The sequence below is a fragment of the Phyllostomus hastatus genome, unplaced genomic scaffold (assembly GCF_019186645.2).
Source record: "Phyllostomus hastatus isolate PE091 unplaced genomic scaffold, TTU_PhHast_1.1 phas_contig_40, whole genome shotgun sequence".
Taxonomy (NCBI): domain Eukaryota; kingdom Metazoa; phylum Chordata; class Mammalia; order Chiroptera; family Phyllostomidae; genus Phyllostomus; species Phyllostomus hastatus.
The window spans coordinates 46857833-46929921 of record NW_025333872.1 but is presented as its reverse complement, the minus strand read 5'-3'; the positions used below and the strand labels follow the sequence as shown (position 1 = coordinate 46929921).

General features: G+C 36.0%; 1 protein-coding gene across 2 annotated transcripts; it reads right to left on the bottom strand.

The window, feature by feature from the left end:
* Nucleotides 1-22106: 22106 nt before the first annotated feature.
* Nucleotides 22107-68913, bottom strand: MANEA (mannosidase endo-alpha). 2 transcript variants are annotated; one of them, XM_045843480.1, is made up of 5 exons: nucleotides 68775-68913; nucleotides 59694-60275; nucleotides 40546-40655; nucleotides 28064-28140; nucleotides 22107-27349 (listed from the first exon to the last, which is right to left on the bottom strand). In XM_045843480.1, exons 2-5 carry the CDS (start codon nucleotides 60235-60237, stop codon nucleotides 26692-26694), a joined length of 1389 nt encoding a protein of 462 aa, XP_045699436.1. In that variant the 5' UTR covers nucleotides 60238-60275; nucleotides 68775-68913; the 3' UTR covers nucleotides 22107-26691. The 2 variants fall into 2 exon arrangements, with proteins under 2 accessions (XP_045699436.1, XP_045699437.1); XM_045843481.1 differs by lacking the exon at nucleotides 68775-68913 and adding an exon at nucleotides 68209-68489.
* Nucleotides 68914-72089: the final 3176 nt, after the last annotated feature.

Here is a 72089-nt window from a genome sequence, read left to right as displayed (position 1 = left end):
TTCTTAAATACTTGTTTAAGTTTTAGAACAGTTTTAGATCCACAGAAAGATTGTGAAGATAGTACAGAGAATTCCCACATAGCTCACACCCAGTTTCCCTTATTATTAACCTCCCATTTGCCATAATTAAGTTATTCAGAGTTTCTACCTATTACCTTTTTTTTTTCTTCTGCGGTATTGCATCCAGGATTCCACGTTGCATTTATACATCACGTCTCCTTAGTTGTGACAGTATCTCAGAGTTTTCTTAGCTTTGATGACCTTGACAGTCTTTAAGAATATTGGTCGGGTGTTTTGTAGAATATCCCTCACTTAGCATTTGTCTGATATTTTCTTTGAGATTAGATTGGAATTTAGGGTTTTTGAGAGGAAGTGCCATTCTCATCACATCAAGAGTACATACTGTTCACAGGACTTACCACTCTTATTGTCACCCTTCATCACCTACCAAAGACAGTGATTGTCAGGTCCCTCCACTGTGAAGTCACTCTCTCTTCTCTCCCTTCCCACGCTGTGCTCTGTGGAAGAAAACTACTGCATGCAGCCCACGCTTAAGGCTGGAATACCTACATAAATTACCTGGAATTCTTCTGCACGGCAGATTTGCTTATTTTCTTCTTCCCTTTTTTAAAATTTAAGAATGGTAAAACCAAAATCTTCTTGCTAAGTGTGATCATTGCTACTAGGATGCCATTTATTCTAAGCCACAGGTCCCGCCAGCCCTCTACCTTGTTTTATCCAGCCCGGCACCTTGTTTCTACCCAGTGGCAGCACTGAGCTCTTGCTTAACTGTTGAGGAGTAGTTGCATTTATACAGTCCTGAAATTACATTCGGCCCTTTGACAGGAGCCACAAGGCTGATGTGGCCCCCGGTGAAAATGAGTTTGACACCCCTGTTCCAAGCCTTCTCAGCTGACAGAGGAAGAATATATATGCCCATGTATGTGCATATATATAAATATTTCTTTATGTCATCACCTCTATGTTAAGCTGAATATGAATTTATACCAGCATCACAAACTCTAATCCATTATTTCCTATGGATTATTCTAACTTCTCCCCTTACTTATCTGTAACCTCCCACTCCAACAAGGAGAAATCTGGCTTCCACTGTATGCCATCCACTAACTTAATTGTTTAATTCTGGTATATAGTCATTTCTCAGTACTCAGGGGGTATTACTTCCAGCCCCCGACACTTGTGATACAGAAATCCTCAAATGCTCAAGTCCTTCCTATGAAATGGTGTAGTGTTTGCATTTAACCTGCATTTGCATATAGGCTACAGCAGGGTATGCCTACACTTCATTGCAGAGATTCAGCATAGTAATTCAAGTTTTGCTTGTGAAATTTCTGGGATTTTTTCCAGTAGTATTCATCTGTGGTGAATGAAATTCCTGGACGCAAAACCTGTGGACACAAAGGGCCCACTGTACATGTAAGATATTATCAGAATTGTTAACCAGTTCTGTGGTGTGAAACAACCTTATCAAACAGGGCAGATTGTGTTTATATGCAGTTCCTTTCATTTTTAGTTATAGAGATTCTGAGTATTTCCCAAATTACTTCCGTCAGCAACTTTCTGTCCATCCCCTTCAGTGAAGCTATTTCATACATTTAAGTCATTGTGCCATACTCTGCATTCTGTCTTGTGATATCCTTTAAAATCTTTTAAATGATTCCTTAAAATCTGCATACAAAAAGCTTCAGTCTCTGCTATATTGTAGGGGTTCTGAGAGAGACATAGTTTCATGCATCCATCATTACAGTATCCCACTGAACAGCTTCATCTCCCCCCCAAATTTCCACCCCCTGTGTTTCAATGATTTAGTCCTCCTTCCCACCACCAAAGCCCTGGAATCCACTTATCTGCTTATTATTTCTACAGTTTTGCCATTTTCAGACTGTCATATAATTAGAAATATATATACACAGCCTTTTCAGATTGGTTTCTTTCCTTTAGTAATATGTATTTAAGAGTCATCCATGTGTTTCTGTGACTTGATAACTTTATGCTTTTTTATTGCTGAATAGTATTTCATTGCATAGCTGTAAAACTGTTTGTTTATTCATTTGCACATCTTGATTGTTTCCAGCTTTTGATAATTATAAATGAATGAAGCTGCTATACAATAATAACCAGAGGGGAGTGAGGAGGAGGGTAACAGGGGAAAAAAGGGGAAGGGTCATCAAGGAACATATATAAAGGACCCGTGGACAAAACCAAAGGGTAGGAGGTGGGGTTGGGTGGGGTGGGAAAAAGTGGTGGCAGGAAAATGAAGACAACTGTACTTGAACAACAATTAAAAAATGGAAAAAAAAATATGTGCACAGTTTTTGTGCAGTCATATGTTTTTAAATGATCTAAGTAAATATATAATAGATTGACAGGTAAATCACATGTTAAGATTACAAGATTACATTCAGCTTTGTAAGAAACTGACAAACCATCTTCCAAAGTGGCTGTACCATTTTGCATTCCCTTCAGTAATGAATGGGAGTTTCTGTTGCTTTATAGCCTCAGTAGCATTTGGAAATATCAGTTGTTTGAATTTTTAGCCATTATAATATGTATAAAATGGTATCTCATTATAGCTTTAATTTTCACTCCCCTGGTGTCACATAATGTTGAGCATCTTTCCATATGCTTATTTGCTGTTTGTATATCTTCTTTGATGAGGTATTTGTTCAGCTTTTGTGCCTATTATTTAGTCATTTAACTTACTTTGTGTTTTAAGGGTTCTTTGTCATTTTTTATGTCTTTTATCATATGTGTTTTGCCAATAATTTCTCCCAGGCTGTTGCTTTTCTTTCACTTTCTTAATAGCGTCTTTGCAGAAAAGTTTTTACTTTTACTGAAGACCAACATTGATGTTTTTTTCTTTTATAGATTGTGTTTAGTGTTGCATCAAAAATAATCACCAAACTCAAAGTCACATGGGTTTTTTTAATGCTTGAAACAAAAGACAAAGCAACTTGATTATATAAACTAAAGTTACATTGTTCTCGTGCAAATCTCATGCCAGCAACTGACACCAGGAGGCCAGATTTATAGAGAGCTCCTTGGAAACCATAGCACAGTTACCATGCAGGTGAATGGGCAAGTTTGACATTTTAAAAACTAGATAAGTTACACAGCTAATTCTAAGGTTGACATACTCTCCCCTGGGTTGAAATCCAGTTTTTGTTCATTAAAACCCCATTTATCTAAATTCCCACAAATCTAAATGTGAACACCTGCGAGTGGTATTGACATTCTAAAGCCCAGACTGCATGGGAATTGGCCAGGTTTTGCCTGTCTGCTTGTTGGAAATGACCTTGATTCAGATCTCTCTACGAGGAAAATAATAATGTAATAGGAAAAAGAAGCCCAACCCATTGTCCTCTGAGAACACGGATACTTGTTAGAGGCAAGGGGATGTCACTGTGTTAGTAAATCCTTGTCTTGAATTATCTTGCAGTGGATACTCGCAAGGAGAATATTATGATAAATGAAAGCTCTGATGCCAGGCATGGGCCTGTCTCCCTCCCCGCAAATGGCTGGATAGTTGATCTTTCACAAGTTATTTAATCTCAGTTTCCTGACATATATGTAATTGTACGTTGCCTGCAGTCAGAGGGGAATATCTTACTGGTTTAATTTAGGGCTGCTTTGGTCAGGGGAGAAGCTCTTCCATCAGCCCCATTTTTATCAGGATGTCCAAATTTCCTGCCATCTCTTCAAGGGGGAGCTTACAAACATTCAAACTATGAAAGATCAGGTTGCTCCCCACTGACAGGATGATGGGATGGGAGATTTCATGACACACTTCGGCTTCATGTCTGAGGTTTCTCCAAAAATTCCATGTACCCCTTTTTTGTTTCATTTCCTCACTCCTGTCTTATCTAAGGAAGAGTTTCTCTTCCTTATTTTTTTTCTCTGAAAAAAAATTCCCCTCCTTAATTTGGCAGGATTTTTTTTCAATCATTCTTTTCCCTTAAGTGTAAGATAGATGGAGGGAAACGGCCCCTTGGGTTACAAATGTGAGGGAAGAGAGGTAGGGAATTAGAGAAAATAATTAGATTAGTAGTTCAGAATACAATTGCACCACACATATAATATGCAAAGCCCAGTGCCTGGCACTAGTAAGAGACTAGTAACTAACTTATGTTACTCTCTAATCATACTCTCCACTAGTCTGATGATTTAGTTCAGATGGCCCTAACATAAGAGCATGTATTGGGTAGCTGGTAACAGAAATCCATTCCCAGAGTTCTGGAGACTGGAAGTTTGAGATCACAAGGCCAGCAGGGTCAGGTGAGGGCCCTCTTCCAGGTCACAGACCTATTGTGTCTTTAATTGTCCTGCTCAAGAACTCACACATATTGTGGCAAGGGCCAACAGAAAGGGTTTTAACAGGCACATCTCCCTCATGTCAGTCTCGCCTGTGGGTGTTGATGCCAGTGCTCCTGATGGCGCCCGCTGAGGGTGTAGTGCAGGAACCAGGCTGGGAACCTGTGTTTCTTTTCCTTCACCCCCACCCCGGGGGGGGGAATGATTCACAAGTCACATGAGGCCAAGCAAATTTAATAAATAGGTGGGAAATGCTCTCACACTATTAGCCAATGTTTGTCAACCAGAAAAATAGTGTAGTTAAAAGATTGATAAGGATTTAATCAATCTGAGCAGCTATTTTCTGTTTCTGAAGTCATGCCCAAGTCAGTTTTGCGTGCTGTGTTCAGAAACTAGAGTAATTCCTTACACTAACACAAGTCATCAAGCCCAATCCTTTTCCTCCCACGTCATGAACCTCCAGGATGTTCTCTGAGGCTATGGTGGTGAATTAATCATCATTTTTATTAAACATGCAGATTTTTAGCACTGGACCTCAGCTTGATTTTTCACATAATAATAATCTATTTGCATATACTTTACATGTTAATTATTATGCTGATTTACTCTTTGCTATAGTTAAAGTCAGCACTTTATTATAAAACCCTGTCTTCTAAGCTTTTAGGAAGATAGTAAATATTCCCTGAATCTAACATCAACCTATCCAATTATTTGTAGTTCCTTTTTATAAATCAAGATATGTGTGTGAGTATGTGTGTGTGATCTCCCCAAGGGTGGGATGGTAAAAGTTCAGAAAATTTTGTATTTTTGTTTTGTCTTTATTTCTTTGCCTTGAGTTAGAGTACTTAATATTATAATGATTGAACATTTTCATCAACAGTTATTTTATCATTGCTACAAGTAGTTCAGGTTACATATTATATATCTGAATCAACATTTTGTATATGAAAACCTTTTGTGTTAAATCACCTCTACCGTCTTATGATTTGTGTGGGTTCTGAATAATACAACTATTTCTGAGTGGTCTTCTTGCAACGGAACTAAACCTAACCAGAACTTTGCTAAGGGCTAACACTAGTATTGACTCAGCCAGTCTTACTACGTGTAGAGACTCAAGGAGAACTCCAAAACACAGATATCATTTACTTTTCATTCACTTTCCAAAACACAGACCATGTCTACCCTCTCTTCTAAATATATCTTTGCTGCCTTGACTGGTGTGGCACAGTTGGTTGGATGTCATCCCTCAGAACAAAAGGTTGCCTGTTTAATACCTGGTCAGGGCACATGCCTGGGTTGCATGATCGGTCCCTGGTCTGGGCATGTAAAAGGGACAACCAATTGATGTTTCTCTCTCACATTGATGTTTCTCTCCCAACAGTGTAGAAGACAGAGAAACAACTACTCTATTTATACAGTGGAGCCTTTCAAAGTCTCCTGAATTCACTTTAATAGAGGCCACCAGAAACTGTTAGGAAGTAGGGCTACAAAAGCTGTTTGAAAGCTCTTTCAGGCTTTGTTAGACCTTCACCTGTCCTCCCCACTCTTGCCACTGAGCAATGGCTCTCCTTCCACTCAGAGTGTGATTGAAGTTTCTGGATTGGGTCAAGCTGAGGGTTTGGACTGGGGGACAGAAGATCAAGTCAAAAGTTGGGGTCCATGAAGAAAAGAGGAAGTAAATAGATGTACACATACAGATTGCAGAGTCCCCCCACACATCCTTTTTCATCCACCCCCAGAAGGCTAGCAGCCAGGCAGGAGATTGAAACAGTCTTGCCCCAGCAGCCTGGAGCAGTCACGAGGAAAGACCTAGTGGTGGTGGCAGGACGTTTCTCACCGATTGGTTCAGATGAACATCCCATATTAAAAATGCACTTAAGCCCTCGCTGCTGTGGCTCAGTGGACTGAGCATGGACCTGCGAACCAGAAAGTCGCCGATTGGATTTCCAGTCAGGACACATGCCGGGGTTGTGGGCCAGGTCCCCAACTGGGGGCACGTGAGGGGCAACCACACATTGATTTTTCTCTCCCTCTCTTTCTCCTTCCATTCCCTTCTTTCTAAAAAACAAAAATAAAATCTTTAAAAAAAATTAAAATGCACTTAAGTTCTACCCATGGGTTTCCATTAGCCTTTTTATTGTCCACTCTGAAACATCAGTGGACATCCCAGGGTAACCCGGGGAATGCACTGAATGTAAAAGACAAGGCCAAAAGTGAGCACGAAAACAGAACAAAATGATAACCTGGCAGAAACAGGGCCTCAACGATGACAACAAAAATTCAAAATGACTACTTTTGAATTTTCATGCTGAAATTTTATAAACATTAAAAAAATAAAACCAAATAAAAAAATCAAGGCGACAAAGAATTACCAACAGATTTGGAAAGATGAAGGGGAGTGTGGGGATGGCAGGATGTACACAGGGAGCGAGGAGGAGGCAGAGCCACGGTCTGGGTGGCCGATGCAGTACACTGAGCCGGATTCCAATCAACTCATGCCCGGAAAGAAAACTTTGTAAGTTATTGACAAGTTCATTTCTTTTTAATATGAAAAAATCAAGAAACAAAATAACCATGCAGGTACATTTCAGACTTTAGGAATATTCAGAAGAAACTCCTAAAATAAAAATTTATAACAAACTTTTATTTTTAAAAGCCTCTTTTGGAGGCTTTTTAAAAATCCATGGTTATTTGGATTTGTGGTCTCCAGTCTCTCCTCAGTTTTGCTAGCAGAGTGACACAGACATGCCAAATTCTTTCTTGTTTGCCTGTTGTGGAAGTTATCCCGAGGAAAGCCCCAAACCACCCTTTTGTATCTTTAAAGGTCCTTTTGGGGGCCTGAGGGGGCAAAGCCATGGGTGACCAGAGCCATGTACATTGTGGGGAAACCACTGATGTACTCCTTGTTCCTGGAACATTGTCGAGAGGATGCAGTTGCAAGTGTGAAGTAGCAAGGGCCATGGTGGATTTGCCCATGACAACAGTCAAGTCACCAGATGGAGAAGAGAGACATGCTCCATGGTGTGGCCGCAGTGGGGAGCATCTGGCTGTGCTCCTGAAAGGAAGTCCACATGTACACGGGTCCAGGTGTTTGATCTTTCCCATGGCATCGAGGAATACAAGAGCCCAGGCCCAATCCATCACTGACCATCTTTCCTGCTACCCAGGGGCCATTCCGGGTCTGCAACCCACAGGCCTGATTTCCCATTTTTCTTCCTACTTTGTCAATACCCCATAAAATTCCATGTGGAATTTCATCCAGGGCTTGTCCAGGCTCAGGAGCCCCCAGCGGGGGGAGGAGGCTTCTCTGTGTGAAGTAGCCCCTCTGCTTTGCAAAGTAGGTTCCAGAGCAGTGGAAGAGGCAAGACACAGCTATTCTAGTGCATTTTATGGAAAAGAAAATCGATATGCTTCCTGTGTTTGTTTCTCTGCCACTGCTTTTTGATTAGTATGCAGGAGGGGAATCATTCTTAAAACACTTATTTTTAATGGATGGGTCTTTACCTCATGTTTTTAGGTGTAGAAACACTATCTAAATGTACAGTTTGTCCGTGATTACCTCTGCTTGTTCTGATACTCCCTGCTTACTTCACAGAGGTGGAAGAGACTGTGATACCCCAATAAAGGATCCTCCCCAACTGCAAGTGCTGGTTTGAGAAAGCTGACATTTGAGAAGCCGTGCTGTGTTTCCATGGAAACTACTTGCAGTTTTAAGAAAAAACTCTTAGAGCCAGATTTTAATCTCAAATGCAAGAAGCACAAAACTATACACTCTAAATGGAGAAGAGGGGTGAAGTAATGGGAGAAATGCTAATTTGAAGGCACAGAGTGGTTGTTTTCTGCAAATATAAAACCCCATCCTAAAGTTATTCCTGTTCTATGCACATAGTTTACCAACAGTATGGCTGAGTTTGACTTTGTCAGAGGTCCAAGCGCATTGAAAATGAAGCGTTTTTAGCAGGAGACTTCATTTTTTTTAGCAAGAATTTGAGAAAGCCATTTAAAAGGAAAAGCACTCAAAGGAGCCGATGTTATGACTCTGCACAAAGGGCCATGCGAGTTTGGCAGGGACTTGTCTCTGCAGAAGAAGCCCAGCATCCCTGTTCGGCACTGAGTGAGGAGCCTGCTGTGTGTTAACAACTTAGGGGATGAGCAGGTGTGTGAGAGGTTATATCAGACAAATAAAGTCTCAAAATAAGTTAGCAGGATTCTTTTGTATTTTTATTTATAATGAAAAAAAGGGAGAAAAGCTTTACGGTAGTCTCGAAGACATGCATGGGTACATTGGCGTATTTAAAGAGGAAGGTGAAATTAAGTAACAGGTATTGCTAGGTAGGACAAAGAAAAGGTCTTTAAAATGTTTCGAAAGATCTTTTTAATGTTTTCACCATCGGAAAAGATCAGAGCTAACTAGAGGATTACTGATTAGGTAATGAATCTTACAAAATGTCCTAACCCATGATTTTTCCTCAGTGAAAGTATTGGTGGAAAAAAGGATTTATTGGTGAAAATTTCTTAAAAGCCCACATAAATACCACTATGGTAGTGTACTGAGTTAAAACTCAGGTTATTCTTTGTGAATCATGGTGGTCAGGGTCAAGGATAAGGGACACAAGATCTCCCGTTTCCCAGAAGAAAAAATTAGCCTATCATAAATCCGATAAAATCATCAAAAGTATACAAACAGCTACAAATAAATTCTTGTATAGAGGTGATGGATTTATTGCATAACAGCAAATTCTTCATCAAAATAAAAAAATGTAATAAAATTTTGTCTTTTCTATAACTCAACAAATGGTGATACTTTGGTATTTGCAGTTTCATGATTGGGTGCTCGGCCCCTGCTTCACTGCCCCCTTGAACTTGTCTGCATTCTGACAGAGATGTGAGTGCACAAGGTACCCACCAGGACAAGGAGCTTGCATTCCAGAAGGGTGCAAAAGCAGATACAATATATCTTCTGGTAAAAGAGCCTTGAAGAAAAAAGTAGTGGTGCAAAAAGAGAGAGAGAGAGAGAGTGATAGGGCTACGGTTTAAGCAGTATACTGGCAAAGAAGTTAAGACTTTTGGCCAGAGATGTAAATGAAATGAGAGTAGCAGTGGGTTTTGCAGATAGCTTAGGCAAGGTCATGCTGGGAAGAGGAAACTGCAAAGGAAAAGGAAGGAGAAACCTGAGGAAGGCATCTGCGTGGGGTTCTGTGGAGACAGCAGGGAGGCCTGGGTGGCTGGGGTGGAGTGCGTGAGGGAGCAGTGAAGGGGACATAGGGCAGGAGCCAGCGCTAGACCCTGCAGGCTTACATGCCTACCGTGAGTGCTTTGCATTGTTTTCTTCGTGTCCAGGGGAGTCACTGGATGGTTTTAGAAAATGAAACATCATGATGTAACTTGACATAGTTAAAAAAGAATCACTCAGCTACTAACCAGGGGATTGATTGTAAGTTTCCAAAAATAAAAACAAGGTGAGAAGCTACATCCAGGGAAGAAAAGATGGTGGTTAGAACCAAAGTGGTCCTAGTGAAGGGGCATGAGAAAAGTTGATGCTGAGAACACATTCTGAAGGTAAAACTGGCAGTTTCTCAACAATTTAATGGATGTGGGATCTGAAATAAAGATTGATTCCAAGGATTTGGGCATGAGGAACAGAGGGTATGGCGATGCCACTTTCTCAGAAAGCAAACGTTTGTGGAATGCAAAAAATTGTGTTTGAGTTTAAAAAAGTTAAGCTTTTATTAGAAATCCAAGTGCCAATTAGATATGAGCCTAGAGCTCAGATGAAAAGTCAAGGCTATAGATATAGTTTGGAAGTTACGTGCTACAATGTTGTTTTAGAAGTCATGTCATGTCTACAGATTCAAAGCCATGTCTACAGGATTGCCGAGGAAGGGCATGTGGGTAGGGAAGAGAGGAGGTACGAGACAGAGCCCGGAGCAGTGTGACGTTCAGTGGTTGCGACAGGCAGGAGACTGCAGCCGGGGAGACTGGAAAGGAGCAGTCAGTGTTCGAAGGAAGGAAATGAGGTGGGCGATGTCCCCAAAACTAAGGGAAGAGGGTGCTTCTAAGAGGAGGAAGTGATTGACTGTGTCACTGCTGAGAGTTTGGATAAGATGGAGACTGAGAATTACCATTTAAAATTGTCAATTTGGAGGTCATTAGGGACCCTAACAGAAGTGGTGGGTTAGCCAAAAGTTTGTTTTTTTTTTTTCCGTAAAATGGCTCTAGTAGAGCTTAGTTGTCTTTAACTTCATTTGAAACAATTTTGTTAGATTCTGTTGTGACAGCTGTCATATTAGCATGCATTTAAAAAAAACATAAAAATCGGTGCATTTTTGTGTAGCCATTTTAATATTGAAGATGGAAGAAAATAAGTGACATTTTTGGCATATTATGCTTTATTATTTCAAGAAAGGTAAAATGCAACTGAAACACACGCAAAAAAGATTTCTGCAGCATATGGAGAAGGTGCTGTGACTGATCAAATGCGTCAGAAGTGGTTTGTGAAGTTTCCTGCTGGAGATTTCTTGCTGGATGGTGCTCCATGGTCGGCTAGGCCCATTGAAGTTGAAAGTGATCAAATCAAGATATTGAGAACAATCAACATTCTACCATTTGGGAAAGAGCCAGCATACTAAAAACATCCAAATCAGTAATGTTATTGGTGAAAATGAAAAGTGTGTCTTATTTTACAGAAAAAACTATACACACTTTTTGTCCAACCCAATACATTTAGTGCAGTATCAGCAGAAAAAAACTAACTGCAAATGAAAGAGACTTGCAAGAGAAGTAGATAGGACAGCAAAAACAACTCTTCTGAGACACTCGTTACATAAGGGGACCGGAGGGCTGTGACTGGTGGGAGTTGAAGTCAAGGAAAAGTTTTGGTGCTGTTTTATGGTGGGGATATTATATATGCTTCCGTGCACATGAGAACTACCCAATACATAGGAAAAATGTGATGATGGTGAGAAAAAAAATAATTCTAGGAGTAAAGTCTCTGAGATGGAGAGAGGAAATTGGATACAAATGTGCCACATTTCTCTGCTGGTTTTAGGAGCATGGAAAGTTCAGACAGTACAACAGGAGTTGAATAACTGGGAAAAAACATGTAGGCAGACTGGAATACTTGCTGGTGAATGTAGAAATTGTCTTCCAATAGCCTCTCTTTCCTCAGTGGATCCCAGAGAGCAGAGACAAAGAGTTCTGGGAGTTTAGGGGTGTATTAGTTGCATATTGCTGTGTAACAATAGTGTCATAAATTTAGCAGCTTAGAACAATGCAGATTTAACTTCTCCTAACATTTTGGGTCAGAACTCTAAGCATGGTTTATCCAGTTCTCTGAAAGGCTGCAATAGGGTGTCAGCCAGAACTATATTCTCAAGACTTAACTAGGGAAGGATTCACTTTGAAACACATGGTTGTTGGCAGGATCCAGGTACTCGCAGAATGAAGGACTGGGGGCTTTAGTTTCTTGCTGGCTGTTGTCTGGTCACCCTCGGTTCTCTGCCATGTAGATCTTTTAAATAAGGTGCGTGTATCATCAAAACCAGCAAGAGAGTTTTCCGGCCAAATAGATATTATAATCTTACATATTATACTCAGAGATGTGACATTTAGTCACTTTTGCAGTCCTGCAAAGGTTAGAAGCAATTCACTGGCCCTGCCCATGTCCAAGGGGAAGAGATTATACAAAACTTGAGTACCAGGATGCTGGGATAACTGAGGTTATCTTAGAGTTTGTCAGCTGCAAGAAAGAATGGAAGCTCAAGTCAAACTAAGAAATATTCAGTGCCATGTGGAACTAACTTGAGAAAGAACAAGAGATTTGGACTTCTTGTCAGGGGGACTAAGATAAAGAGGAATATAGGACATAGTGTTATTCGTACTGATGGTATCTTATGGAGAGATAGATGATCACATATTATTGTAGATCCTTCTTGGCATTTGTTCAAGGTAAGGTTGGGATGATTGGCAGATAAGAAATCATGGTCATAGTGAAAGTCAGCCAGGCTTTGTCACCTTCCCCCACAGTTCAGTGGAAAACAGGGCAGGAGCTAGGAGAAGGGGTTCTTTCCAGTAGCTGTTAGCTGCCAGTCAGCATGTCATTGTAGCACAGTTAGGCACACATAGAGTCAAATGGGTTTAAAACCTGCTCCTATCACTAGCTCGCTCTGCTGCCCCATGCAGTATGTATCATTCACAGCTAGTGGCAGGTAACTCCAGGAGGTCAGTGCTACTATTATTTGCATTTTACACAGGGGAAAACTAAAAATGAAGCTGAAGATAGCTTCTTTGCCCTATAGGGATGTTTCAAAGATTAATAAGATAACAAAGCTAAATAAAGCACAGTCAGAAGATATTCACAAAATATTAGCCACAGATGTCATCCTCGTCTATGATGAATCAATGTGATCTAATCAAAACATATGTAAGGAATCATGCAACTTCAAGTTCATCTTAGAATTTGTAATTTATAAAAATATGTGCTAGATCATCTCAACTAAAATTTAGTTTCAAAGACCACAAAATTCAAGGTAGGTTATAACATATAAAATTACTTTGGTAATTTTTTAGATTATAGGATTAAAGAGAGAATTTAATAAAATATGACATCCTACTTTGTGTCACAGTAATTGGACTACAAAAAATTATGATCTGGAGAAACATCCTTTGAACCATTAAGCTTTTTATTAGAAAGAAAGGAAGGAAAAAAAGGAAGGAAGGAAGGAAGGAAAGAAGGAAGGAAGGAAGGGAGGGAAGGAGGGAGAGAGGGAGGGAGGGAGGGAAAAGAGGGAAATGAGGTGGAAAAGACAGAAAGCAAGGGAGGAATGAAGAGAAAGAAAACAAAAAACAAAACAAAAAAAGAAAAAGAGGCCCTAGAGAAATTCTTAAAAATTTGAAAATGAAGCACATTTAAGCTTATTTTCAAGGTGCTTATTAATATTTTAGTGAAAGTGGCATTAATAAATTGTTAGCTCACTTGAAGCTAGTTAGGTAAAATAGATTTGTCAAATTTATGCTAGGTAAAATAGGTTTGTCAAATAACAGAATATTTTATTTCTCAGAGTATAGTAATTACCATTAAGAAGGCATGATGACTCTAAACGGTGAATAAAAACATCTTTTTCTAGAGTTTTTGGAAATTGCACAATAAGGAAGAAATATTTCAGCTTATGAATTCTTGGATTAATGTCTACAAAAGATAAAAATTCAAGAAGACTGACATTTTTTTCACAGCATCATTAAAGAAAATCTGTATGTTTTAAGCTATCTTAATATGATGCCATAATATTGACCAACAAAAAGAACTTGTCAACTAGTGTAAGCCACTAAATTAAAGAAGAGTTTTGGGTGTTTCATATGTGATAAAGAGGGGATTGAGATCAATCTACATGATGTTATAATCACATCTGCAAAAACAATCAGATATTATTTGGATGAAATGAATGGCTGATTTTATAAGAGAAACATTTATGAGAAAAAGTTTGAGAAGGTGCAGCATACAGGAAAAATCGATATTAATTGGTGTTAGATGTTACTGAATTTTATAAGCATATAAATCTGAAGTTCTCTCAAAACTGTCAGCTTATAGGACTATTCACACATCCTCAGATATACTTGTCACTTTTTCTCAGATAAATTAGCACTATTTTCCAGAAATATACTGTTACTACTCAGAAATAAAGCATTTGACAAGCATCCCACTAAAGTGTCTCGAACATTTGTTTCTGTGTGTGACAATGGCACTCCTAGAAAGAACTCCTCAGCCAGACCCGTCTGAGCAGCTGTCACCAGCTCTTCCTGACTTGGGGTTTCAGCCACACGCAGCCACACCAGAGTGCTGGATTCCTGTAAGAAGGTGCTCATAATGTGCATGCGCAGCAACAACTGCTCTGCTCAGTGTCGGCAGCCCACAGGTGGTAGACCACCGGTTGACAAACTTAGTTATTTTTCCCTTCTTGACTTAAGGCGCATTTCTGTTTTATCCATTGGACTTTAGGGTATTGCTCACCCACAGTTGAAACTCAGATAGTTTCATGCCTCAAATTATAACCCTTTATAGAAACTCTAATCCACAGCAAAGTTCTTGTACGTTTAATGAGTTCCCAGAACATGTCAAACCTTTCAGAAATTACATATCATAAAATCTGTTTTACAAAGGAGCATACTGTGGAATTTGGCTGATGAAGATTCAATGATTAGATATAAATGTGGGTGGGTTATTAATTGCTGTTTCCTTCAATTAGGAAACTAATTGAATCTATTTCAAAATCCACGTAATGTATTTAAGATAGCACTTGGCACATAGCAAGAACTTAGAAATTCAGTGAAGTATTCTCCTTGTTTGCCCATATGTCGGGTACTTAGACTTTAAAACTTAAAAATGACTCCTCTGTGGATGTTTCCTGAGCCCTTCAGGGGACTGACTCTCTCCTCCTCATGCCTTCTCCATACCCACCTCTGTTTTGAGACTTACAGTCTTTTCAATTCCATGACATAAACCAGAGTAACTTAGCTTAGTGAAAAAGGAAGGTTTCCTGACTAATGGAATGGAACCAAATGGCATAGTTCAGGGGAGCGCTGGAGAGTTCAAAATGCCGTCCTGACTCGGCATCTCCACCTCTCTTGCTTCCTTCTCTGTGTTGGCTTTCTTCTCAGACAAAAGCCTTCCACATGGGGCAAAATAAATCTACCGAGTGCTCCAAATGTAACAGGGTGCAGCCAACAGGGGGGCCCCAAATAGGGATTTGGAATGGGGTCCAGAACTCAAGGTGTCCAGGAAATATTAGGATGTCCTCACACCTTCCCCTCACAGGTGTAAGTTGGGGGAAGGGACACATGGAGCAGGAACATGGAGAGCTGTTCTGCATAGCAACAGCTTTGCAGCTAACCTCTGTCATGGTCATTTAACATATCTGAAACTTTTAACTGGTCACATAAATATGTTAAGTAGCTGTGTCCATGTTTTGAGTCAGGGAATGGAAGTGACTTCCACCCAAGAGGTAACTGAGAGGCAACACCCCCTGGTTACAGCACCTGTGTGGGAGCTTGGAGATGATTGGCTCCATGCCATGGGGTCACACCTGCCCAGACTCACTATGGCAGCCCAGTAAAGCTGGAAGGATATGGGAGTGCTGGCAAGTGTAGCCAATTGTGGGAGGAGTCAGAAATGGGGCTGCAGAGGAAGACTGGTGTGGGGATTTAAACCCAGATGCAGCCGTTAAGGGGGAACCACGTGGTTTTGGCAGAGTGGAAACCCCTCGCAGCTTTGCAGAGGAGAACCACTTGGCTTGATCCTGCCTGACAACACAGCTGATGGGGGAGCCTGAATCTACTTCTTTTCCTAAGTACCCCAAATTAGGGCAGAGGGAGAAGGAAGCACTGTGTGCATCTGTGGGTATCCTATAGGACTTTGATATTTTAATGAAGACATTAGTCACTACTTTAAGTCTATATAGCTTTAAATAAACATTTCCTTTCCTTTTCACAAATCTCTGGCACTGAGAGACATCTTTCCTCTGGTGGTGGACAATGCGAACCTAGTGGGGTACTTTTGGTAATAGTATATCATGCTCCCCTTTGGCCCTGTTCTGTAACAGTTTTTGGCGTCCCTGGGTGGGCCAATAATTGCCCCCTGCCCCTGTCTGTTCTGTAACACAAGCTTATTGTTTTTAGAGCTCATCTGAGCTTGGTTTACACCCTAGCCCTGGAGCAGTGTGAGTCTGAATCCTATGTCCAACCCCGAAACCGATTGAATAATTCCACCAGGACTACATGGAGTAGGGAAGGTGGTGAGTCCTCAAACAGAAAGGACAGACGTTTTATCAGAAAGAGTTAAGGGACATTGGGCAGGCAGGAAAAAAACAGGTATTGTGTAAAGAAATGAGTTTTTTTGCTTTTAAATTGTGAATCCTCTGGGCATGGAAATAGTGCATTTGTTCTAGTTCATCATCTAAAAGTTACCACCCTGTGTGTTAAAGGGAAGTAGGAGGTGCGATCAAAAACAACATAGAGTGGTCAGTGGAGGCCTCCCTGGGAAGATGACATTTAAGCAGAGACCTGAAGAAGGTGGACAGCATGCTGTATTTGTCAAAACTATGAAACTAACATCGGTTACGTCAGACTTGACTCCAGTTTCAGCGGCTGCTCCCTCAGTGTCCTTTAACTGTTCCAGGATCCAGTCCAGATACCGTTTGCATGTCTCTGACATGCAAACTGTGGCAGGAGACTGTCGTGTCTCTGTAGTCTCCTATGGACCATGATGGTTTCTGTCTGTCCTTGTTCCATGACCTTGACAGTTTTATGGAGTACTGGGTAGGTCTTTTGTAGAATGCCTCTCAATTTGAGAGTATATGATGTTTTCATCTCACATACAGACCGGGGTTATTGTTTTTCTTTGTTGTTGCATTTCGTTTTGTTTTTGTTTTTTAGAGGAAGAATACTGCAGAAAGAGCATGGTTTTTGAAGTCAGAGAGAACATTTTGTTTGTGATGGGAATGATCCATTAGAAAAGGGGAGACTTAATGATGCGGGAGTGAGAGAGAAGCATGGTCAGAGTAATGCCTTTGAGCAGACAAAAGGAAATTGGATTCAGAACCCAGGGGGAGAGACTGGCCTTAGATGAAGACAAGGGCCCTTTATTCATAGTTGAAAGAAGGGTGGACGGAGTTACAAGCACAGATGATGCATTCAACAGTGTGTGTGGTCGTGAAAGCTTATGCACATTTTCTTTTGATTGCATATTAGTTTTATATTGCTGTGTAACAAATTATCACAAATGTAGCAGCTTAAAACAACATATTTTATTATTTCAGTTTCCATGAGTCAGGATACCTGTCATGACTTAAGGAAATTCTCTGTGCAGGTCCTCACAGGGCTGTAATTTAAGGTGTCAGCTAGTGCTGAGGACACAGGAAATTCAGAATCCTCCTCTCAGCTCATTTGTTAGGGGGGTGAATTTCTTTCAAGCTACAGATTCATGGTGGATTGCTTCTCCAGGTCTGCAAGTGTGTCTCCAATGTCTTTTGTCTGTAATATCTGGACTTCTTTTAGAGGGCTCACCTAATTAAGTCAGCTCACTGAGGATGAGGATTACCTACCTTTTGGTTAACTTAGTCAACTGATTAGGGATCTCAATTACAATCTCAAAGTCCTTTCACCTGTGTCATAATCTGTTAAAAGTTACAGATCTTGCCCACATTTTAGGGACAGAGATTATATAAGGGGAGGGCTCACTGTGCATCATCTTTAGTCACTTGTACTTTCTTAGTTAAGTAGGAAGATCACAAGTTGTCTAGACAGAGGAGAAAGAAATGGAGGTTTGAGAAAATGGAAAATGAATGAAATATATCTAAGAAGGAGTGTACCCTTTGATGCTTAAACAATCTCTTCAAGATTTGTAGGGCTTCAGCCCTGGCCAGTGTGGCTCAGTTGGTTGGAGTGTCATCCCATAAATGGAAAGATCGTGCGTTCAATTCCTGGTCAAAGCACATGATGCCTAGGTTGTAAGTTTGATCCCGTTGGAGAACATGCAGAAGGCAACTGATTGATGTCTCTCTCTCATATCAGTGTTTCTCCCTCTCCTTCCTTTCCCCTCTCTTTAAAATCAATAAGTATGTCCCCAATAGAAGACAAAAATAAATAAAAATTTTAAAAAATGTAGGGCTCCTCTAGCGTGTGATTTCCTAGGATAATTGCATTTCCAGCCCAATCCTCATACTTTAATCAACTGCTAAATATTCTGAAAGGTGTTTGTGGGAGTTGGTCATAAATAGTAAGGAAGAATTGATTCTACTGCCTTTAAGATTTATTGATCTATGAGAAATTATGAATAATGGAGAAATGAGATTAATATTTAATACATGGTTTTCTAAATCTTAATATTGTTTGAAAAGCATGTCAATATTGAGCTTTTAAAAATTTCTCATGCATGTTCTGTTTTAATAGCAGTATTAAATTTAGAAAAATATTTAATGGGAAGAGCAAAGAGATTATGCAAATAGCTCTGAAGCTATGACTATCTCTAACATTATACTTGTTAAAGTAAATGACTGATTAAAAGTCTGTTTAACTGGGATAATTCTAGAATTTCTGCCACTAATATGTTAAATCAACACCAACAGCTTTACTTTTAGGTAACAATAAAGTTTGTTTTCTCTTTGACTGCTTTACAGAGTTTGCTCAAATTGACTTTTAATGTTTTAGCTAATAAATATAAAAGGAAAATTATATATATATATATATATATATATATATATATATATATATATATATCCTGTATTATTTGGCTACAACCATAAAATCATGGAACACATCTACAATCTTCTTATAAGTAGCCCAGGAAAAATACAATGACATTAAGAAATATTTATGAATAGCAACCTCTGTGTAACACATTCTTTTGTGTATGCAGTATTCATACACAACACTCAACAAGCATTTAATTCACACCTACTCTGTGCTAGGCACTGGGGACATAAAGGTGGAAAGGACAGTCACTAATTGGCTTCCGAGATACAAGAAATTCTATATTTCATTAAATTTAGTGTTGGGTCCATGACAGTCTTTTTAAAAACCTGCAATCTATTTTTTTCCTGTGTATATTTAATGTTCTTTAAAAAGTATAACCAAAGATATGTCCTAACCTCAAGGTGCTTACAGCAGAGAAAAAGACACTCATGCATAAAAGCTTATCTCAACAAAGAGTAGCAAGTGCCAGAAGTGTTCTCAGCATGCCTAATCAGTGTGAGTGTAGGGAAAGGGCTGGCTGTAGGGAAATACTAGATAAGTTGACCCTATAGTAAAACGACAGTTTGTTCAGGTCTAACTCTACTCAGCTGTGGGGCATTGCTAACTTCCTTACGTAGAGTTTCTCTAACTGCAGAAGAAATAAAGGCTATGTCACAATATTGATGAATTTTGCATAAAAACATGATACTTATTAAGGTGTTTGATACACATTACTTATTAGAAATACCATTAGAAATCTTTTCTTCCTTTACTTTTTGGTCCTACTCTCTTCCTTCTTCCAGTAGGAGTAAACAAAGTGAGGAATAATGCAAGATATCACACACACACAATCTTCACATGGATATGAAATAACAAGTTGTGTTTGATGATCCCTCTCAAATACTGTAGAAGAAATTTTAACTAAAAAAAAAACATGAGACTATCACTGTAGGCATAGGACAATAATGGAACATCTTATATACCTTATGAAGAAATTTGTGCTTCATTTTGTAGGTAATTGGGAGAATGAAGTTGGGAGAATGAATGAATGGGAAGAATTGTAGAGGTTGATTTAAAATAGTTAATACCCTAGATATATAAACTAGTTGAGAAAATAGGCCAAAAAAAAATGATGTCTTGGATATAGACAGATAGTGCAGACAGGGTAGATTTAGAAACTATCTAGGGGAAAAAGGAACCAGTACTTGATGTTTGATGGGAATTAGGGCCTGAAAGTGTGATAAGGAAGGAAGAACCCTAGGCTTCCGGTGGTGTGGTTGAAATGATAATGTCATGAATTGAGACAGGGAGGAAGAGGCTAAGGAAGATGAGCTGTCCTACTAGTGGACGTGGAATTGTTGGCCATATTGTAAAGATAGGCTTAAATGAGTAAGAAATTGCCAAATGGTTTTTGAAAGGTGAAATACTTTACACTACTGCCAGAAAAGTATGAGTTTTAGCATTGTTAGTCTTTTTAATTTTAACCATTTGTATGAGTGAATTGTGCTTTGGCATGATACTGGAATCATATACCAGAAAGGTCTTTTTTAGAACCTTAAGAAATTTGTTCTTGATGCATTAGAGGCAAGGTGCTGATAAAGATATCATTCATAATATTGTTGTGTCCTCTTTATGGGAATCCTCAAAAGGAATTCTCCTAATACCAAGCCAACTATATTTTTTCTTGAGAAATTTATTTGTATCTTGTACTATGGACATTACACAATATATAGGTGACTAGATGTCATTTATATATCGTTTACTCATTTATATATTGTGACTCTCAGTAGGGCAGTTTATTTACCCTAATAGGGTAAATAATGTATTTTGTACTCAGTTTGTACTCAGTTTGTATTTAATGCTGCACTCAGTAACTATACTCCTTCTGTCCATGCTCTAGTTTTCACTGAGACTATATTATCACCTTCTATATTCTAACAAAACACTAATATCCTTTTTGAAGCAAAGTAGATAAAAAAGGTAGGCAAGTTGAGCAAGAAAGATAGGAAGGTTCAATGGCAGGCAGGCAGCAAAAGGACTGAAAGTATCAATAGCTTGCAGTAAAGAGAGCTATAATTAAACCCAGTTACAGTTTTTTGTTTGTTTGTTTGTTTTCCTGCCTACTTGCCAGGCTTCAAAAATGGATTCAAATCTTATAAGCAACCGAGTAAGAGCATCCCAGGTCCTTCTCAGTGAATATAAATTAATGCAAATCAGTATTTAAAAACCAAACTGGGAGGAATAGTAGAGAAGACTGCCCAACATATATGAACCCAGCTCACTTATCGGGGTGCTTTAATCTCTGAACTTGCATCAGATAAGACCTAAGGAAAGCCATCACAGAATCAGAATCCTCATCAATCCACTTGCACTGACTTGTCTTCTATTGTAATACACTTGGGATTTATCCGATAATCATCACAATGACTAGTCACACAAGACACTAGTCACACAAGACCCTAGTCACACAAGTATTATAAAATGTTGAGAATATTTTTATTAAAATACTTTTACATTCTTTGTATGAGAGGTCACAGATTAGTGACCCTGACTTAAATCCCATCAGCAAATGTTTTTTAAAACTTCCTATCATTGTCAACATGTTATAATTAGAAAAACTTACGTACATGCACAGGCATAAATACATCCTCACTTTAGCTGCAAAGGGCAACACAGACAGGAGCTGAGAAGCAACTACTCCTTTCAGGTGAGAGTTGTCCACTGTCTCGAGGACTTTATCTAGAGTCTTAAACTTGATGCAGTTATTTACATTACCTGGCAGGTTCCTGTAGGCTTTTGCATTTTGACGCTAGATATGTCTATTTGAGAAATTTATTTTAAAATGTATCAACAAAACAAAGTGTGCCTCATATAGGAAAGAAGGTGCTTCTTTTCTGGCAATAACAATAATATGCAGTCATACCTTGGTACTTGTCAGCTTCAAAAAGCGTCAAACTCTGTACTTGTCACATTTTGACAAGAAAAAAAGTTCCAGGGCTCGGTGCTTTCCTGGGATTCACGGCATTTGCTAGACTTGTGTGAGTCACCATGCCACCCCACCAGAGAAAATGCATCATCGTTCCATACTTGTCGGCTTTGGCACTTGTCACGAGTTCCAGAATGGATTAATAACAAGTACTGAGGTACCACTGTAACATTAACTATTTGGAAGCTCAATACCAAGTGTGTAGTCAATCATATGTACTAGTACTGTATGTGCAAATTTTAATGCTATCATTCATTATTTATGTATTAATTTTGTAATTATTTTTGTGGAAAAGTATTTCAAGTCCTTTTTGGGATTAGTCAGAGTATACATATCCTAATAAGAGTAAACATTACTTGAATCTATTTAAGAATGACTCAAATTACGAAATGAAATGAGGAAGTAACATATATTATCAAAACATTTTATTGGGGGATTAAATGAAGTCTAACTACAAATACACAATCCTCATATGAAGAAAAATAAATAGAACTGGTGCTCAACTCCTGTTCATATCATTGTCATCAAATATTTTTCTTATAAAATGACTAAAAAGTGAAGAGCATAATTTTCAAGAACTCACTTTATTTAAATAAATATAGCAACACAGTAAGTTGTCAAGAAGATAGTAATCAGATTTGCAGTTGACTTTTTACATGGAGTCAGAGATTACACTGTTCCATTTTAACTGTCTGCAACATGGCTAATGTAAGTCTGGGCAATTAAAAAACAATGCACAGAACAACAGTTTTCAATGAGTATTTATTTAGCATGTGAAAACAAGTCAGGGGTGGCAAGCTACTCCTAGGTGGTTGTGTTCAAACATATAAATTCTAAAGTTTACTACATGCTTTGCAATTGAGTATCTTCTATTTTTCTATTTTGCATTTGATATTTTCAAGATCATGGTCAAGACCACATTATATTAGGTACAATTATCAAGTTAACATAATGATATAGTGGTTTGATAATGGCTTTTGTAAAACTGACTCAAAACTACATTTATGCATAGACAATTATAATTAATGTATTTATTTTAAATGTTATGAGTAGCTGAAGTTTATCACTTTGTGGTATTTAAAATGATCTTTGTTCAGATTTCTATCCTAGTCTTTCAAAAAGTTAAAAACAAAAACATAAAAGCATGGTGATATAATCATATACCACAGGTTGAATTATACGTAGAATTATCCTACATGGTACATCATTGCTTTGTGCCATGAAATAGTTACTTCAGTGTAGCAGCTTCTAAAATGCTTTTTATCTTTATGTTTACATTTATTGTTAATTTTGTATATAAATTGAGAAACTTGAAATTCAATATACCTGAGGCTTTTAAATGAAGTCTAGAACATTCAGGAGAAAAAAGTGCCACTATGTTTTGAGTTCAGTAAGTTTTTAGATCTATGACTAATTGCTTATTAAGTCTCAATTATTTTATCTTTTGATGCCATAATTTAAATAGTAATTGTATAATAACAGAAGCTAATCATATTGAAAATTTTTCCTCCCTTCACTGATAGCTGCAATAGAATGGCACAACTTTTTTTATTTGACTAAGAATAAATTAGTCTCAGTAATTAAGCCAAAGTAGTCCCTGAATTTTCAAATTTAATAACCTTACATTAAACATACAAAATAATATTTAGCTTTTATGTGGTTATATAACAAAGTCAGTATAAAATTTAATTTGAAGTACATTTTTAAAAACAGGAATGAGCCAAAAAACTCTTTTGCTTGTGGCTACATCAATTTTTTATTTTGAAATTATAAATATTTATAAAAATAACTGAAATTTGCTAGTTGTAAATAGAGTACATAGTTCTGTACTGTAGGACATGGGAGTGTTGACCTTAACTCAAAATTGAGATGCAGATTTTCAAGCACTGTTTCTGCCAGCACTATGGAGTTTAAGAGCAGTCACAGGACTTAAATTGAGCACCTGAGTACTTTGAAAAAGCACAAGGTTATGAACTTGGGAAGTTTTTCAGGTGGCCAGTTATTTTCACTGTTTTGGAGAAAAGATCAATCTCCTAGAGGATGTCAGAGCTCACACAGGATCATGCCCAAAGGATAAAAGAGCACACCGCCTCTCGAGTTACAAAAAGAAATGCTTGGGTGTGTGTGTGACTCAGATTCACATGTTTCAACAGTATGTGCAATTGAAGATGCCTACTTTGTAAGTGCTGCATGTCTCAAATAGAGAAATTACATAGAGTGTGACTGAATACTACTTTTCACCTGTTGACAAGAAGTGAAATAAAACATTTCAATAAATAGAAAGGAATAGATTTTTGTATCTAAGATACAATATATTTCATGTATGCTTTTATTAGATGAAAGTTCACTACTCCATATAACAAAACAGTAATTTTTTAGTATACATTCTTAAAACAAAAAAAATTAACATATAACTGACATAAATATTACTAACAACCAGTTTTGACAGTCCTAGTCCTTAAGGGGAGCAAAGAAGGAAAGATTTGGTCTCTATAGTCAATACAACTGGACTCATTAAACCATAAAATAATTCATTATGATTCATGAATTGCATATATTATACTGCCTTCCTTTTAACAGTTAATTTATTGAATTACAACCTATAGTTTTAAAATTAGGATATCATTATTTGGTCTTATTTACTTGTGATCAAATTGTTTCTAGTCAAATGGTAAAAGCAACTGTAATAAATACCTGAGGGAGAGTTTGAAAGCATCCCTCCCTAAGAATAGCAAAACTATTTTTTTTTTAATTTTTTTTAAAGATTTTATTTATTTATTTTTAGAGAGGGAAGGGAGGGAGATAGAGGTAGAGAGATAAAGACAGAGAGAGAGAAACATCAATGTGTGGTTGCTGGGGGTTATGGCCTGCAACCCAGGCATGTACCCTGGCTGGGAATCGAACCTGGGACACTTTGGTTCCCAGCCTGCGCTCAATCCACTGAGCTACGCCAGCCAGGGCTAGCAAAACTATTAGAGATAATTCTTCCTAATAACTTTTTTAAAGGATAAAAGGAATATAATATTCATATAATTATAAATTAGTAAGCCATTACGAGATCAGATTCCAAACATCCTTCCCTTGATGACAACTTTCTGCAATGAAGACAAAATCTGTTATACTTTGGAATCTGACTGACTTCCTGGCTGCTGGGGTGCTGTGCTGGGAACCACAGCGGAGGTCAGAGGCAAACCGTGCTGCAGTGGAGTTTCCATTTCTGCAGCAGGGGCAGTACAGGGAGGGTGGTGTGTGTGCTGAGGATTTGCTGACCTTGTTCTTATACACTCTCCCTTAATCTTAGAACTATTTCATAAAACTAATTTCTTATCATACTGGGCTCAAATATACAACATAAGAGTGATAAAAATTCCTCCACAGTAGATATTTCTCTAACTAAACTTTAGTAAAACATGGTATATTATAAAATATTATTAGTATGACATATTTAGAGTTATCCCTCCAGTGCTATATAGTGGCTAGTAGATATTAGAAAAAAAATCCACAGGTTTGAGTGTTCCTATGAAGATGCTTGGTTATATCAATCAGTACAGTGATTTTTTTCCTTGATATTTCCTATAGAAAATAGATCATTACTATTGTACTAATTTCCTGAGGCCTGATCATTCTCTGAGAAATGGCAAATTCTTAAGTTGTAAACATGTTATTTTACTTCAAATCCACAGCTTACAAATAAATTTCATCCTCTGATAGGCTATTTTATAATAAATTCCATGGCCAATTTGTTTCAGAATGTGTTAATACTCTGAAGATTTATATGTATTATGGTTTACTATTACCCTATTGCTTTTCTTTAATAAATAAGAAATAATATTCATATGATAACATATATATTAGATTTTTACTATAGTTCTAGATAAAAATATTCACTGAATAATATAATGTATTCTATGCTCTAGTTTTTAAAGTAAAGAGATTCATTCTTAGCTAGCATACAGGTAATTAACCTGTCACAATACCACAAATAACTACCCACAAATATTTAACCTAATTGGAACCATACAAGTATAATAATTAAAACTGGGTTATATATAATAATTAAAAGTATTGTCTTTTAAATAGAATACTATTTCTATCATTAAGTGTTAATCAAATGCCAAAACTTCAGGAATGAATTTAAGACAAAGGAATTTTCATTTCTATGTCCCTAAAATCCTATAAAAAAGCTAAATAAATGTACTTTTAGTATAAATAGTTTAAAATATTAAATGAAGGCAATCCAAAAATAGTATCAACTTTTTTCTGATCTAAAGGTTGGTCTCTGATTAAACTGAAAGACATGGTTAACAGGACAAGTTAAAGACTGACAATATACTCTAGAAATGGTAACCATTTTGGGCATTATATCTTCACAATAATTTTGAAACAAGTATATGTTTTTTTTAATTTTATAGTGAAACAACTATATGTTTCTTAAATAAGGTACCATCATTAACTTCTATAAAAGAACTTTCTATGGGTCTAAAATCTAGAATTCAGCACTCACTGTACAGCAGACACATTAGAAATCCAACGCATCCAGCATGCTATGGGTAACCAGAAGTCTGCAAATGAGGGCATCTTGGACTGCAGAACGCAGGCCTTCCTAACACAGTATGGTTCACAGTGAGGTTGAAGGTATATGACTTTATTTTTCTTAAGAATTATTATTAAAGAGTTATCCAGAATCCAAACCCTAATACAATAAAGTTGATTGAATCACTGAAAAAACAGAGATGAAACGCGTACATTATCTTTCAGGTCTTTTTTTCTTCGATATATATGGAAAACACACAATTCTGTGTGTTTGGGCCAGAATACAAGTAGGGTTTAACTGTGTGCTAACTATTCTAGGTAACAAGCACTTACCCGTTGTAAATAAAAATTAAATTGCTATGAAAGCAGGATTTCACTGTTGGTCAGAAAATTAGCAGATGATGGCACAAGGAATGTTTCTGCAGTTTCAGGTATTTTCTGTGCAACATTGTGAAGGGTAGCAATGATACCATTATTATCTGTGAAAAAGTACAAGTCATTTTCATAAAAGATAATAGTAACAATGCAAACTGATTTTGACAGTTTTCTTTCCGTAACACAAACCAAAGGCATTTATTGAAATGAGGATATGTCTATAATTACTAAATGTTAATGCATTAAGAAACAGGCGGCTGGTTTTCTAACGCATAAGTTGTTCTTTCCTTACTGTATTTTTCAGACCACTTGCGAGTTAGTTCTAGATAATGACTTGGTTTATGAGGCCAGTAATCCAGGTACACTGTGTTACTGGTTCTTTTGGGAACAGCTTTTTCAATCTGAGTTCCTTCATGCCACTCATTAAAAGAAGTGATGGAAATTACACTGGGGTGGGCTTGGAGTGCAGCACTCAGGGCCGTTTCGTAATACTTCCCATTGACTCGGTTCCGAGTGTTCTGGGTGTTCCATGGACGGATGCTGGTATCTATGTATCCCGGGCCCACACTCGGGATAAACATTAGCTGGAAGTGATCACAAAATAATTTTAACCTACCCCAGTTCTCATATGATGAGCCATAAGTAAAGCCATTTGTAGCAAAATATGTGTAAATTCCATTAAAACCACTTTGAAGGATATCATATTTATGTTTGTCTTCTACTAGAAGTGCAATAAACAATGCATCATAAGGAGAATTGCGAATGCTCCAAGGCCCTGAGATGGTTAACAGATTGGCCCATTGTTCAGGCTTTGTAATATAGGAATCATAGATGTAAAACATAGGAAGAGAGTTGCCGGTCTTAGTCTTGTACCTGTAAAAGGCCGGATGATTGCCATACCTAGAATATAAACATAGGTAAAAGCGAATGAATCCGAACAATTCATTTACCACAGACAATAATTATGTACTGAAAATGAAGGTAATCATCGTTTATACACACTGTTCACCCTCCCTGGGGAGTCAGTTGTATAAGTGTAATTATTAAAAATGCATTTCAATTTTATACATTAGGAAATGAGATACTGGATATATTAAGACATTACCAAACAAGAAATCAATGATTTTCTATTGAGGTACGAATGTTAACACTACGAAAAGCCCATTTTGCACATGACGACATAAACTGCTTTTTTCATATCAGTGACAAAAGGGCCCACTGCTGCTGACAAGTTTCTTTGTTGAGAGTATGGTGGCTCCCACAGACTGTTATCAGTCACACCCTTGAACAAAAGGAAGCTGCATCATTTACTTGTAATCAGACTAAATATAAATAAAATATTGGATGTGGGCCCACGACTATAAAAGCAGTTCACATTTTATTATCTGAGCTTTTGTTTAAAAAGTCAGAACTGTATAATCATAAAATTTAAAAAAATAATACATTTTAAAATGTTGGTATAAAGAAAACATAAATAGCCTAATACACAAAGTAAAATAATAAAGACAATCTTTAGTCATATGGAAAGGAAACTGTAAGGAACTTCAGAAATGTTTCTCAAAATGATTGCAATATTCATTACAAAATTAGTTTATAGACACAGAAAAAACTTACTTGTCTATAATATATTTGACATTTTCATACATGTTTTGATCATCTCGATTGCTATATGGTTCGATGTGAAAAGTGACCTAAAACAAAAACATTGATTAGAGAAAGAATTATCTATGATATAAAAGTATATCCCATATTTTAAATTAATCCCTTGATTTAATAATCTTAATTTAAAATGAATACTTATTGAACATAGAAGTTATCAGAGAATTTTAATAGTAACAACACTAAGAGCTTTCTCTATTAAATAATATGCTAAATGTTTTATACATTTTATGTCCGTTAATTCTGACGATGCTGTAAGGTGGTTACTAGCACTGCCCTCACTTTCTAAGGGAGATAATCTCAGTTGGGACAGGTGCTGCAACTTGTTACACACAGCCAGCAGGAGGCAGTGTAGGTCACCTGAGCTCACGGCTTGAATGTTCAACCACTGTGAGCTACTTCTTGCATTCCCTATCCAGAACAAATATGGATATTTCTATATTCAAACACATCTCTTTTTTTGTCATAAAAATAAAAACATGGTCTAGAAAAATCTGGACTCTTTTTTCAGATGTGATTAAGTGCACATTTACATGGAGTCAATGTCAAATACCTTTTAAATAACAAATTCTTCCATATAACTAAAATAGCATTTTACAATATAACATATACTTAACTTGCACTACTAATATCCACTAGTATTATAAAGGGCAATACTTGTCAGAATGCTTGTTATTATTGACATGGTTTATATTTCTCTATTGTAGTAGTAGAAAGCGGTAACCAAAAATATTTTTTAAATACTGTGCACAGAAGACTCCATTTGTTTACATTGAGGTAAAATACAGTGTTTAATAACACTATCAAAATTTCAGGTGTTCAACATTATAATTCAACATCCATTTTGTGTTCCCCACAAAAAGTCTAGTTTCCAATTTCACCATTCATTTGATTCCCCTTTCGCATTTTGCCCTACCCACTCCCCTTCCCCTCTGGTAACTATCCATCTGTTGTTTGTATCAATGAGTTTTTGTTTTGTTTTTATATTGTTTTATATTCCACATGACTGAAATCATATTCTACATCTTTCACTCTATCTGACTTTTCACTTAGCATCATACTCTGGAGATCCATCCTTGTCACAAACGGCAATAATTCGTCTTTTTACTGCTAAGGAGTATTCCATTGTGTATATGTACATCTTCTTTATCCATTCAACTGCCAATGGACACTCGTTTCCATGTCTTAGGTACTCTAAATAATGCTTCAATGAACATAGGGGTACGTGTATATATTTACAAAGTAGTGTTTTCATATTCTTCAGATGAATACCCAAAAGAGAAATTGTTGGATCATTTGGTAATTCTATTCCCCATTTTTTGAGGAACCTTCACACTGTTTGCCATAGTGACTGACCAACTTATGTTACCACAAGAGTGTACAGGGTTCCCATTTCTCCACATCCTCTCCAATGTTTATTTCTTGTCTTTTTAATAAGCCATTCTACCATGTGTTAGGTGACATCTCAGTGCAGTTCTGATTTGCATTTCTGTAATAATTAGTAAACTTGGACATCTTTTCATGTGCCTGTTGCCTTCTGTATGTCTTCCCTGGAAACATGTCTATTCAGGTACTTTGTCCATTTTTTAATTAGATTTTGTTGGTGGTGATATGAACTTTTTTTAGATATTAACCCCTTATTGGAAATATATGCATATATCTTCTCCCATTCAGTTGGTTGCCTTAATATTTTCTTGATGGTTTCCTTTGCAGCATAAAATCTTTTTAGTTTGAAGTAGTCCTATTTGTTTCAATTTCCTTTGCCTTTGGAGTCAAATTCACAAAAATGTCACTAAAACTAATGCCCACTAACTAAATCAGTAATAAACTGATTTTTCTTCTATGTATCTTACTGTTTCACATCTTACATTCAAGTCTTTAATCCATTGAGGTAAATTTTGTATATGGTGAAAGATAGTGGTCTAGTTTCACTATTTTGCACATGGTTGTCAAGTTTTCCCAGCACCACTTTTAGAAAAGACTTTCTCCATTGCATGCTGTTGGCTCCTTTGTAGCAGATTAGCTGTCCTTATATGTGTGGGTCCATATCTGGGCTCTCAACTCTTTCCCATCGGTCTGTAGGTCCGTTTTTTCTGCCAATACTGTTTAAGTTATTATAGCTTTGTAGCATGGTTTGAAAACTGGACCATGTGACACCTCCGACTTTGTTCTTTTCTCTGAGGACTGTTTTGGCTATTCAGGGTCTTTGTGGTTCCATAAAAGTTTAGGATATTTTGCACTGAATGTGTGGATTGCTTTGGGTAATATGAACATTTTAACAATGTTAATTCTTCCAATCCATGAACAAAGTATCTTTCCATTTTTGTGGGCTTCTCCAATTTCAACAATGGTTTCTAGTTTTCAGTGTGCAGGTCTTTCACATCCTGTGTTTAGTTTATTGCTAGGTATTTTATTTTTTTATTGTAACTTTTATACTCATATTATCTTGAATAATTCTTTTTAGATGCAAATTATTTTTCAAGTTTCTATTTTATATAAAAATGATACCATATCTAAGCAAATGTGTCAAAATGAGTTTGTTTTTAATGTTGCAAACTATAAATGGCATCCTTCTTTTGTAAAATGCAGATCAATATATGTATAGTAATTTAAAAAGCCAAGATTGGTACACATTTAAAATGTTCACTCATATATTTCAAAATTCTTAATTGTAATAAATTTACTTGTAGATTTAAGTAATGATATGATGTAGTAATGATATGATACTATTTCTCTCTTCCATTTGCCCAAATATATTAGACCAATACTAAAATAAGTTTTAACAATGACAGAATACTATGGTTGAGAGTTGAACAACACAAGGGTCAAGGGTGCTGACCCCCTGGTGCTTTCAAAAATCTACGTATCTTTTGACTTCCCCCCAGTTCAGCTGTCCTTTGAGGCCCAATGGGGGATTGGTTCCAGGACACCCCACAGACACCAAAATCTGTAGATGTTCAAGTGCTCTACATAAAATGACAGATCAATGCATACAACTGGCCCTCTGTGTCTGTGAATTCACAGTCACAGATACAAAATGGTACAGGTATTTATTCACAAATATCAGTGTGAAAATGGATCCATGTAGTTGAAATGTTCTTCAAGAGTCAACTGTACATATAAAAATCAGATGTCTGCCTTATCTCTAGGTCAGGGAATAAGATTCATATAAATATTCCCTTATTTCATGCTTCCAGTTTTGGCCTTGCCAGTCTCTATTCTGCAGCAAAAGTGCACTTTCTAATGTGAAAGTGATCCCGAAGAGTGACTTCAACAACATGGAACTATAAAACATTCCTGATACTTATCCCCCTTTTTAATCAAAGGATGGGACATTCACACAAGAATAAAAGCTCTAAACTAGTACCTGACTCCAAGAAAGCAGGGAGGAGTCCTGCCCACCAGTGCAGCCTGTAAGAGACAGACAGACCTCTACATGGGCTGGGAAAACAGAGGAACAGCCAAACTGCCTGCTCACATCTTGTCACCGCTGGGCAAAAACTGGGTGAGTACAGACCTGGACAGGAACTCACGCATTAGAGAGAAAACTTGCAGAAGTCGAGCCTTCCCAAAGTGGGACTCCAGCACATCACTGGAGGGGGGAAAAACGAAAGAAAACCACGAGTTTAGGCCCAGTGGAGGCTGCAGGGAAACTCTCCCAGCACCACACCTCTGCCTGAGAAAACACTGAAACAGGCTGATTTATGTGATAGAGGTGATCTCTCCCATGGGGACAAAGAAAAGCAGTGAATGCTCAGTTATTGCAGCTAGATGGGACCCCACTGGAGAAATCCATTCTCTCTACTAGCACTTGGAATACTATAGTGAAAGTTCTATAACTGGAGGGAGGGGATACTGGGAAAGAGGCAGGTAAGAATTTCAAAGGTGTTAAAAGGATTGTGTTCAGAGGAAGTCCAAACTGGAGCTGCAGGGAATACCAGCCTGGGGGTACCCTACTGCACCTGCAGGCAGCCCCAATGCACTCAGTGCTAAACCCACACCTAAGTCAGCTCCTTGTATGGGCTGCCAAGTGCCACTGTAAGAGCGAACTTCGGTAGATAGAGAGCACACTCAGGAAATACAGAGTTGAGCGACAGTGACACCTTATTGAAAACAAGAGACACACTTCAGATTTAAGGACAGACATAAATTCAGTGTGAAGGGATGGAAAAAATATTTCATAAAACTGAAAACTGCAGTACAATATCAGATTTCAAAATACAAATTAAAAAAGGGTAATACAATGAAATTTCCAAATAGAAACTCTTAACCTTTTAAGAAAAAGTTTTCATGTGCTGTGACAATAATAGCGTATTTTAAAAGTATTTTTGTGTTTCCCCTAGTTACTTTTTCTCAAGTATCAACAGATCTTTATTATTGACTATATTTATGCTGATTACATTTAATTTTTTAAAAACTGATTTCTCAGTGAGCATCAAATATTATTATTTACTTTATAATTTTGTTGGAATAAATATATCTCTCGAATATATACCTACACACACACACACACACACACACACACACACACACACACACATTCTACTGAAAAAAAAAAAAAAAAGATGGCTGAAGACAGAGGAAGATCCTGAACTTGCCTCTTCCAATGGCCATACCAAACCTATAGCTACATATGGAGCAATTTCCTCTAGAGGGAAAAAAAACCATAAAAACTGCCGATGCAATTCTTTCATATCTGGCAAACAAGAGAAACCCACACTGAAGGAGGTAGGAATGGCCGAAACATAATCTCACCTTAAACTCCTCCCACATGGCACACTGTGACCCACAATTGGAAGGAAACTCGAAACCTGGAACTTCTCCCTGAGGAGCAAAGGGTTCATATCCCACATTGGGCATCCTAATTTTTAAAACCAGCATCTGAGAGATGAGCCCCCAAAATATCTGTCTTTAATGACCAAAGGGGCCTGTGCCCAGGAAACCCAAGGAACTGTGGTGAACTGAGAAACAGCTCTTCAAAGGGCTTATGCTCAGACTCACCTCTCTGGTGCCCAATACAGAAGCAGTCCTTGTAAAAGTACCTGGACTTTATATGAAAGGGACTCATTTGCTAATTTTAAAGCATTGCTCTGTGAAACAGAGTTCTTCTGGGACACTCTTGGGGAAAGGAGGCTGGTGGGCACCATCTTCCTGCGTGCCCTCTTGCTAAAGCTGGTGGATGCTATCTTTTTTATTCTTCTTTCTTTCTTCCTTTTTACGTGGGTACTGTCTTTGTATACAATCCAGCCAGTAGGTGCCATCTTTGCACTTTCACACAGTAGTGCTCCAAAGTGACAATATCTCCTGGACAGGATCTTCTACACACATTTGGTGACCTGTTTTCTGTGGCTACCCTCTGGGGGACAGACACCTCTTGATCACCTTGCTCTGGAGGCCAGAGAGGTTGTGTTCTTGGGTCCCATGGGCCTGTAGCAATCAGAGAGGCAGTTCTTGTTAGACTGCCGGTCCAGGGGCACTGTGACGGATAGATGAATTAGGTACATCCCCAGTGTTTCTGAGAAAGAGGTCTATTTGCTTGTCCAGAAGCTTTGGCCTGAAGGGCAGGTTCTGGTTTGGCTTGTGTTGCTGGGTACAAAGGGAATATAATAGTTAGAGAGACAGGTCTTGTCTGGCTACCATCACCAGGCACTAGAGGGACAGAAGACTGTAACACACCCCCAGCCTTCTGTGAGAAAGGCAACCTTGCCTGACCTGGAGCAAGCCTGGCACACATCTAGGGGGCCTCAGAAATGCTCTCCGGGAATGTAGGGCAGAGAATGCCATCACTGTGCCCTCCTTCAGCTCACTACAGCTCACTGGTATCTCCCAGAAATGAGCTTACACTTGATTAAAACACCGATTTTCATGACTGCCACTCAGGGGACGCCTCTAAGTAGCCAGGAATCTAGTGGTTGGTGGGGGAGTACACTTTTGGTTCCACAAGACTGCATATATTTGCATTCTTCAAAAGATGCTGCCCAAGGGCCTGCCTTAAAAACAGCCTGAATCTAGTGTTGACTGAGACTCTCCCCTATGGGAAATAACTCGTCTTGGCATACCCTGAACTACTGGGGGTTATTAAAAACAGGTTGCTTGGATAATTAACAAAAAGGTTTTAGAGACAATGAAGAACGAGGGCACAGTAAGTGATAAGGTTCATCTCATACACAAAGTCAAACATTCAAGACCAATACAGGTAGCTGTTTCATCTTACACATAGATACAAACAGAGCATCAAACAAAATAACGAAATACAGAAGTACACTCCCAATGAAAGAACAAGATACAACATCAGGTAATAAAACAGAGATAGGTAACTTATGTGATAAAGGGTTCATATTAATGATCAAAGAGTTGTTTACAAGGCTTGAAAGAATGATGGGTGAACAGGTGAGAACTTCAATAAAGTTATGAAAAATAAAGTACCAAACAGAATTCAGAGAGCTGAAGAATACAGTAAGTAAACTGAGAAATGTACTAGAGGGTTCAACAGAAGACTAGATGAAATAGATAACAGAATCAGTGAACTTGAAGACAGGATAGAAAAACTCATTCAATAAAAGTAGCAACAAGAAATAAGAATAAAAAGAAAGTGAAACAGAAAACTTATTTGAAGAAATAACTAAAAACTCCCCTAACCTGAGGAAGGAAACATTTTCAGACTTAAAAAAAGCCTAGAGAATTCCAAATGAAATGAACCCAAAAGACCCAAAGAAGGATACATTACAATTAAAATGTCAAGAGTGAAAGAGAATCTTGAAAGCAGCAAAAATAAAAAATAAAAAAACTTGTTACACACAGGACAAACAGGAGATTTTTTTTTCAGCAAAAACTTTGCAGGGCAGAAGACAGTGACACAACATATTCAAAGTGCTGAAAGAAAAAAAGAAAAAGAAAAAGAAAACTCCAACCAAGAATACTCTGCTTGCAAAGATATTCAGAATTGAAGGAGAAATAAAGACAAGCAAAAGCCAAAGGAATTCATTACCACAAAAATCAGCCTTAGGAGAAATGTAGAGAGACTTTCTTAAGCTGAAAAGAAAGAGCTATAAATTGTAACAAGAATACATGTGAAAGTATAAATATACTGTGAAAGCTAAATACATAGTAAAGGTAATTGATCAATCATTTATAATGCTGGTAAGAAGATTAAAGACAAAAGGTATAAAAATAACTAGCTATGAGTACACAAGATAAAGAGATGTAAAATATGACAACCAAAATATACACTGTGACTGGGGAGATTAAAAACATACAGTTTTAGAATTAGTTCAAACTCATTTTACAACCCTAAAATAGACTGTTGTAATAAATACAAGTTGTTTTTGTAAGCCACACAGTAAACACAAAGAAAAACCTATAGTGGATACACAATGGGTAATGGGAAAAGAATCTAATCATACCCCTAAAAAAAGTCATCAAATCATAAAGGAAGAGAGCAAGAGAAGAAGAAAGGAATGAAGTCATTACAAAACAGTCGGAAGCAAACACAATGGCAATAAGTAGATACCTAGAAACAACTACTTGTAATGTAAATGGAAAAACTTCTCTCATCAAAAGACAGAGGTTAAATTGGTTAAAAACAAAGCCAATTTACATCTAGGTATAAAAACAATAACAATCTGAAAGTGAAGATATGACAAAATATATTTTACATATATGAAACCAGAAGGGACTGGGGCAGCTATAATTATATCATACAAAAGTAAACTTTTAAAACAAAGATTGTGGTAAAAGGAAAAAAAGAGAGTTGCATAATGAAAAAGTGGTCAATTCAATAGGAGAACATAACATTTGTAAATATTTACAACATAACAGCACCTACTATAAAGTAAATGTTAACAGACCACAGGAATCAAACAGACAGAAGTACAATAATAGTGTCAGACATTAATACCCTATTTGCATCGATGGATGAATTATCCAGACAGAAAATCAATAAGGAAACAACAGCCAGAACCAACATTAGGTCATACAGGCATAACAGATATATGGAAAAGGTTCCATCCAATCACAAGAGAATACATATTATTCTCAAGTGAGCATGGAACATTCTCCAGGATAGATCATGTTAGGTGGTCACAATAAAACTCTTAACTTAAGAAGGCTGAAATCAAAGCAAGTATATTTTAGATCACATGGTATAAAAGTAGAAATCACAAGACAAAAACAGAAAAATTCACAAATATGTGAAAATTGAAAATATGCTACTGAACAATCACTCCAAAAAGATTGACAAAGGGGAAATCAAATATACCCTGAAAAGAAATGAAAAGGAAAATATAACATACAAAAACTTATGGATGCAGCAAAAAAAGAGTTTTAAGAGATACTAAGAGTTGACAGTGATAAACGTATACCTCAAGAAACAAATAAAGTTGCAAATAAACAACCTAGCTACACCTCAAAGAACTAGAGGAAGAATGAATGAAGTTCATAGTAACTAGAGGGAAGGAAAAGACAAAAATCAAAGCAGAAATTAAAGAAATAGAGACAAAAAGCAATAGGAAAGACCAATAAAACTAAGGAAAGGTTTCTTGAAAATACTGACAAACCTTTAGCTAGAAATAAAAAAGATAGCTCCTATAAGTAAACTCAGAAAGGAAAGAAATGTTACAACTGAACTACAGAAATATAAAGGATCAAAAGAAATTACTATTAACATTTATACTTCAGCATTTTGCACCAACTGGAATGGATATATTCCTACACACATACGATCTTCCAAGATTGAATCATGAAAAAAAGAAAATCTGAACAGACTGATTACTAAGTAAGGAGATTGATTCAGCAATCAAAAACTTCAACAAAGAAAAGTCTAAGGCAAGACAGATTCACTGGTGAACAACTGTACTGAACAATTAAAGAACAACACTTCTTAAATAATTTTTCTTTTGGAATATTGCATATATTTTCATCAGTGAGATCAGCCTGTATATCTCTTTCTTGTGCTATCATTTAGTTTTTGAGTTAGAACTGTGCTGTCACTATAGAATAAATTTGCAAGTTCTGTAGTAGCCAGTATTCAAAATGACCACCAGTGATCCTATTTTCAGATAGTCATGACACGTGCAGTTGATGCCTGCATTGTGCCAGGGTTGTTTATCAGTGGATAAACCAATGGAATGGAAGTGGTATTAATTCTAAGATTAGCTCAAAAAAAGACTCCTGTGTCTATATTAGACTCTCTTTGATCATTCACTTTGAGGAATCTAGCTCCCATATCATAGGAAGGTAGCCCTACAGAGAAGCTTATGTGGTGAAGAACTAAAACTTCCATTTCAACAGCTGAAAGAAACCAAGGCCTATCAACCACCACATGAGAAAGTTGGATGACTGTTGCACCTGCCAACAGCTTGACTGTAATCTTGTGAAAGATCCTGAACTACACCTATTTGTCTAAGCCACTTCCAGATTCCTCACCTTTAGAAATTGTATATGATAGCCCTGGCTGGTGTGGCTTAGTGGACTGAGCATTGGCCTGCAAACCAAAGGGTTTACTGTTCGATTCCCAGTCAGGGCACATGCCTGGGTTGTAGGCCAGGTCCCCAGTAGGGGGTGTGTGAGAGGCAACCACACATTGATATTTCTCTTCCTCTCTTTCTCCCTCCCTTCCCCTCAGTCTAAAAATATACAAATAAAATCTTAAAAAAAAGAAATTGTATATGATAAATGTGTATTGTTTTAAACTGCCAAGTTTGGGGGTATTTTGCAATGTAGCAATAGCAAACAAGTAAAGTTTTCCCCATGATGAATAGTTCAAAATAACTATAATAAGGATGCTCACCAAGGTCAGGAGAACAACTCCTGAACAAAGTGAGAATTTCAACAAACAGAAAATATAAGAAAGTACTGAACACAAATGATGGAATTGAAGAATAAAATAACTGTACTAAAATATACAATAAAGAAATAATCTGGTAACAAGCTAGAAGAAACAGGAGAAAGAATCAATGAACTCAAAGACAAGGCAGTGGCACTCATCATCCAGTCAGAGCAGCACAAAGTAAAAACAAGGAATAAAGAAGAGAGAAGATCAATTAAGGACTTGTGGGACAACATCAAAAAGGCCCAATATTTGCAATATAGGGATCCCTGGGTGAAAGGGGCAGAAAACTTATCTGAAAACTTCCCTAGTATGGGAAGGGCATAGGCATCCAGATCCAGAAAACCCAGAGTTCCAAATAAAATGTACTGAAAGAGAACCACAACAAGATATGTTATAATAGTCAAAAGTTAAAGGACAGAATCTTAAAAGAAGCAAAAGAAAAAAACAGTATGTTATAAACAAAGGAACCCCTACTATATCAACAGAAGTGGCAAGATATATATAAAACACTTTTAAAAGAAAACTTTCAACCTAGAATACTCTACCCAGCAAAGTTATCCTTCAAAACTAAATGTGAAATAATGATATTTCCATAAAAGTAAAAACTAGAGAAGTTCATGACTAATAGACCAGGCTTAATAGAAATACTAAAGGTACTACCTTAGCTTAAACAAAAGGGTATTAATTTGTAATAGGAAAACATTAAAGTATAAATCTCACTGGTATAAGTAAATATACAGGGTCCAGTATAAATAACACCCTTTTTTCTTACAAAATATTTTATTACAAAATCATAAGCATGTAATTCTATAACATAACAATAGCACACTTAAATGCACCATATGACAATTTAGGTGAAATGTTCAAATTAAAATGACAAATTATTACACCCATATTATTACCCTACCAACCACACTCATGCAGGTGTTACTTCTGCCAGACCAAAAATTCAGATTTTAAAATTCTGTATATTAAAATTCAGAAAAATCTAATGTTGTAAAGGTGATGATTTAATCACTTATAAAGCTAGCATTAAAAGACAACTAGTAAAAGTAATTACAATAATTTGTCATTGGAAATAAGGTAAAAAGATGTAAATAGGAGCATAAAATGTACAACTTTAGAATCCATTCAAATTTAATTTGTTATCACCAAATACACTCTTACAAATATAAGTTGTTTTACAGAAGCCTCAAGATAACCAAAAAGTAAAAACCTATAGTAGATACACAAAAAACCCAGAGGAAGGAATATAAGCCTACTAGAATAGAAAATCATCACATCATAAGGGAAGAGAGCAAGAAAACAAAGAACAAAGAAATTACAAAAAGCTATAAAACAATTAAATCAGCAAAACTCCATACCTATTAATAACTATTTTAAGTATAAATAGGCTAAATTCTGCTCCCTCTAAAAAAAATAGAATGTCTGAATGAATTAAAAAAAATAAAAGACTATATACTAACTATGAAAGTCTCACTTTTGATTAAGGACACGCACAGTCTGAAAATGAGAGGATATAAAAAATGATATTCCATGCAAATGGAAACCAAAAGAAAGCATGAGTTGTTATATTTATATCAGACAAAATAAACATTAAGAAAAGTCTGTAATCAGAGACAAAGAAGATCAATACATAAAGGTGTCAATCCAATAAGAGAATTAACACTTCTAATTATTTATCCAACCAATACACGGACATCTAAATATAAAAAGCAAACATTAAAAAACTTAAAAGGTAAAATAGGCAGAACCAAAATAATTGCAGGAGATTTTAATCCCCCACTTTCATCAATTGATGAAATTGATCTTAAATGACACATTATACTAGATGCAATTAACAGATATATACAGAACATTCTATCCAAAAGAATCAAAATACACATTCTCAAGTGCACATGGAATATTCTCCAGGCCACAAAACAAGTCCCAAAAATTTTAAGAAGAGTGAAATCATGTTAAGCATCTTTTTGGACCACAATGGTACAAAAGTAGCCATCAATTATAAAAAGGAAACTGGAAAACTCACAAATACTGGTATGTGTAGATTAAACAACATGCTACTGTACAACCACTGGTTAGAAAAATAACCTGAAAATAAGTTTAAAAATATCTTGAGAAAAATGAAATAAAATGGGACAACAACAACCTAAGAAACTTCTGCACAGCAAAGGAAACCATCAACAACATGAAAGGCAACCTACCAAATGGGAGAACATATTTGCAAATCATACAATATATCTGGTAAGGGGTTAATATCCAAAATATATAAAGAACCTGAGGTGGGGGTGGAGTAAAATGTGTAAAGGTAAAAGGTACAAACTTCAGTCATAAAATTAGTTAAGTCCTAGGATGTAAAGTACAACATGGTGACTATTAATTAATACTACTGCATTGTACAGCTGCTAAGAGAACAGATCTTATAAATTCTTATCAGGAGACAAAAAAATTGTTATTCTATATGGTCATGGATGTTAACTAGACTTACTATGATGGTTGTTTATATATATATAGATATAGAAATAGATAATATTGAACACCTGAAACTAATATAAAGTGACATGCCAATTATATTTCAATAAAAAGTAACATACACAGAATAAAATACCTTTAGATTATATTTATGAGCTTTATCCAAAATAGTTGGTACCAAGTCATCAGTAGGTATTCCATTCTCATCATGTAACCCGGGTGGATACCAAGATAGAGCTAGAACACCTAACAAAAGACCAAAAAAAAAACAAAACAAAAACAAAGAAATGAATACAGAAACAGGAACAACTATAGGTATTCATTTTTTAAAAAAGGTAGGGGGAGGAACAGAATAAGAATTAAACTTTTAATGAAGAAGAAAAATCTTAACATTATTGTTACATTAGTTAGATACTACCTATGGTTTTTAGATATTTTGTATAGCCAATTTTATCAACTCTTTAACAGGCATCAGTAACTTTTAATTAATAGGTTCTTACTTTGTAGAACAAGTTTTAGGTTTATAGAAAAACTGCACAGAAAGTACAGAGTTCCCATATACTCTCCTTCTACCCAATCCCTCTCCATCCCACATACAGTTTCTATTGTTAACATCTTGCATTTGTGTGGTACATTTGCTACACATAGGGGGAGGGCCCAGCACAGCCCACAAAGAATTAGAAAGAAGATTGGTTAGTTTGAAAAAAAGCTGCCCTGGCTAGTGTGGCTCAGTGGATTGAGTACCAGCCTGTGAAGCAAGGGGTTGCTTGTTCAATTCCTGGTCAGGCCACATGCCTGGTTTGTGGGCCAGGTCCTCAGTAGGGGGCAGGTGAGAGGCAATCACACACTGATGTTTTTCTCCCTCTTCTTGTCCTTCCCTTTCCCTCTAAAAATGAATAAATAAATCTTTTTTAAAAAAGAAAGCAAGCTTACTCCTTCCCAAGCCCAAGGTAATATAATCAAAGCTTAACAAAAGCTGAAGTCTCGTTCTTTTGCCTGTTCTCTCTTCTTCTATCAGCCACTTGAGCTAAAGTGTGGGGCAGGCCAGGCCAGAGTACAGCTGGGAGCAGAGACTATGCTGGGCACCAGAGCCCAGGGTGGTGGCATTACAGTTCTGGATTCTGACCCTCCTGGTGAGTGCTCACCAGGCCCTGCACTTCTGCAGCAAGATGGAGCTGAGCCACCTGGTTTGGGATGAGACACTGGCACCTGGAGGCACTCTTTTATTTCTGTTCCAATAAATCTTGCCACTATTGCTCATATCTTCCTATAAGTGAATCCCAAAATCCTTTGCTTATGACTCTATGGAAGAATCGTATTTCCACTGGCAATACTATGGCATCTCATCATTGTTATAATGAAGACACCAGACAGAACAAAACAAAACAAAACACATTATTGAGGACCTGCTGTATAATGCTAATGACTATGTCACTCATGAGGTCTACAAAAACAATATCCTAGGAACCAAGCCAATGATGGTTCTAACCTGAAAATGGTTAGACCATTTACAATGGTAATCCTGCACAGTAACCAGAAAGATTCCTCTAAAAGGTATCAACCAAGTATCATTTGTAAATAAGACCTATTACTATGTATTTCTACCATTACACTTGCTTAATGAAAAGTGATACGCTTTGAAATCCATTCTTAGAATATTAGTGTATTATATGCACAGCATGTCATATTGGTGGTGTCATTCCTGCATAAAACTTATCACAGGACCTTCAATATAATTGATACTCAATTTTCCCCCATTAAGTTAAATAATGCATTGAAACAGGATAATAGTTAAAAAAGATACGAAATTAGATGACCCAGAGAATCAAGTCCCAATTATGTCATTTGACAGGGGTTCACCTTTATATATATCATTTTACTTAAGTTTTTACATGTGTAAAATGGGAATAAATTCAGTTCATAACGTAAAAGTCTGTTTTAAAGAAGTATAAATGAAAGAATGCATTACACAGAGTAAGATCTCCCCAAGAATAATTACATAAAAAAATCAACGAGAAGATAATAAAATAGTAAATGAATTTAGATATCTTTAACTCCACAGAGCTTGTGATAACTTCTTTTACATACAGGGAACTTAATACTTCTTTAAAATATCTCAAACATTCTTTCAAACTAAAAATTTATCAGAGAGAAAGGCAAGCCCATTTCTAGACATAAATACTATTATCATGATACAAAATGATATGAAAAATTACAAGGCACATAAAAACACGAAAAACCACTCACTGCCAAAAGAAAGCAATCAATAGAACCAGATGCAGACATGAAACAAATGTTCAAGTCATTAAACAGGGAGCATAAAATCACTATGATTACAATGACAGAGGATCTAATGGGAAAGATAGCCAATATATAAAACCAGGTGAAAAACTGCAGAGATAAAAACTGTAAGAATCAAATAGAAATGCTGGAAATGAAAAACACATTTAAGAGATGAAGAATGCCTTCAACAGACTCATGAACTGACTCAACAGAGGTGAGAAGTCAGGTAACTTCTGGCAAGTCATATGAGAAGTTACCAAAATGAAATGTAATGAAGAAAAAGATTGGAGTAAACCACCCCCCCCACACACAAAACAACACATCCAACATCTCTTGCATCACAGTTGTAACACACTTATAATTGGAAACTCACATGCGGAAGGTATCGTTGAAGAAATAATTGCTGCTAAGAACTTTGAAAAGTTGAAGACAGACACAAGCAACAAATCTAAGAGAATACAAAGAAGGATAAATACAAAAAATAATGAATTTAAACTACTAAAAATTAAAAAATCTTGAAGTGAAAGACAAATATATACAAGAAAAATTAACATATAAAATGATTTTTTAAAAACTACAGCATACTTCTTCTCAAAACCATGAAAGGCAGAAGAAAATGGCATAACATTTTTAAAATTCCAAAGAAAACAAAATCCCCCCAAACCTGCTCACTGACAATTCTGCAGCAGATATAACATTCAAAATATCAAATACAATACTTGAAGGAATTCACTGCAAGTGGATCTGTACTACATGAATATTACAGGAAAATTCTGAGGCTGAACAAGGTTGATATCAGACATACTGAGATCTTCTATAAAAAATGGGGAACACTGGAAATGTAATAAATGAAGGTAAAATTTGTTTTTGTTTTTTACTTTTAATTGCTTTACTAGATAAATATTTAAAGCTGTCAGCAAACTATGGCTCACAAGCCAAATCTTTCCCTCAGCAAGACAAGTCATCTGTACCTTTGTTTGCATACTGCTTATGAGCACCTTCACACTACCATGCCAGAGTTAAGTGATGGTAAAGAGAACATGTGGCCGCTAAAAACAAAATTACAGTCACACCTAGGTACTCGTAGACTTTGGACCTCATCAAACCCTGAGCTCATTGCAGTTTTTTTTTATATATGAAAGTGTTTTTTTCTTTTTTTAAAATTTTATTTAAATTGTTGTTGCAGTACAATTTTCTATCTTTTACTCCCATCCCAACCCACCCACCCAACCCTCCCCTCCTCCCTCCCATTTCCACCCATCCCTAGTTTTTATCCATGTGTCCTTATACTCGGTTCCTGTAAACCCTTTCCCTTTTCCCCTGAAATTCCCTCTCTTCTCCCCTCTGAACTCTGTCAGTCTGTTCTTTATTTCAGTGTCTTTGGTTATATTTTGCTTGTTTCTTGGTTTTGTTGTTTAGGATCCTGTCAAAGGTGAGATCATATGGTATCCTAAGAGCCCTAAAACACCAATCCAAAAGAACCTATGCACCCCCATGTTCATAGCAGCACAATTTACAATAGCCAAATGTTGGAAGCAACCTAGATGCCCATCAGTAAATGAATGGATAAAAAAATTATGGTACATTTACACAATGGAATTCTATGCAGCAGAAAGAAAGAAGGAGCTCCTACCCTTTGCAACAGCATGGATGAAACTGGAAAGTATTATGCTAAGCGAAATAAGCCAGACAGTGAGCTCACTGCATTTTGATGAGAAGAAAATGTTTCAGCCCTCAGTGTTTGCTTGGGACTCATCATGCTTGCTGGAACTTGTATCAGTCACGACACTGCCCAATAAGAGAAAATGCTTCATCATTCATCCTTTGTTCTCCACTCATTGGTTTCAGCACTCCTCAACAAGTTCCAGAACGAATTAATAAGTACCCAGGTATTTATTAGCTGATCCTTTACAGAAAATGTTTGCCAATCTCCAGTCTAGAGCAACAATAGTACTTCTCTAACAGAAGAATTTGGATAACAATAGCAAAGAGTATGGGAGGGAGATATTGGGAATATATCATGGTGAGATCCTTGTATTACATATGTAGTACGACTGGCTCTAGAACAACTTCAGGGTTAGGAGGCACCTATCCCTGTGCAGTCAAAAATTCCAGTGTAACTTCTGACTTCCCAAAACTTAACTACAGGCATCCCTCGATACCCAGAGTTACATTAGAATACTTCAACATTGCTTTATCAGTAATTAGAAAACCGGCAAGGATAGAGAACCAATGAACAATGCTATGAAGAACTTGAACTGACATTTATAAGGTTCCCGTCCAACAGGATCAGAATGCACGTTTGTTCTTCTTCCAGAGAATCAATGAAACCAAATGTTGGTTCACTGAAAAGATGAATATTAGTGAAGCAATGGAAATATAGCCAGAAGAGAGAGAGAGAGAGAGAGAGAGAGAGAGAGAGAGAGAGAGAGAGAGAGAAGAAACACTATCAAAAGCAGGAATGAAAGAGATAATATCTATACAGACCCCATATACTTTAAAAGCATAATGAAGAAATAATACAAACAACTCTTTAAGTCAGTAATCAAAAATTTCCTGACAAAGAAAAACACCGAACCCAATGGCTTTACAAGTAAATTCTTAAAGAAGGACTGAACCAAAATTTCTCACCTTGTTCTAAAATACTTGAAGAGGAGGGAACACTTCCTAACTCACTCTATGAGTTACCATTCTCTTAATGCCAAAGTCAAAAAAAAAAAAGAAACTACTACAAAATACAGACTACTCTCTTTATAAACACTGATACTAAAATTCCCAACAAAATATTAGCAAATCAAGTTCAGCAGCACATTAAAGAATTATACACCACAACTAAATGGGGTTTATTCCCAGAATGTAATAAGCATGGTGAAACATCTGGAACTCTGTTAATGTCATACATCACATTAACAGAATGAAGGAAAAAATTCATCTAAATTGATGCAGAAAAAGCCTCAGAAAATTTAATACTCCTTCATGATTAAAAAACTCAAAAAACTACGAATAATAAGAAAATACAACATAAGCTATATATAAAAAATCCACAGAGAACAGCATATGCAACAGTAAAAAGACTGAAAGCCTTTCCCCTAAGCTCAAGAAGGCTACAGAACTCTTGCTTTTACCACTTCCATTAACATGATATTGGAATGGAAGCCAGAGCAATCAGGGGAAAAAGTAAATCAATCAATCAATCAATCAATCAATCAATCCAAATAGGAAAGGAAGAAATAAAAGGATTTATTTGCAAAAGACATTATTTTAGATGTAGAAACTAAGGATTCCATTTAAAAATGCTAAAAGTATTAAGTACTGGTAAATTCAGCAAAGTACAGGATACAAAGTCAACAAACAAAAATCAGCTGCATTTCTATACACTAACAATGAATGAATTGAAAATAAAATAAAAATGTAATTCCAATACAGTAAAACTTTAAAAAATAAATCACTTAGTAATTGAATTAACCAAGGAGGTGAAAGACCTGTACAATGAGAACTACAAACAAGGCTGAAAGCAATTAAAGAGGACAAATAAGTCCAAACACATACGTGTTCATGGATTGAGAGAATCTTGTTAAAATGTGAGGAACTTCAGTGGTACAATAGGTTAGCACACAGTACTTACAAAATGTCAACAGTACTCCAAGTGATCAGTGCGATTCCTATCAAAATCCCAATGATGTTTTTGCATAAATAAAAATATCCATCCTAAAATTCATATGGAATTTCAAGTTACTCTGAAGAACCAAAACCATCTTGAAAAGTAAGAACAAAGCTAGAAAACTCACACTTACTACAAAGAGCAGTAATCGGCACAGTGTGGCACAGTGTGGTGTAAAGATGGACATACAGACCAATGGAATAGATTGTAGAGAGCAGACATAAACCCTTGCATGTATGTTCAAATCATTTTGACAGAGTTAGCAGCTCCATTCAAGCATAGTCTTTTCAACAAATGGTGCTGGGAAATCTGGATATCCACATGTAAAAGAATGAAGGTCGGCCCCTTTCTAACACATACAAAAATCAACTCAAAATGGATCATAGATCTAAATGCAAGATCTAAAACAATAAAACTCTTAGGAGAAACACTAGGGGCAAAGCTTCATGACACTGGGTTTGGCAATGATTACTTGGATGCGACACCAAAAGCTCAGGTAACACAATAAAGAATACATAAATAGAACTTCACAAAAACATAAGCATTTTGTGCATGAAAAAACATTATCAACAAAGTAAAAATGCAACACTTAGACTGGGAGAAAATATGTGCAAATCAAATATCCAATAAAGAATTAATACCCAGAATACAGAGAGAACCCCTACAACTCAATAAAAATGCAAACCACCAGATTAAACATGAACAAAGGACTTGGATGAAAATGTCATAAAAAATATATACAAATGGCCAATAAGCACATGAAAACATGTTCAACATCACTCATAATTAAGGAAATGCTGATGAAAACTAGGAGATACCACCACCACCTCATACCCATTAGGACTGGTGGAAATGTAAAATGGTATAGACACTGTGAAAAACAGTATGGCAGATCCTCAGAAAATTAAAACCAGAATTATCACATGATCCAGAAATTCTACTTCTGGGCATATGATGTAAAGTACTGAAAGGGTATCAAAGATATATGTGTACACCCACATTTATAGTAGCATTATTTACAACAGCTAAAATGTAGAAATAACTCAAGCACTCATAAGCAAAATGTGTATACATACAATGGAATATTATTCAATCTTTAAAAAAGAATGAAATTATGTAATATGCTACAACACAGATAAACCTGCGCTATACTAAGTGAAATAAAGCAGTCAGAAAAAAGACAAATAAAGTATGAGTCTACTTATATGAGGTACTTAAGAGACAAAATAATAGACCAAAATAAAAGTAGAATGGTGGTTGCCAGGAGCTGAAGGGAGGCAGGAATAAGGTATTATTGTTTAATAGGTAGAGTTTCAGTTTTGCAAGGTGAAAAGTTATGGAGATGGAAGATGGTGATGAATGCATATATTTAATATCATTGAATGTACACTTAAATATGGTCAAAATGGTAAATTTTATGTGTATTTTACCCAAATGCAAAAAAAATTTTTAAGGAAAAAAAGAAGAAAAGATCATGTCAATAGATACAGGAAAAAGCACTGGATAAGATTCAACATCACAGAACTCTCAGTAATAGTAGCAGAGGTAAACTTCTTTGACTTGAAAAGTGACATTTACAAAAACTCTACAGCTAAGATAATACTTGTATGATAAAAGACTTCTTTTCCATGAATTCAGAAATAAATTGAGGATTTCTTCTTATAATCTTATCCAAAAAACACTGAACAAAGTATAGAGATTGAAAAGAAAGCAATATCTCTATTTGCATTCGATCTCTATATAAACAAATAACCCACAAAAATGGCCCAAGAGTTAATAAGGGAGCTTATCAAAATCACAAGATACAAAATTTGTATTTCTATGTACTACTGTGGAAAACAAATCAAAATTTAAGAAATAGTATCATTTATAATAGCACCCCACCAAATAAGAAATATTCAGAAATAAATACAACAAAATATGTGCAGGATTTGTATACTAAAATTACAAAACTCTTTTAAAAAGTTAAAAAAATCAAAACCCTATATAAATGGTGATACATCATATTCATAAATGAAATGCTAATTTGTTATTGTTCAACACTGCAAATTCAACTCATTATTTTTAAAATTTCAACTTCTGGCCCTGGCTGGCATAGCTCAGTGGATTGAGCGTGGGCTGCGAACCAAAGCATCTCAGGTTCGATTCCCAGTCAGGACACATGCCTGGGTTGCAGGACATGGCTCCCAGCAACTGCACATTGATGTTTCTCTTTCTCTCTCTCTCTCTCTCTGTCTCTCTCTCTCTCTCTCTCTCTCTCTCTCTCTCTCTCCCTTCCTTCCTTCCCTCTCTAAAAATAAGTAAATAAAATCTTTAAAATAAATAAATAAATAAATAAATAAATAAATAAAATGTCAACCTCTCCCATATTGATCTATATATTCAAGACAATACTATTCAAAATTCCACCAGGATATTTTGAAGATTTGGACTAATTGATATGTACAAGCAAAGGAATTATTATAGCTAAACAACTTTGACAGAGAACAAAAAGAAATCATACTCCCTGACTTCAAGACCTGTTATAAAGCTATAGTAATCAAGGCAGGGGGCTACTGGTGACATAAATCAACAGGTTAGAACAGGTTTCTGAAATAAACCCAAGTAAAAATACAGTCATCCGATTTTTGAAAAGTGGAAAACAACTCAATGGAGAGTGGACCATCTTGTCAATAAATGAAGCTAGAAAAACTGTATATGCCCACACTACAGGCTTAGCAAAGAGGGGCATGCCCATTTTCCAGGGATAGAAACTACTTAGCTACAGTCCTGTATCTACTACTGTAGATACAGTCCTACAAAAGAAGAGATGCTTTCATAAAAAAAAAAAAATCTGAAGCATACAAACAAACAAACGTGAAAAATCCCAACACACTCCCAAGAGATAAAACAATCACTAGAACTAGACTCAGGTATCACCAGCAATATGATGTTGGGAACAAGGAAATCAAGAACTAAATTTAACTTTAATAGACAAGAACCACATTATAGCTAAAAAGAAATGATAAAAGAGACAAAGTACAGTTAAAGTAAACATCCTGTGTCTAGCAGACACTCTCCCCTGGATAGGCTAGATAAGCAGTGCTTTGTAGTTTTTAATGAGAAAATAGAAAACTAGCTAGCTAGAGCCAGGAGATTACTAGGTTAATGAACAAACATCCTGCCTTCCCGCCTTATGAAAGAATGCTTGGTTTGAAATTCCCGCGCGTGGTCTTTGTAAGCGAATTACTAACTGCCACGTCTGCTTCTGTATAACGCTTGCTTGCCCGCCCATATATAAGAACGTAGTTGTAAGCGCTCGGCACGGCTCACGTTTGCAGCTCCTTGTGGGCACTGTGTCACTGGACACTTTGAGAGTTCGCCCCTGCGCAGGTTAAACTTGGCCAATAAAGTAACATCTTTGATACCCTGAAAGTCTCCGATATTTGTTCTCAAGTTTGCTGGATGCTACATATGAAACTGTCACCAATCTATAATTATAGATATAAACTTAATTTAATACAAATATAGTAAAAGAAAAATTTATGAAATTTTATGAGATTTAATAGGTGCATTTTAACATCAAAAATCTAATTCGTCATAAGTTCTATCTCCCATATATGTATGTACAAATTTTAAAGGCAAAAGTTACAGAAATAAGAATTGTGGCCTTATGAAAACATATTTTCTGCCTTCAGAAAATACTGTAACATTGATTTCCATCTAGTGCTTTTGAAGCAACAAAAATAAAAACAAAGACTAGGAGATGTGACTTATTTATCTTTATGTTCACAGAATCTAGCACAAGGTTGGAACATGGTAAAACTCATTATTTAACTCATGTCTAAACTCAAGATGAAGTAAGATAATTTTATCTTACTCAAGATGGCTAAACTCATGATAAAGTAAGATAATTTTAAAAACAGAGAGAATTGTTTTGCTATGTGTATTAGTTTTCTATTGCTGTCATAAGAAATTATCATAAATTTTGTGGCTTAAAATAATGTGAATTTATTATCTTACATCAATAGTTTGGTAGGGTGGCTGTAAGAGGGGTCTCACTAGGCTAAAAATCAAGGTGTTGAACTTCTCTACATTTCTTTCTTGAGGTTCTGAGGAAGATTCTGATCGGAGCAGGTTGAGGACCCCACAATCTTTGGCTCATGACCCTCTAACCCCATTTTCAAATGCAGGAACAACAAGCCCAGACCTTTTCAGATACCATATCACTGACTCTTTTCTTTTCCTTCTTCTGCTTTTAAAAACTCATTTGCTTAGGTTTGTCCCACCCAAATAACCCAGGATAATCCCATCTCAAGGTCCAGTTAGCAATCTTAATTGCATCTGCACCCTGAATTTCTTTGACAATGTAAGAAAACATGTTCAGAGATTCTGGGGATTAGAATGTATATTTGGGGGGCTGTTATTCTAAATATTCTACTATGCTTTTAGAAAGTTTTATTTAAAAAGTAAAGGTACCTAGCTTTACTTTTTAAAGATTTGTTATCTTTAAAACTGTAAGATATCAATATTAGGGATAGGACATACATGTGATCCTCAAAATACTTAAAATGGATACAATTCTATCACTGGTTTTTATTTGCTATCTGATACATTATTATAATAGTTGGAGTTAATACTCCATTTTAATTTCATCATTCCTTTCTAGGAAAAAGGTTGGATCATTAGGATTTATATACCGAATACCTCTAATTTTAAAAGCAAAATACTAACCAACTTGTACTCTGTAATATAAAAGCATAATTATTTCATGCAGTGATTCAATTTAAGAATGAAAAGACCATTCATATCAAAGAAAAAATATGAATGCTAAACAAGTCAATGTGCATTCAACCAACTCCATGAACAAAAGTAGCGTTTTATGTTCAGTATTTTCCCATCAAAGTATTCTTCACCTAGTAAGTATAATAGGAAGTGATATCAGTAACATGGAGGCATAAGACATCCCTTCTTTATATCCCCCTGTTTAATCAATGAATTAATTGATCCATCTATACACTAACAAATCACTTTTTGGGGTATTATGGGACCTAGCACCTTACTCTAAGGGACCCAATAGGTAAGAAACACAAAACTCCCTGCAGAACTAGCAACACCAGCAAAACTGCCTAGACCCCTCACACCACTGTCTAGCAAAAAATTGAGTAAGTGCTGATTAAGGCAGGTACTCACACATGAAAAGCAATCTGTGGAAGTCCAGCTTTCTCAAAAAAATTTAAGACAGTAATACATCATCTGCTGAAGGCAGTAGGCAAAAAGTTAAGGATACATATACTACTTAAAATGTGAAGGTACCAACACATAACTACAAGGAGTATGAAAAAAATCAAGCAAATATTACATCACAAAAAGAACACTGTATTCTCCAACAACTGAGATCAAAGGCATGGAATATTGCAATCTGATTAAGAATTCAAATAGTTGTTACAAAGAAACTCAAAACTAACAAGAAAATGCAGAAAGACAATTCAATGAAATCAGGAATAAAATATATAAACAAAATGAGGTCTTGACCAAAGAGAAGAATATTATAAAAAGAATCAAACAAAAATTCTGGAGCTGAAAATTCAATAAATTTCATAAAGTATGCAATAAAGAACAGAACATAAAAATTTTGAAATAGCAAAAAAAGAAATTTAGATTTAAAAAGAGTGAACAAAGCCCTATGTGAGCTATGTGTATCTATCAAAAAGATAAAATCAGAAAAATCAGAATTCCAAAAGGAGAAGTAAAGGGGGCAGAGAGTTTATTTTAAAAACAATAGCTGAAAACTTCCAAAAGCTAAGAAAAGACTTGAACATATGAGTCTACAAAACTAACAGATCATTCTATGCAAAAAGATTTTCTCCAAGACATATTAAACTGTCACAAATTGATGATAAAGAATTTTAAAACTGCCACGGGAGAAAAAAGAATATAACCTACACAGGAACCCCCATTAGGCTATTAACAAATTTCTCAGCAGAAACTCTACAGGCCAGGAGAGAGCGAATAACACATTAAAAGAGCTAAAAAATGGAAAGGGCCAGCCAATAACACTTTACCCAGCAAACTTATCCTTCAGATATGAAGAGGAAGTAGAGGTTTTCCAGACAAACAAAATCCGAAGGAGTTCACCACTAGACCTGCCTTGCACAAAATGCTAAAAGGTGTTCATTGTTGGGAACCGCCCTGACTGGTATCAGAAGCTGAAACCCCCGCCTAGGCTAAGGCTAAGGGAACGCCCTTGGAACCATAAGCCAGCAAGGAGACAAAAGCTTATCTTCCTGGCAGGAATGCTGATTCTGCTGCTTTATTCATGACTGAACCCCAAAAAACCTTGGTCGGTTAGCCAAAGACGAGTAAGATTCCCCACGGGGGGAACGACCTAAGACAGGCACGATCACTTTGGGAGGCCCCCCAAAAGAAGGACTTGGGGGGCTGCAGCAAAAGGGGGTGATGGACCCTCGCTCCTCGGCTTTGACATAGCCTGAGTTCTCAGCGTCTGAGAGAAAACCTCCTTGTCTCTCGGTTGCCTTAGTTCCCTTGCTCCACCTAAGCCTGAAACAATGACAGGGTGGTGCAGCTCTGTATTGAGAAGTGCGGATTCCCCGGGGGGTGATCAGGCCTAAGAAAGAACATGTAAATTACTGTGAAACCTTCTTTGTTTAGAATGCTCTCAGCTGAATGAGAAGGGTCTTAGGAGGAAGTTAGTTTGTTCCTCAGTCTTACAGCTCTTTGACCCCGACTCAATAGACCGGCAGAGTTCTTTGTTTTCTATGGTTCCTTACTTCCCTCTAATGAGTACTGTACTTTACCTGAATTATTATGCAAAATGAGCCCAATAAAAGCAGGTATGGACGGTAAATCAGCGCGCTCCCCACTAGGGGGGGTGGCCATTTCGTCCCTACTTCCCCACAGAAACTAGTCTGTCTCTGTGCATGTGTCGTTTTTTCTCGCGTGTTTATCATCAAGCCATCCACAGCGTTCCATGGTCACTGGTGGCCGGTGACCCACGCGCAACAGTTCATTGAGCTAAAATGAAAACAGGCTAATCAGGCACATGAAAACACTAAAGTATACAACACATTGGTAAAGATGAAAAATATACAGTCAGACTTAGAAAATTGTAACTCTGCATTAGGATGTTGCATTAACTGCTCAGCTTAGAACATAACAGTCAACAGAAAACAGTAAGAAAATTAGCTGTGACTACTATAAGTTGTTAATAAACATACAACAAAAAAGAGGTAGACTGGATATGGATAATAACAAAGGGAGGAGCAAAAAGGCAGAGCCTTTATATGAGATCAAAGGCAGGTGGCTATAAGCCAAAAATGGACTGCTTTATCCATATTATGTAAGACATTTTATGTAAGTTCCATGCTAACCACAAAGCAAAAGTCTATAGCAGATCCAAAGAAGTCGAAGAGGGAATAGGACATACCACCATGGAAAAAAAACAATTTACAAGACAGGCAGAAAGAGAGGGGAAACAATAAAACCAGAACGTAATTAATAAGATAATAGTACCAAGTCTTTACATATCATTATTACTCTAAATGTAAAAGGACTGGATTCACCAATCAAAAAGCACAGAGTGGCTAGATGTATAAAACAAGACCCAACTATATTCTGTCAACAATAGATCCACCTCAGGTTTAAGGACACACAAACATTCAAAATGACAGAATATAAAGATAACCCATGCAGGGTAGCTACACTTGTATCAATCAAAGTAGCTGAAGAATATATAAATTTATGGGAACTAAACAAATCCCTGAGCAACCCATTGAACAATGGGGAAATCAAAACAGGAATCAAAAAATATATCAAAATGAATAAAAATGGGAACAGAATATACCAAAACCCACAGGATGGACAAAATCATTTCTGAGAGACAAGTGTATAGTGATAAAATGCATATATTAAAAAATAAGAAAGATAACACAATAACAACCTACTTTTACACCTGCAGGAATTAGAGAAGAGTAACAAACAGCCCAAAGTTAGCCAAAGAAGGAATAATAAAGATCAGGTAAAAAGTAAATGAAATAAAGGCCAGGAAAACAACAGAAAGTACTGATGAAACTAAGAGCTGGATTTCCAGAAAGACAAACAAAACTCATGAACCTTTAGCCAGACTACTAAGTAAATAAGAGAGAAGACTCAAATAAAATCAGAAATGAAAGAGAAGAAATTAAAACTAACACTACAGAAATAAATAGGATCATAACCTAGAAAAAAATAGACAATTTCCTAGGATCATATATAACCTCCCAATACTGAACCAGGAAAGGACACAGGAAGTCTGAACACACCAATTTAACATGTAAGAAGACTGAATCATAACCAAATCCTCTGATAACAGAAATCCTCATGACCAGGTGATTCCACAGGCGGAAGCACTTTTAAATTCATTGCATGAAGCCGGCATTACCTTGATCAAAGCCGGATAAGAACCATAGAAAACTACAGACCAATATCTCTGATGAACATAATTGCGAAAATTCTCAACAAAATATTAGCAAATTGATTTCAGAACTTACTAAAAGGATTATGCATCATAACCAAGAGGGATTTATCCCTGGTATTCAAGGATAGTTCAATACATGCAATTCAATAAATGTAATAAACCACATTAATAAAGTGAAAGATAAAAATCACACCATCTTCAAAAGATGCAGAAAAAATATTTGAAAAAATACAACATTCTTTCAGAATAAAAAAAACCCCTCAGCCCTGGCTGGCATAGCTCAGTGGATTGAGCGCGGGCTGAGAACCAAAGCATCGCAGGTTCGATTCCCAGTCAGGGTACATGCCTGGGTTGCAGGCCATGACCCCCAGCAACCGCACATTGATGTTTCTCTCTTTCTCCCTCCCTTCCCTCTCTAAAAATAAATAAATAAAATCTTAAAAAAAAAAAAACCCTCAATAGGCTGGGTACAGAAAGAATATAACCTGAACATTCAAAAGGCAATATATGACAAACCCACAGCTAACAGCGCACTCAATGAAGAATAACTGGAAGCCTTTCCTCTAAAATTAGGAATAACACGAGTATGCCTGGTATGGGAGTCCCACCTAGGACAATGAAGCAAATCAAAGAAAAAACATCCAAACACGAGAGGAAGAAGTAAACTATCACTATTGGCAGGTAATATGATCCTATGTATTGAAAATCCCAAAGACCCAAAAACCAGTTGGATCTAATCAATGAATACAGTCAAGTTGTGGGATATAATGCCAAATACATGGAGAGCAGTTGCATTTTTACATAGAAAATAAAACATGAAAGACTATCCCACTCACAACAGGATCAAAAACAATAAAATACCTAGGAATAAATTTAATCGAGAAAGCAAAAGATCTGTAATATAAAAACTGTAAGGATGCTGAAAGAAAAGACGACACAAACAAATGGAATGATATCTGATGGGTATTTTCCATCATTGGATTGAAAGCATTAATATTGTTAAAATGTCCATGTCAAAGCCATCTATAAAGTTAGTACAATCCTTATGAAAATCCAACAGCATTAAAAAAAAAAAGATCTTCAAAACTGTATGAAACCACAAGAGACTCCCAATATTTAAAGGTACAGTGATGAAAAAATAAAAATAAAACTGGAAGCATCATACTTCCCACATTCAAACAATACTTTAAAGCTGTAGTAATTAAAACAGTATGGTACTGGCATAAAAATAGGCACACACCAATGGAACAGAATAGAGCGCCCAGAATTAAACCCCCACATACACACTAAACTAACATCCAATGCGGATAAACATCCAATGGGGAAAGAATAGTCTCTTCAGCTGGATAAACACATGCCAAAAAAAAAAAAAGTACCCCTATCTTAGATCACTCACAAAAATCACCTCAAAATGAATCAAAGACTTAAATTTAAAACCTGAAACCATAAAACTCCTAAAGAAAACATAGACATAAAAATCCCTGACATTGGTCTTGGTGATGACTTTTTTGGATATAATACCCAAACCACAAATAATGAAAGAAAAATTCAACAACTGGGACTACATCAAAGTTAAAAGCTTCTACACTAAAAAAGCAAAAATTAACAAAATAAAAAAGTACCTATAGACTAGGAGAAATCATTTGCAAACCATGTAATGAATAAGGGGTTAATATGAAAATTTTCTTTAAAGGGGAGAGGGTAGAGGAACTAAAGAGACATCTTTCCAAAGACATGCAAATGGCCAACAAGTACTTGAAAAGGTGCTCAAAGTAACTAATCATCACAGAAAATACAAAAATCCAAACCACAATTAATACCATTTCATACCCATTAACAATAGCTATAGTCAAGATCACAGGTGACAACAATTATTGGCAAAAATATGGAGAAAAAGGAATGCTTGTGCACTCTTTGGGGGAATGTAAACTGGTTTAACCACTATGAGAACAGTAAAGAGATTTCTCAAAAAATTAAAAACAGAACTATTAGCCTTTTCTGGTGTGGCTCAGCCTGTGAACCAAAGGGGCACCAGTTCAATTCCCTGTCAGGGCACATGCCTGGGTTGCAGGCCACATCCCCAGTTGGGGGTGTGCAAGAGGCAACCACACACTGATGTTTCTCTCCCTCGCTTTCTTCTTCCCTTCCCCTCTCTCTATAAATAAATAAATATCTTTAAAAATGTAAATAAAAATAGAACTATCATATGACACAGCATTCTTACTTCTGGGTATATATACAAAGTAAATGAAAACAGGTTATCAAAAAGATATATGACTCCCATGTTTACTTTAGCATTACTTACAACAGCCAAGACATGAAAACAATCTAAGTGTCCATCAGTGAGTGAATGGATAAAGATGTTGGTATATAAACATACTCAATGGGATATTATTGAGCCAGGAGAGGGAAAAAAAACAACTCCAAAGAGAGTAGAATGGTGGTTACTAGCAGTTGGTAGGTAGGGAAATGGGAGATATGTTGTTTAAGATACATACTTGCAACTAGTATGTAACACAACCTAGAGATCTAACACATAGTGCCAATAAACAAAACTATTGTAAACATTAAACTTGCCAACAGACTAGATCTTAATTGTTCCCACCAATAGAATAAACAATAATTATGTAATGTGATAGAGGATTTAACTAATGCAAACAAGGGCAATCATATTGAAATATAAATATATCAAGTCAATCTGCTACACACTTTAACTTATATAATGTTAAATACAATTATATCTCAATAAAACAATGAGTATAATTTAATATTTAATAAGGAAATTATTTATTTACTGATGTATTATAATGTTACTTTTCTTTATTATCAAGTTTTTAAAATATTTCTACAGCAGAAAATCTACCAAAGAAATATTTCCATCAATAACAAAGCATTTAATATTAAAATAATTGTATTGGGTGATAATGTTTTGAAATAATTCATCTCCACACATAGTATGTAGTAGTAAATAATTTATAAAGGGAAAGATTTTTATAAATATTATATAGGCATAAAACTAAATATGAATTGAAACTTTCTTCTTAATCATAACATGCGGTATGCCATTTATATATTGCTTGCATATTATATATAGTTATATGTATACATAATACTGTATATGTGTGTGAGTGTACACACATATGTATATACACACACAGTTATACCTCTGATCTAAGGGGAAAAACTCCTCATTGTACACAGTTCAGTTAGCGTTAAGAAAACTAAAACTAGCATGAATATCCATTTTTTTTCTGTCAATCAAGAATAGCTTTCATAGCCACAAACAAGTCAACCTTGAAAAAAAGAATTGAATGTAATGCAAATTCTTTGTAGAAAATAGAAAAAAATCATTTGAAAGGTCTTACTCCCAAAAGCAAATTGTAAATAGATATAGATAACATATGCATGAAGCACCTGTTACCTGAGTTTACCAATCCAATTTTGTCATATTTTATGTCATAGAAAATAGAAACTAGAGCTGTAACTATACACTAGAAACTTAGATTTGTTTTAAATAGCTGGGAAAAAAATATTCTGCAAGAAAAACAAGCCATCTTGCACAGTTACAATGTAGATTCACAAAATTCTGTATTGCTTTGTTCATGGAAAAGTCTTACATATCTCTATAAACTTACCAGCTTGATAGTGAGTTTGTGCCTTTTGTAGAACTAGAAAAATGTGACAACACCCAATTGCTTCTGAATGGCCCTCATGGTAGGGACACTTAAAAGGCAAATGGAACCAAAACAGGGAGGTTTTTGTAAAAGATATTTTAATGACCTGAAGAATTTTCAGGCACCCAATACAATTTTTTTCATGTATTTACTAGTGAGGTAATATGACTCTATCTGAGTAGGTATAACTTTAGAGCCAGAAGTTGAGGGGAAGAAAAGTTGAAGAAAAGGGGGGATACTAATAAAAAAGAATACCAGTGATTTCTCATCCATTAAATTAAATGTGCATATTGTGAACTTTAGAGCAATCATAAGATAAATAAAATGAACAAATATATGTAATAAGCCAGAAGAGAATATAAAATGGAATAAATATATTCAATATAAGAGAAGGCGGAGAGAGGGGGGAAAGGAACAGAACAGATGGGATAAACAGAAAACAAAGAGCAACATGAAAACACATTTGAAATCAACCAGACCTAAATATAAATGAGCATTGTTTAAAAAAATCAGAAAAACAGGAGCAAATTATTACTATATACCTAAAATTTTAAACAGCTCAAATGTCCACCAAGATGAATGCGGAAAAAAATTATTATAATTATTATAATAGAATACTATTCAGCAGTAATAAAGAATGAATTAATGATATAATCAACCTGTGTAAATTTCAAAATAGCAGGTTTGGCAAAAGACCACATACACACATACACAGAAATGATGAATAATTCAATTTTTATGTAGTAACAGAATATTTACAACTTCTCTACAGTGACAGAAATCAGATTCAGTCTCCTGGAGTGAAGAGTAGGGCTGAATAAGGGAAGCAAAATCTGGTGGGCTATAGAGTATTTTACTTCACAACTGGGTGGTATTTAATCAGGTATATATTTTTGAAAAACATCACTGAGCTGTACACTGAAAGTGAGACAATTCATTGTCTCTTATGTAAATCAAAATCTAATAAGATTCGAAAAAGTAATAAATTAGAAATCAATAAAAACAATATATTCAGAAGTCCCACAAAATTTTAAAATTAAAAATGCTTTAAGGTAGTGTTAAAAGGCGATTTCCTGTATGTTTAAGAACATATATACAGTTTAATTTGGAGTTTATAAATTTATTTATAATTAATAACATGGATATTAAAATTATATATCTTACATGCACAGTCCTCCCCCAAACACATACATACAAAATAAAATAATTACCAATTGAAGCTGAGTATATTTGCTTCATGTGAGTCTCGATGACAGCAGGATCCCGAGAGCTGTAAGTCCCTAACTCAGGGTAAAAGCTGGAGCCAATGTCATCTGGGGGATTGTGTTTCCCTTGTGGGTTATTCTTGTTTATTCTAGGGTCCCAATGCTTCAGAACTGAATGGTTCCAGTGTATGTATTTACCATCAAATTGTGGATTTCCATACCAACTGTAATAAAATACATGTAAATAATAATTCAGAGGCGGCAGATCTTCCACGTAAGGTTCAGAGGCTTTGGAAGGTTTCACAGTGATTTCAACTCTTTTTAAATTCTTGGTATTTGTTTCACTGTTGATTTTGTCACTCATTTGGGAATCAAAAATTTTCCCCAAGCGAGGAGGTCGTTGATGAACTTCTGGAAGAAGGTCAAGTCCAAAAGGAACTCCAAAAGCAGCTTTATTTGGTCTCAGCATTTTTAAACCCATCATCACAGAAAAAATAAATAGAATAAAAAGTGACAAAATGATGCAAGTCCTTCTTCGAAACTTTGCCATGATGACATACTTTAAACGCCAAAATGATAAATGTTTAGCTGCAATTTATTGAAAAACAGTAATTAGTAAGTGGTATTAATGATATTTTCCAATGTATTCAAAAATGAAAACTCAAGTTCATAAAACTCACTACACTGAAAAAATTTTACAGTGTACTAGTATATTGATTATATCTAATATTGACATCTATATATGGCTAGACGAAATAGAAATATTTATTTGGAAATACCACAATTACTTTTTGTCAGATAAACATTTTGGAAACTTTATTTAACAAAACAAATATATTTTTCATTACTTGGAGAGATTTTGTATACCCTGAATATAAAGAAAACATTCTATATATAGGTACTAAAATTTTTAAAATATAAATATAAAGTTAAAGGTTCAGAGTTTCAAAAAGAAAATACTTATGACATTTTCAAAACCTCATTTTTTAACTAAAGTAATTATTTCACAGAAAGAAATTAATCACACATTTTAAATGACACTTTAGATGGAATAAAATGAGACAAAAAATTCTGAATGATCAAAATGTAGAGATTCCTAATTTAAAAAATTTTCCTTTGGAAGTTTGAAAATTATACTGAATGGAGGTTATAAAATTAACTTACAACTTCTAAGGATTTCACATGTATTTTTGATTTATTAAGTATGTGTGTGTGTGTGTGCGTATATATATATATATATATATATATATATATATATGTATGTGTGTTCAAGGGAGACCCCCAAAAAACCCAAATTATCTTCTGGAGGGCGGGCCCCCTGTAGTAACACAGGCTTCCCCCACTAGATGAGTATTCTAGGAACCCATCTGTATCTGTATTGTTGTTGGTGTTGTTGTGAGAGGCTGCGTTCTGCTTCAGTGAATTTTTTTTTGGAGACTCTATGTGTTTAACCATTTCATGCTGGGTGATTTAAGAGCACACTGGCCACAATGCACTGAGGTCACCAGTTTCTGACCAAAAACAGCACAACCTCATTCCCCCCCTCCTTACCCACATGATCTCAACCCAAATGACTTTTTTTGTGTTTCCCCGTACAAAAAGGAGTCCTCAAAGAGGATGTTATGCTGATGGGGAAGAGGTGAAACAAAAAACAGCAGAAAGGCATCAAAATCAAATCCACAAGTTCAAAAAGTGTTTTGAGCAATGGAAAAAAACATCTTAATAGGTGTACTCCAATGGGTTTTTTTGGGTCCCCCCTCGTACGTACATTGGCATGTAGGTAGGTGTACACATAGATAAAATATTTAAGTTTTCATGTACAAATTTTTATTAAAAAGGTCTTGGTAAAAAGTTCACACTGATTGTATTTATAAAATAGGATTTTCTACTATACATCATGCCATTGTTATTCTAAAGTATTAAGTTAAAATGAATTAACCATGATAGAAAAGACAGACAAGTAAAAATTTAATCTGTAGAGCAAATTTTCTGTCACACACAACTTTCTACAGACCGATGCCTCTATTATGTATATATGCAAGAAATACTAAGATGAGAAAGAATTTTTTCTTTACAGGCTAAAATTCAACAGAAACGTTCAAAAATAAAATTGCCAGCTTTTATTTGGCAAATAAAAGTGGCTAATTGCCACTAGCCCTACTCCTTCTCCTTACTTAAGAGAAACCACCTGACTTTTCTATTAACCATTCCCTTACCTTTTTAAATAGTTCTTCCAAAACATAAGCATCCTAACCAATAATATTGTTTTGCCCAGTTTCAAAATTTTACTTAAGTAGATACGGTATATCCACATACCATATATATACACCATATATATGTATACATACATATGAATATAATATGCATGTTAATCTTATACATGCATGTATACCGTAAATATATTTGCATATACTATAAATATGTATAGTTATATATAACTCAAAGTATATGACACATAGAAAACAACACTGATTACTACATCTTCTCTGACACCATACCGGGTGTCCCACTTCTCCCCCTTCCATGCCCTCCATCACATCAGTTCCTTCTCTCTTGTAAAAAGGCATGAAAAAGGACTTTTACCAAAGGAATAGGTAGGTGAGTCTGAGATTTTGTTTCATAATTATATTAATTCACTAGTTGGATAAAAACGCTTTTGTATCAAATAATCTCCTACCTAAACTTTGAAAACAAGGTATCAAAGTAATACTTTCTATTATTCCTAGTAGTCTAATTTAGGGACCCCCTCATCAAGTTTTTATTATATTTTAATACTGTTATTACATGAATACACTGTGACAACACCAAGCTAAACTCATTAAAGTATGTCATGAAATAAATCAAAAATATAAGATTTAAGCTAAAACAAGCATTATAAAAGTAGAGATAGTTGACTTTAAGATTTGAATCCTTATTGTTCTTCCAGGAACAAATAAAAATTTATTTTATTTGGTTGAAATATCAAAAAAAAAAAATCCTCCAGAAAACAAAAAGATGTATAACTCATTTTCAATTGAGCAAATATATTATGTAAAAAAGTAGTACACGAGGCTGATTAATAAAACACAATTTTTATGTTTAAGGTACTTGGAGTCCATGAAGAAAGGCAAGACATGCAGATGACTATAACTCAAAAGAAAAGTGCCAAGAGAGAAGTGGAAGGCGCACAAAGAAATGAAATGTCACATAAACTAAGGAGTTGAAGAAAACTCTTCAAGAAAAACAGTGAAATCATGAAAAAATGAATATAATATGCGTAGGCTAGTGGAAAAGCTAGGAAGAAGAGAATAGAGTCAGAGAATGTTCCAAAAATACTGGACATGAAATGATAAAGCATACTTTGGCTGCAGCACAGAGAACAAGATGGTGAGGCAAGAGCAAAGCTGTAGCAGCATGTTGGAACCACACTGGATCTAAGTGAGAGGACAGTGCTTATTTGGGTAAACAAAATATTGGCACAATTGCTTTACATTAGAAGGATGAAGCACCTATAAAAAAAGACATTCAAGTCACCAAACTTTATCATTTTCTGAATCTAACAATTTCCCATTTAATGATGGTTGTAACAACCACCTGTCTGCCTTCCTACCCAATGTCTATTACTCTCTTTAGTGACTCCCAACATGGACGATCCACCCAATAGTTTAGCCTCCCAGTCTGGGCTGCCTCACTCTTAATGATCTGTTCTTCCACCCCATTTCACACACTCAAGTGTCACAGTCATTTTCATTTACAGTCATTGACAAAATCTCTAGTTTCATTTTTTTCTTATCTAAACATAACCTTCTGTGCTTTGATCCCCTCTAACTAGTATTCTCATTCTGGCAATTTTTCAACCTGAGATGTCCAACCCACTGACTACCACAATTTTGCTATTGCTCATTTTCTTCATGTTTTATCTCTGGTGATGCAATTTATATTCCATGGCCCAGCACTGTAATTACTCACTTGCAAATACCCTTGACTCCCTTTACTGTTCTCCTTTCCTAATACTTACATGGGAACACCTCAAGAAAATGTCTATCTTTATTGATCTAGAATCACTGAAAGATACTGGAGAAAAACACACAACCATGTTGACTTTTTATTTTTAATTCATAACTGTAAGTTTCAAACCAACACACCAGACTACTTAACAATCCTATTACTATACGCCAGTATCTTCACTTTTCTAAAAAGATTTCATTCTTCTCATTTTTTTCATCAAACCTGCTACTACACCAACTTTTATTGTCTTCAAATAGCCATGTCTTACAATTCACAGCCAAAATAGAAACAATCATAAAGGAACTCCCTTGTGTTCCCATTAACTAGCTAACATGTTGACATCTACTTCTTTATTGTCAGCAAATTTGCAATTTAAATCTGTTGTTTCACTGCTTTGCCTTTCTTCTACAGAAAGTCCTACTACTTTCATTAAATTTTTGCTAAACTTTAATAACTACACTTTCTTTTTCACCTCTGCATTTTATTTTAATTTTGAAGTTTCTCTTTACCCTTTATTTTTTGTTAAGAAATTAATTCTTGATATTTCTTGTTTTCAAGTATAAAAAAATTATGAAGCAATTTTTCTGTCAATTACAATTATTTTCTGATTAATATTACCTCATTCTGAGTTTTCATATTTGTAATTTGCTTATTTATTCATACCTGATTATTTTAATTTTTTACTTCAACTTAAATATTAGGTTTTAGTTGTCAAATATTCTGTGATTGCATCTCTGGCATGCTTTCAGTGTTTACATATATGTTAACTGTTTTTCCTATAATTACTTTGCATGGGATTTGACTGTGACAGTTTTTTGTTGCCCAAGATAGCAGATCCTCCGAAGCTTTGTTTTTGCTAAATGTTGTTTTGTTATAATGTTGATGAGATGTAGGAATTTAAGTCTTATTTATATAAATTAGTCTATGTGTGTAAAATGTGTTTTGTTATAAGTTGTTTTGCTTAACATAAGTGAGGACTTGCAGTGTATGTAAATGAAGATGTAAAAGGTATTGCTATAATCAACTGGTAAGTACTGACTGGATTTAAAAATAAAAAGTAAAGAAATACAGAGAACATTCTGAAATTTTTTATACTTGTTATATACACTTCTCAGATCCACAGGTAAACATAAAAAACATAAAACACATGCAAAAAAAAATCCATTTATGGAAGTTGACTCCTTTTTCCTTCTTACCTGTCAATGTAATTTCTAAAACGGGCCCCCCAGCCCCTTTTTTTTAACATTACTGAATTCACTTACCTAAAAAAAAAATCATTGTTATAGCTGATCCACTGGTTCTATCCCAACCTCCATGTCTCAAATAACAGTAAGTCCTCTCAATCATAAGGTAGCAAGCAGATCATTGTGATTAAAAGTACAGGCTCTGCAGCTCAAATGCCTGAGTTCAAATTCCAGCTGTGTCCTTTTTTAGCTGTTTCACCTGTACAAGCGTCCTGATCTTCCCCTGCTTTTTATACTCATCTGTCAATGAGTTATTACCTCACTCACAGGATTTTTGTGAGGATAAAATAAGTTAATATTATAAAACTCTTAAGAGTCATTCTGGCTTAGTATAAACACTGAATAAATATGAGCAAACATTTATAATGATAATGAGTACTATCAAAGGTGGGTGTCTGGCAAACAACTGACATTCAAAACATGGTTTATTCTCTCTAAATGCCTATTCTCTATATGACTTTTAGAATACTACTACTGATCCTTCAAGACAAAACTGAAAAGTTGCCTCTTCTCCTTAGTACCTCTAATGGTTCCAGAGTGAAAATCACTCACTTTCCCATATACTCTATATAGCAGTACCTGCTTTTTCAGTTGGCATCCCTTTCTTTTGTATGGCATCATGCTATTCATTTACATGTATTATATCCCCCTCTACATTGTCCCTTAAGGTCCAGAAATGGAGCTCTTATCTTTACAGTCTAAAAGAGCCCAATATTTCTTATACATAGTCAGTGACCATTAAGTGTTCAGCTTAAACAATTTAATTTCTGGCCCTTTGGTTTTGACATTGGTAGATACAGTGTCAGGCACAAATATCTTTTATTACAAAATCACAAACATGTAATTTCTGTAACATAACAATATCCCACTCAAGCACACCATATGACATTTTAGGTAAAATGTTCAAATTAAAACTATAAAATTATTATACCCATATTACTACCCTAGCAACCATGCTCAAATAGGTGTTACTTCTGCCAGACCCCATATTTGGGCAGTATCTGTACAGACAGATTCTACGACTATACATATACTTAACATGTTTATAGTGTATAATGAACTTATTATATAGGAAGAATTATAGACATATAGATCCAATTAAAAAAACTCTATTTTAATAAAAATCATCATGTCCACCATAGCAAAACCACAATGACCCTAAATGTCTAATAGGTATAATGATTTCACATGAAAGGAGTAGAGGAACTATTGGGTTGGCCAATAAGTCTGTTTAGTTTTTTTCCATAAAATAAAAGACATATTTTTTATTTTCACCAATAACTTTATTGATTTGGATATTTTGACTCTGTTGGCTATATCCCACTATTGGCTTCTAGAGGGTAGAGGCCAGGGGAGCTGCTAAACATCTTCCAATGGGTAAGACAGCCCCACAGCAAAGAATTATTTGACCAAAATGTCAATAGTACCAAGAAACTTCACAAACCACTTCTGACATGTCCTATCAGTCACAGCACCTTCTCCATGCACTACACAAATCTTTTTTTTGTTTCAGTTGCATTGCATTTTACCTTTCTTGAAATAATGAAGCATAATATACCAAAAATATATATTTTCTTCCCTCTTCAATATTAAAATGGCTGCACAAAAATTTAGCAATTTTGATTAAGTTTTTTTAAATGCATGCTTTTATGAAAACTGTCATGATACAACCTAATAAAATTGTTTCAAATGATGTTAAAGACAACTAAGCACTACTACAGCCATCTTACAGAAAAAAACTACACAAACTTTTTGGCCAACCCAGTACCTATTTGCCTCAACAAAAGAAAGGAGTTTCAGAAATGACTTGAGAGAGGAAAAAAAAAAGCAAGTTAATTGCAGATGTATAGCTTCTCATAGCAGGAACTTACTCTGGTATCAGCTATTGAAAATTGTTATTTTCAAAAGGCAGTTTACATCGTATAATAGGTTCTTTTGAAGTTCTATGGTTTCTAGTTGTTTTGTGCTTTTAATCTTTGAAATACTAGTTTTTGACATGGAGGTGCAATGAGTTCCAAGAGATCCAAAAACAACATGATATCAACTATTATTTCGAAAAGTATCTGCAAATGAGCAAAAAGAAAAAAGGGCTCATGGACAACAGTGTAGTGATTGCAAGGGGGGCGGTATAAAGGGACTAAATGGTAATTTAAAAAATACAATACAGAAATTAGTAAATAAATTTAAAAAGTATTTGCTGTTATTCTGTTACTGAGAAAAGCCAAAAAGACTTCACTTTTTAAGTATCCATTATTAAGTTATACAGATATCTACTGTTTTTAGTATTGTTTTTCTAATTTTATTTTCTAAGAAGCCGTTGGAGAACTAATACTAGAAGACACATCTGGAACTTTCAAGATCAGTTTCTGTAGTAAGGCTTCCTGCCCAGGTCAGTTTTAAGCAAACACTTGTACTTTTTGGTTAACAAAAGTTCTCATCCTTCCATTTTAATCTTCACAACAACCTATGAAGCAGAAATTCTTTTTAATGCCATTTTACAGATGATGGAACTAAGGTACAGCGCAACTGATAACTTTATCCAAATATATTAGCTAGCAATCGTTAAGTAATCTGTCTGAGGTTAAGCTACTAGCAAGAAGCAGGGCAATTCTGGCTCTAGAACTAAAAGCTTTTGCTCTTATTCCATTCCACCTTTCCACAATACATCACACAAATCAAGTTAAATAGAATATAACACTGTAATTTTTGTGACACAGATGAAAACTGGTAACACGTGGTCCTATTTTCACTTAAACATTATGGACTAGTAAACAGTGATTATATGTTACCTACTCATAAACCGTAGCCCAAATTTAATCTCAAAACAGCTTATTTTCTGATCATACACTTAATATTCATCACGTGACTAATGTTTTATGCGGGAGCCTGAAAGTCTCAAGATTCACTGCACTCCACCAATTTTTTAGAGTTTACATATAGCTTAATATGAATGGAGTAATATATAATCATGAAAATGATTGGCAATGCGACTTACTATTACCAATCTTTAAACTTTATTATTTTTCTTTCAGACTATTGTCTAAATACGTTAACACAACCCATTTCAGGCCCATTTTCCTTTTTTTAAGTTCATATAACATTGTCCTCCCTTTTTTTAAAGCACTTGTACAGTTTCCTTTAACAGCTATCCGTAGGGTTTTGCAATAATGAAACCAAAACAATCGTAACTGCCTGAACTTCAACTTGCTCCTTTGGAAAATGGAAAAAAAACTAGTCCAGCATAGTTGCATTTTGAGACTTAGCAAAAGATAAGTCTATGATGACAATACCGAATAGTTAACAGGGGAATGGAAAAACCATCTCGATGGGGCCTCGCCATCCTTGCTCTCCTCTGCTGACGCCTAAAGGCACCGGGATAAAGGCAACCGCCACCTTTCCGCTGCACCCGAGCCGGTAGGCCTAGGTCCTTCCACTCTCCCCACAGGCTCAAGACCAGGCTGCAGGTGTGAGGATAAAGGAACACGGTGTGGAAAGGCTTCAGTCACTGCCAGAATTTGCTGGGGCGAGGAGGGGAAAACCGAGGTGCGGGGAGGAGGTTCCATTCCAAAGTGGCGGTTGGAATAAAGTTAGGTAGAAGGCAATAAAACTAGCCCAGACAAAAAATACGGGGTAACAGTGTGGGAACCGGGTGGCCCAATACGCGGAGAACCGCAGCTCGCCACCTCGGAGGGCTGGCACCAGGGAGCAGGGTCAAAGGCCGTGGGCGGGAGCGGAGAGCAGATTGGCTGGCTGGCTGGCGGACCGGGACCAGCGGACCAGCGCGCAAGCGCCGGCAGTGGGCCCTTCGCCTCCGCAGCCTGGTCTGGAGGCCCGACTCCCCCCGCAGGTTACTCACCAGTGTGTGGGAATCCGGCCACCAGCAAAGAGTCTTCTGCTAAGACTCACGTACAGAATGGGGATAAGGACAGAGGACCCACCGCCTGCGAGCTGCGAGTACAGCTAACCCCTCCTCCTAAAGTGCGCTCGCACAGCTATTAGGCCTGGGGGCGGGGCTTACTAGTGGGCGGGGCTCTGGTTCCCTCGACAGAAGCCGAGGATTTTGGAGACTGTGGGGGCCGGGGGAGTGGTTGAAAGACTGTAGAGCTTTCCCAAGCTTCCTGATCTAGTAGGGAAAAGGGGCGGAGTACAGTTGGGCTGGCGTCCAGTCTTCTTTTTCCTTGATAGGTGATGACTCCCCTCTCTTAGAAACGGGTCCACTGGGAAGCTCTTACTAGTAACAGACAGATGATTTAACAGGTGTTCAAAATTTGGATTTAATTCGAGTACACTGGTTGTTTTCAAACTTTTTAAAGAACAGCATTGCTTTTTTTAAAATGGAAACTTGACTTGCAAAACCAAAGTAGATGGATAAAGATGACATTTAATTTGCAAAGTATTATATAAAATCACCTTCGTACTGAAATACTTGCAGAAATAATTGAAAACAGGGAGGCAGGTGTGAAGAACAAGAACGTTTAAAATAGAGGTTACAGCTGAAGGTTCCATCTTACATCAGCCTCAGAAGCCAAGAGAATTCTCTATTTTGTTGGTTACATAGTAACAAGGAAATCTTGATTCACAGTCTAGAACTTTATGATTACTCAATTTGCTCTTTTTAAAACCTGACTGAATTTTTAAAAATTTTTAATTGTGAAATATGCATATATAAATACATCCCATAGTTGCATATTTAAATAACAGTAATAAAAAGAATATCCAGGTACACTACAGAGCTGAAGATGCAAAAAAACACCAATATTTTTGAAGCTTTATAAGAAGGCCTTTCCTAAAGTATATCTCTCCCACTCAGAAATAACATTATCTGAATTTTATGAGTCATTTCCTTATTTTTTTCTTGCAAAATAGTTATATATGTATGATTCCATTAAAATATAGTTACATTCTGGTGTTGTATTTTATATAATGCATCAAAGTCTTCATTTTTCACTACACATTGAGGTTTTTGAGATTTACCTATACAAAAATCCATTACATATCATTAAGCTGGCCCATCATTATAATACCTGCAATGGTTAGATTCAAAACTTTTGACTGTAAATAACCTCTTTTAATTTTCATTTCTCTTCTTGCTAATGGAGTTGTACCTCTTTACATATGCTTGGTGGCCATTTGTGTTTCTGTGAAATGGCTGTTCTCAATTTTGTCTCATTTTTAGTTGGCTTGTTTGCTTTTGAAAATTAATTTATATATAATTATGTATTTTAAAAGTTTAAATACTTCTCTCTTATCAAATTCTAATGCATTAACCTAGTAGTAGCCTTTGGTTTCTCCTAATTACCACTTATTTTTATAATAGTCTACACTCCATAAAATCCTTGGAGATTATCTTGTCTTACTATTGGAACAACAGAATCCATTTCTCTTTTGGCATTAGCAATAAAGATCCTTCTCCTTATTTCCCAGGCTTATGCAGACTTTTATACCTATAGACATTCTTTTCCCTGTATCCATTTTAATGAGCCTCAGACACATACAAAATATATAGTGTGCAAGGAAATATGCCAATTAGGATTAGCTTTAATTATATAAAACAGAATACTCAGTAGTTGTGCAAATAAGACAAAGCTCAGCTCCTCTCTTATGTAAAAGGATTCTGGGGATCATATGGTAACTCCACAGTTATAATAGATCAATATCTCTCATTTTACTTTATTTTTCATTTTATTTATTTATGTATTTATGTATTATATATGTATGTATGTATGTATGTATTTTTTTTTTTATTTTTTGCTCTACCATTCTTGTCTCTGGCTTCCATCCTGACAAAATATGCTGGCTTTCATCCTCACATCTGCCTTGTAGTTAAGGATGACTGCTATGATCTAGACATCTTGTCCGAATCCCAGTTGGCAAGTAGAAGGAAGGTGATGACAGGAAATGTTGGAAAAGGCCAGGATGGCTCATCCAGCTACTTGTTGGGGAGTTTTCTGGGAAGTGCCATTCAACAATTTATTATTTCATGTGATTGAATGCAATTGAGTCATTTAACCATATCCAGTTGCAAGGGACTCTTAGCAATGTGGCCTTTCACCTTAGCTCATGATTCCCATGACCCCAATTAAATCAGAGCTCTGTTACTAAGAAAGAAAGAAAGAATGGATATTGGATAGGCAACAAACAGGACTTACCTCAGCAGTGAATAGGGCAGAGAAAGAGAAGGAGATACATAGACCTTACCAAGATACTTGAGTCTAATCCAAGGTCTTGAAATAGTGTAGCTTATCTCATTGCAGTTTAGTTTTCCTATGGAGTGTCCCTGTTTTTAGAAAGGTAACAAAAGAGCATAAAGGCTTTGCCATGGAAATGAGAGCATCTTAAGAATATTGCCACACATCAGTCTTCCAGTTTCCAATATAAATGGTGGTTAACATATGTCTAACATAGGACTTCAGGTTTTCAGAAGGGTAAAACAAATGCTCAGTGGATGTCTTCTCCCAGTGCTAGTTATATACTATCAAGTTCCTTAATACCATTTGATGCGGACTCCATACAGCGGGGTCCATATGTTGTGAATGAGATGAACAAAATCCAATGGACTGTAGAAGTCTTGTGGAGAAAAGGGATGGTACGGCCACTCTCTGAGAGAGAAAGCACCATGACCCTTGCCTGGACAGGCTTTTATTGCTTTTCTGGGAGCATTACCTCAAGGAAGGTCTTCATTCATCATTGTCAGGCAGTAATGATCAAATAATAGATAACATTCAAAGAACTATGAGGGCTTATTCTGAGTCAGGGTCAGTTAGCTAAAGGGCCATACAACTTTGAGAAACAAACTCATTTCATGCTTGGACCCTTATCAGAAAATTGAGTACATTCTTAGCAAAGCAAGTTTTATAGGATGTTATGCATTTTTTCTTAGGCCTGATTGCCCTGTGGAACTGCCTGTTCCTGCCCAGGGCTGCACCACCCTCTGACATTGTTTCAGGCTTAAGTCAGGCAGGGGAAGTAAGGCAGCCAAGAGATTAGGAGATTTCTTGCAGACAGAATGAAGACTCACGCTATGTCAAAGCCAAGGGGTGAGTATCCATCACTCCCTTTTTCTATAGCCCCCTAAGTGCTTCCCTGGGGGTCCCTTCATGACCATGCCTGTCTTAGTTCATCCCTCCCTTGAGGAATCTTATCTGTCATTGGCTAACCAATCATCCACCTG

What these genes read in the sequence shown, in the direction of transcription:
- MANEA (XM_045843480.1), bottom strand. Translation starts at nt 60,237, where the DNA reads ATGGCAAAGTTTCGAAGAAGGACTTGCATCATTTTGTCACTTTTTATT. An exon ending in AATATACTCAGCTTCAATTG is followed by an intron (nt 40,656 to 59,693) that starts GTAATTATTTTA and finishes GTCTTTTGTTAG; the next exon opens with GTGTTCTAGCTCTATCTTGG. An exon ending in CTCATAAATATAATCTAAAG is followed by an intron (nt 28,141 to 40,545) that starts GTATTTTATTCT and finishes TTTTTGTTTTAG; the next exon opens with GTCACTTTTCACATCGAACC.